This window comes from Larus michahellis, chromosome 1 (genome assembly GCF_964199755.1).
Source record: "Larus michahellis chromosome 1, bLarMic1.1, whole genome shotgun sequence".
Lineage (NCBI taxonomy): Eukaryota > Metazoa > Chordata > Aves > Charadriiformes > Laridae > Larus > Larus michahellis.
This window is the reverse complement of record NC_133896.1, coordinates 56862614-56929458: the sequence shown is the minus strand read 5'-3', so window position 1 is coordinate 56929458 and position 66845 is coordinate 56862614. Positions and strand designations below refer to the sequence as shown.

General features: G+C 52.7%; 5 protein-coding genes across 13 annotated transcripts; 2 read left to right on the top strand and 3 right to left on the bottom strand.

Annotated features, from left to right (window-relative positions):
• Positions 1-9147: 9147 nt before the first annotated feature.
• Positions 9148-20719, top strand: PICK1 (protein interacting with PRKCA 1). Of its 3 annotated transcripts, none has more exons than XM_074579231.1 (13): positions 9148-9240; positions 10227-10319; positions 11525-11636; positions 12122-12250; positions 12374-12440; positions 13759-13848; positions 14270-14323; positions 14424-14486; positions 14834-14967; positions 15719-15811; positions 16846-16896; positions 18380-18524; positions 18792-20719. In XM_074579231.1, the coding sequence occupies exons 2-13, from the start codon at positions 10279-10281 to the stop codon at positions 19037-19039; spliced, it is 1227 nt and encodes a 408-aa protein (XP_074435332.1). In that variant the 5' UTR covers positions 9148-9240; positions 10227-10278; the 3' UTR covers positions 19040-20719. The 3 variants fall into 3 exon arrangements, with proteins under 3 accessions (XP_074435332.1, XP_074435349.1, XP_074435342.1); XM_074579241.1 differs by lacking the exon at positions 9148-9240 and adding an exon at positions 9270-9440; XM_074579248.1 differs by lacking the exon at positions 13759-13848 and having other exon boundaries at positions 9153-9240.
• Positions 20720-23407: 2688 nt separating this feature from the next.
• Positions 23408-28455, bottom strand: SLC16A8 (solute carrier family 16 member 8). The gene is made up of 4 exons (XM_074572709.1): positions 28227-28455; positions 27599-27742; positions 26182-27045; positions 23408-23799 (listed from the first exon to the last, which is right to left on the bottom strand). Exons 1-4 carry the CDS (start codon positions 28453-28455, stop codon positions 23408-23410), a joined length of 1629 nt encoding a protein of 542 aa, XP_074428810.1.
• A 5263-nt stretch (positions 28456-33718) lies between these two features.
• On the bottom strand, positions 33719-44460 carry BAIAP2L2 (BAR/IMD domain containing adaptor protein 2 like 2). 3 transcript variants are annotated; one of them, XM_074572707.1, is made up of 13 exons: positions 44259-44460; positions 43870-43956; positions 42713-42774; positions 42056-42127; positions 41332-41448; positions 40779-40925; positions 40283-40435; positions 39895-40024; positions 38753-38978; positions 37728-37799; positions 37194-37374; positions 35304-35344; positions 33719-34486 (listed from the first exon to the last, which is right to left on the bottom strand). In XM_074572707.1, the coding sequence occupies exons 2-13, from the start codon at positions 43874-43876 to the stop codon at positions 34411-34413; spliced, it is 1284 nt and encodes a 427-aa protein (XP_074428808.1). In that variant the 5' UTR covers positions 43877-43956; positions 44259-44460; the 3' UTR covers positions 33719-34410. The 3 variants fall into 3 exon arrangements, with proteins under 3 accessions (XP_074428808.1, XP_074428807.1, XP_074428809.1); XM_074572706.1 differs by lacking the exon at positions 44259-44460 and having other exon boundaries at positions 43870-44086; XM_074572708.1 differs by lacking the exon at positions 33719-34486 and having other exon boundaries at positions 35174-35344.
• A 2319-nt stretch (positions 44461-46779) lies between these two features.
• PLA2G6 (phospholipase A2 group VI) lies at positions 46780-62773 on the bottom strand. Of its 3 annotated transcripts, XR_012586039.1 has the most exons (17): positions 62133-62638; positions 61385-61600; positions 60384-60564; positions 58630-58817; positions 57272-57368; positions 56098-56280; positions 55780-55888; positions 55038-55187; positions 53278-53368; positions 52473-52636; positions 51801-51951; positions 51485-51621; positions 50699-50853; positions 49788-49955; positions 48578-48651; positions 48196-48475; positions 46780-48077 (listed from the first exon to the last, which is right to left on the bottom strand). XR_012586039.1 is itself a non-coding variant. In XM_074579201.1 (16 exons), exons 1-16 carry the CDS (start codon positions 62339-62341, stop codon positions 47936-47938), a joined length of 2415 nt encoding a protein of 804 aa, XP_074435302.1. In that variant the 5' UTR covers positions 62342-62773; the 3' UTR covers positions 46780-47935. The 3 variants fall into 3 exon arrangements, 2 of the variants coding, with proteins under 2 accessions (XP_074435302.1, XP_074435317.1); XM_074579201.1 differs by lacking the exon at positions 48196-48475 and having other exon boundaries at positions 62133-62773; XM_074579216.1 differs by lacking the exons at positions 48196-48475; positions 55038-55187 and having other exon boundaries at positions 62133-62758.
• A 215-nt stretch (positions 62774-62988) lies between these two features.
• On the top strand, positions 62989-66642 carry MAFF (MAF bZIP transcription factor F). Of its 3 annotated transcripts, none has more exons than XM_074579169.1 (3): positions 62989-63371; positions 64451-64507; positions 64591-66642. In XM_074579169.1, exons 2-3 carry the CDS (start codon positions 64472-64474, stop codon positions 65002-65004), a joined length of 450 nt encoding a protein of 149 aa, XP_074435270.1. In that variant the 5' UTR covers positions 62989-63371; positions 64451-64471; the 3' UTR covers positions 65005-66642. The 3 variants fall into 3 exon arrangements, with proteins under 3 accessions (XP_074435270.1, XP_074435290.1, XP_074435280.1); XM_074579189.1 differs by having other exon boundaries at positions 63247-63366; XM_074579179.1 differs by having other exon boundaries at positions 63282-63371; positions 64454-64507.
• Positions 66643-66845: the final 203 nt, after the last annotated feature.

Sequence of the window (66845 nt, the reverse complement as noted above, 5' to 3'; positions counted from 1 at the left end):
CCTCGACATTTACTGATTCAGCTGTTTGTAAGCTGGAGAAAACACTCTTTGTTGCATGGGTTGTAATGTCGTACAGTTTCTCCGCACCACTGCTGTAAATTCTCTTGGGCATGATCTCCTGCCACAGAAAAGCTGTGGCAAATCCCCATGAACATCATGTCTTCCCACACCCCGTTGAAATTATACCTCAGGCATTCCCACAGGCATCCTTCTAGCTATGGTCTCCTTGCACATACTGCTTCACTGAGTCATTTTACTCGTACATACATAGATATATAAAAGTTCACATGACTCTAGACTCACTGCAACTTCCACAATGACCTTTCTGCATCAGAAACAATTCCCCAGCCAAGTTCCCTCCTCCATACCTTTCAGAGCATTTGGGTATATCTTTCACTGATACTGCCTTCTGCAAGAAAATAAAATTCTTCAGTCTCACCTGAAGCAAATCTTGCTGTTAGGCATTTCTGCTCATCTTCTTCTCTACTGACCCTCTTCACTCCTCGACTACCCTTTGTCTCGAGTCCCTGTCAGTTCGTGTTGTGCTTTAAGTGAACATGGCATATGCTGCCTGGCTCCATCTGCCAAGCCTTCTGCAGTCTTCTCCCATTCAGTGCCTTAACTATTTTGGAAAGCCCTTGAAACAATCACTAAATTTCAGCCTTAGTGACTTCCCGCACACACGCATGCAAAGCTGTGGATGTAAGGCGTTATCTGGAGAATTTTTATTCCCGTAGAGAAGGGGAATGGACTATACAGATAAAAGGGCCATTATATTCCCACATTAGAAGCACTTCTTGTCTGGTGGATTTTAACCAAGCTGGTTAAAACACCATAAAAACAGTGCACTGACCAACTTCTTATATTCATATGACTGTGCCCAAAATAAAGAGTTGTGCCAAGTCAACCATATCTGTTTTGAAACTGAGTGCAGACCAGCTTTCACTGTAGAGCATCAAACTCCTCTAATATGTAATAATTAACAAATACACAATAATCCTCTTCCTGCCTCCTGGCTTGATAACATCTAAACGAATCCCAACAGAGGCACAGAGATCCTTACTGCAATCCCAGCTGTGCCCCACTGCTCCCGCAGTAGCTCCGTCATACAGGGCGCTCACCAGGAGCGTACAGTCAGCCTTAGTAGATAAACACTGGTCACCTCCATCACAAAGGACAATCAAAGCACCCTGGGATGAAGAATTTTACCCTGGTCAAAAAATCAAGTCTCTCGCAGATCCAGAAAGTCATTAATTCAAATGCTGTGTGTCTAAAGCTATAAACATAAACCTCCCCACCAAGCAGCGTCCCTGACGAAGCAATGCATTGCTGGATCCTCTTAGAAACCCCCAGTTAGCAATGGTGAAACAAGGAAAAGGATTTGCTTCTCCCTGGTTCCAATTCCCCTTCACAGGGTGGGATCCCACAGTCCTGCAGTGGAGACTACTGTAGTCAAAGGCATTACACTGCCTAGAGAGCCCCGACAGGGTCATCTTTGCACCCTGTGGAGACCAAGAGGTCAGCTGTTGAAGTCTCTTTGGAAAAAAGAATCTACCAACATCTCTTTCACAGATGAGAAGCCCAAGGATGGATTATGGATTCTTACTTAGATAATTTTGGATGAATCAAGAAAAAAGAGGAGGGATAGCTGGATGGCTAAATAAAGCCAATGAGATCACATGTTCCGCCTTTTTATCTGCTTTTCTCTTTCTGCTTTTGGACAACAAAGCTTCCTTTGATACAGAAGAAGAGGGGGGTAGGGAGGGTGGGGAGGGGGGCTGCCAGAGTCTCCCCAATGGCCCCCGGTCACTTATCCATGCTCCTTAATGTGATGTTCCCACTGACAGAAACAGAAAATAACAGTGATCTCATGATTCCAGAGACGATTCATGCAAACATCTCTGAGAGATGAGGGGTGAAGGGGACAGGAAAGAGGGGTAAAGGATGAGTGAGGAAAGGCGAGAAAGGGAGAGGAAAGGGTAGGAAAGATAGGTACAGAGGAAGCAGGACCTTGGAGGACAACTACAGATGGAGTTAGAAACTGAAGGTCAGAATCCAAAAGAGGATGTGTAGAGGGATTGCAGGGAAGAGGAGAAGACAGAGGAGTCTTGAGACCACGGGTAACAGGACTGATGGAAGAAGGTTAGGTGTGACATTGTATGGCAGGACTGAGGGCAGGGTCAGGGATAAGAGTTGAGTGAGTTGTCAAGTATGCCGGAAAGGGAGGCTGGGCTCAGAGACAGTGTGGTGGGATGAGGAACAAGGGTTTGACATGAGCATGAGAAGGAAAGGAGGGGAAATTATCTATGGGGTTGGGAACAGAAGGCGTAAGACTTACTGAAACTTGTTACTTCTCCATTCTGCTTACACAAAACCAAGTTGCCAAATTTTCCAAGAAAATAACCCCAGTCTCTCACACCCCCAGAGCCAACAGGCACCAGGAATGCGATGGGGAGAGAGATTTAACACCTGAGGCTTTCAGCCATGTCCAAGGGAGGCAGTGGTGAGGCAGTGGGGCTGGAAACAGGCAGCCTGGTTTCCACTTTGGTTGGGTTGATCTCTCTGCAGGAGACCTTCACACCTGCACAGAGGAGCACTGCCTGTATATTACACCTCACCCACCAGCAGCCACTTCCTTCTGCCTTCTTCCTTTCCTTTCCTCCAGCCCTTTCATTCCTCCTTCCCTTCTTCCCTGCCTCCCTCCATCCTTCCTTACTGTCTCCCCACAGGAAGACTCAGTGCAGTTGGCAGGAGATGTCCCACCTTCTTCTCCATCCCCCCAGGGGTTCTGCCACCCCAGCAGCCCTTGTCCCTAACCAGCGCAGCAGCCAGGGCCCAGCAGGAGGCTTTTGAGCCCACAGGGCTCCTGATGGAACTGAGACAAAGAGTTGGATGAAGGACTGGGGAAACAACGAAAAGAAAAAGCATCTCCCATTAGGAGCTGCCATCTCTATGTCTCACGGTTCTCCCCGACACTGGTCTGTCCCCGGGGCTCATCACGTTTCCCCCCTCCTCTGTCTGCTCCATGGCAGCTAATCGGTGACCCACTGACAGTCTCTGTCCATCACTCGTCTCTGCACACAATGGGGTAATTAAACCCTGACCCTCCGCTCCTTTTATCCATTTCCTCTGCGCAGTCACTCCCCAAAATGGCCAAGGGGAGGGCCCGCTGTGGAGGCTCCTGCCCCAGCCTCCAGCTGTAATGAAGATGTAAAGCACAGGAAGGACTCGCTGCGAAAAGAAAGATGCTGAGGGGGCAGCCAAAGAGGTATTGAGTGGTACAAGGCTTCCCACACACTTATGTTGTGCTCTGCTGACCCACCTCCACCATGGACATTTGTAAACCTACTCTTTATCATCGTGCCCACAGCATCATCCCCCGCCCACGCATACCTACAGCAAACCCACCGCTCCTCTGCATGTCCTCAGGGCAGTGCCAGGTGCAGGTGCGCAGCTCAGGTCTAGCAAAGCTTTCCAGGAGCTGCAATACCTCTAGCCCTGGGCTTGATCCCCCATAATACCACCCAGCTTTCTTGATGTGCCCCAACTTCTGCAGTCCATGGTGCGAACCCATCACCTCCACTTGGGCTCAGCCCAATGCCTCAGGCTTGACCCATTTCCTCATCAAACACCTGCAGAAGGGCAGGGGGAGTTCTCGGTGGCAGGGCACGTCCCACAGAGCACAGCGGATGGACCCAGGAGCTGGCTGGAGCAAGGTGATGTTGCTCTTGCCTGCACAGTAGGACAATGGAGGATGCACCCAGTGACAGACAGGAGCCACAAAATGCCAGGAAGTAATGTTTTTTTCTTTCTTTCTTTTTTTTCTGGCTTTCTGGCACTCCACAAAATTTATTACACAGATTGATAAACAGCCAGAAATGATGCCGAGCAGCGCAGACTCTGCTTCCTCCTCCCTACCCCGAGTGGGGAAGCTGCCTCCCTCCCACGCATGAGCAAGAAGGGCTGGGGCCACCCGGGGAAGGGCATGATGGGTAAAGCAGTGCCCCCGAACAATTAAGCACTGTCCCAGGCACTGCACACCCCTGTCCCGGGAACAAAAGAGTCACACACAAGAGACCTGACTGTGAAGCCTCCATCCGCTTTCATCACTGACCCCCAGGGCAGCCAGGGCACAAGGTCAGCCCACTTAAACTCTAAACTCGACCAGAAATAGAGCTGGGAAGTGGGCAAGGGTGGCCAAGTGCAGGGGTCCCCAACCATTTGAGGGGTTCTTTGACTGAGCCATTTCATTTCATCAAAGACACATTTTTTTCTGGAAGGAAAATGGAGAGCAGCGGGTGTGAAGGGAGTAAGGGGGAGGCGGGTTGTTCACCGTGAATTATGACCACTCTCAACAAGAGTCTCTTACATTGTGGAGGTGAGGAGAGGATGGGGTAATTGGACGTGTTAGACCCATGCATAATGAGGGCAAGTCTCTGCCTGTTTCCCACCCTCCACTCTGCCACCGCGCACAAGATATGGTCCCCAATATGCCCCGTCCCTGTTCCATTGTGGGGGTCCACACCCCAAGGGCTAAAGCCAAGGACCATGAGCTTTGACTCGTCAGACTGGGAGTCCTCCTGGGCCATGCAATAGCGTGTGGTCATGCCCCTGGTGTAGAAAGACTGAAAATTGCCTTATAAATTAAAAATGATCAGGTAAGTTGGGGCCCATGCTTTCCATCTGCGGGGTCTCGGAAAACCTATTAGGTTTTAAGTCACTTTTTTTTCAGGTTGTAATTGCTGCCTTTGCATGTAATGCTTTCATATAGGTAACAGCTGGACCTTCTGGGGGTCAACACTGAGCAGTATATTAGTGGTAGGTAAGAATAGATGCTTCTGAGACCTGTGTCCTTGACTTGGAGTAGAAATCTGTTGGGGACAAAGTCAAGGGAGAATGAAACGTGTTTGGTGCATGTGGAAATACAATGTATCCACCATGGAGCATTGTCCATTTCACCAGGATAAGCCTAAATTCAGGAAATCTCAGAGAAAGGACAACTAAAGCACCTAGAAAAAAATATTAATAAATGCACAAAAATACTGCTTTTTGTCCCAAAAACGTGAAGTTTCACCACTTGGATTAAGTCAGCCAGAACTCTGAAGGACAGCAATATTGTATTCTGCTGAAACTCTATGGGGCAAGCACTCAGAGCTCGGGGCCACCCTGGGGAGGGGTATCTCCAGCTTGTCAGTGGAATGAACTGAAGGTACATCTCATTCTGGGAAGAGTTTGAATGCAGCAGCAATAAGACATACAGGTTGGGAAATAAGCAGTCAGGTCATTTGCAGCCATGTTTTCAATGTTTCTCACCCTTTCCTTTCTCAGTTGGTAGCCCCAGGATGCAAGGGCTAACAGCAAACACCCACCCCGGGGTGTGATAAACCACTCCTGCATAAGACTGTCCCCTGTTCCACCTCAATGGGGCTACCACCACCACCTCCATGTCCCACCTGCACCATGTAGAGGTCCCTGCAGGGGTCTGGAGCACCCAGCAGAAGTGGAGAAGTGGGGCAGGGACAAAGCAGGGATGCTGTGGAATGGCGGGCAGGGAATACAATCCCCACACTTATCCACTGAAAATTCCCCCCAAAACAGAAAACATGGCTCGAGGGACAGCAATCAAGGAGGACATTAGCTCCGCATTAGTTGTGTTGACGCTCACAACAGTAGCAGAAAAGCAGCCAGAAACACGAGATTCAGCACAGACCCGGTACAGAGAAATGCATCTGAGTGCCAAGAAGCCAACTAGTCATGCAACGTGTGATCTGCTCGCAGACTCCTTATTACACGTGATGAAAGACAAGCAGAAGGGAGTTTGACTCTCAGAGCCTGGGCTGACTTTTCGTGGCTTGTCTATTTAAGACTGGAAAAATGTCTGTACTTGCAAACTGAGCCCTCTTGATCCAAGCCGCATTGGTAGACTGTAAGCAGTGAGCCCGTTTTTCAGGATAAAGCTGCATTTCAAATTTTTGATACAGCCCCATTCTTGAAAATGAACAGCTTCCTGGGATTTTTTACAAGTTGGCTAGCCTTATTTTTTTGGATTTTAGATAACCATTTTCATCAGTAATTCATTACTTTTTCCCTTGGGAGGAGGTGATCGGCTGGATTTCTAATATTGAGACAGACATGGCTTTAGGGCACACGCAGCTTCATTCTCCATCTCACACAGAGAGAACCCCATTGATCTTGGACATGTTGGAGCAACTGTGCACAAAAGGCAGGGTCAGTCAGCACACACATACAAAGGCTGATGCTTCGGGGACATACTGAAGGACATACACAACGTGTACACATCAGTGGAGCAGCACAAAAACAAGGCACATCAGACCTACAGGTTTTGGCCTTGTCAGTATCAGCAGGTCTGTTTTTCTACCCCAGGCCAGTTCTGTCTCTTTCTTTCTAACGGCAGGAGCTGCCACAAAAGGAGAAATTCACTGCCCATTTTTTTCCCTCCCAGCTGCAGTAGCAGAAGTGGACCCAGGAGAAATAGTGTCCCAGGACTTCTTTTAACCAGTCTGTTACCCAGCGACACACAAGGCTCTGAGAAATCCTCTTGGGCACAACCAAATGATTTATGTTATGCAGGTGTTCTCCTAGGTGTGGGGGAAACTTTCCCCCCTACCCCTTGCAGTAAAGTAGAAGAAACACCCCACTGTTGCAAACCCAGTATCCAGGCCCCCTTCCTGCAGCAGAAGTTCTCAGCAGCGCCCACGTGGTGGAGCTGCCGCCTTACAAATGAAGCCCAGCTGGCTGGTCTGGTGGTCACCTCCTCTGGGTGACCCTGCAAAGCCCACAGTCACGAAGCAGGAGACAGCAAAGGGACAGCGTGGGACTTCCAGACCCCTACCCACTGCACGGCGCAGTCCTGACGTGGCATGGACACACGGCAGGCCCGACTTCTGCCTCTGACAATGATCTGCTGTCTGACATTTGCTTAATCAGCTCTTGTCTGTATTAACTGTCAGCTTTGGGGAGGGTTATGCAGGGTTTCCTCTGTGTTCAGCAGTGCCCAGCTAGCCAGGGGCTGGAGTTTATTGGGGGCTGCAATGTAACTGCATCACAAATATGTTAACGCCCAGCTGCCAATAGTGAAGCTCTATTCTCTGAGGAGGAGAGAGGGGTAGATTTTTTTAAAAAACGCATTTCAAAGTAAGTATTTAAGAAGAAGAAAGTTATGGACAGTTGTTTTGATTCAAGAATTTGAAAGAGAATTACACAGGAAATGTTTCCAAATGTTGCAGGGTCTCTCTCAGGATCACCGCATCGCAGAATCTCTCCAGTTACATTTTCACCATCTCTAGGGATGGATATTCCAGTACCCCTCTGGGCTGCTGCTACAGTGCTTACCCACCCTTACAGTATTTTTTTTTCCTTTTATCTAAATGTAATTTCCATGCTGCAACTTGCCACCCCTGCCTCTTGTCTTTTGCTATGCAAAAGACAAGAGGAAGAGTTTGGCTCTGTCTTCTCCGTACCATCCTCAGCAGCAGTCAATTGTTGTTGTACCGCTGAGCCCCAGCGAGCTCCTCACATGCAGAGATCAGGGCCCGGCTCATCAATTCTAAGGCTTCACTGATGTAAAACTCCTGTCAGCGTCCAGGGTCAGGATGTCAGTCTCTTCTCTTCAGTGAGCTCCCACCTGAAGGACTGCATTTCTCATTCAGCTTCCCTTCATAAATAAATCACCTCTTAGACCCAGGACTTCAAAGCGGTTATTAACAACACGCTCTTGCCCTTGTACTCCAGCAGTGTGGGTGGGTTCAGTTGGTGTTTTGATGTACACCGTCGAGAGGTTCATGGAGCTGCACACTGCAAACACTAACTACCCTCTCAGCCAGCAAGAGAGGTCATCATCATTGGCCTTGTTCCTGGTCACAGAGGAGTTTTCAGTTCAAAGAGTGAAATTTTTAATTTTTTTTTGATCTGCGTCAGTAAGTCAGGTTTCACAGCTTGGTAATTGCTCAGAAGCCAGCAGTGGCTGGAAGAGATGACACATAATGCAACAGGCAACCACATTCATCTGGGAAATCAAAGCATTCTCCCAGTGATGGGGTTGTCTTGATGAAGGCAGAAAATTCATTTGAACACCTAACCGCTACCCCCACCCCCACATTGCAGAGGAGAAAAACGCGCAGAAGCTTGGCAATCCTGCCATACACATGGCAGCGTGGCGGTTTTGCATACAGCTGTGCTGACTGACTTCCAAATCACTGCTTTCACAGGTCGCTGCTGGTCTGCCAGCAGTAGCGGTGATTGTGCCAACCAGTTTCAAAGCTCTTTGTGTCCCTGCTGTCATCTGAATCATCAGTCTGGGACGTGTTCACATTCACAAACATCTTTCTGAAACACTCCCTTCCATGGGAGGCCAGCACTGGGTGTATGTCCGCAGGGTGCATCACCTTGTCGCTTTTTCGAAGTGACAAGTGCAAGAGAGCATCTTTTCCTTGAGGTGGGCACACTCTGGGTGCCCCTCCTGGTGAACAGCTGGTAGCTCGCCACAACCCACTAATAACAGAAGTAGGACAAGCCATGGTGCTGCCATTTCACCTGTGCCGTGAAACCTGTTCAACGCAGCGGTTTCACATCTTCTTCAGCTGCTGCCACCACTGAGCTCCCCCTCTGCGACTTACTGAGCCCAAAGGCTCTGCCTCCAGGTGCCCCACGGTGACTGAGGTACCTCAGAAACCTAAAGCGAGTTGGACATAGCCCAAAACCTGTGCTGGTGGCTGCAAGCCCAGCCCTCCCTCCCTCCCTGCACGCTGTGGTGGCCGGAGGGGGCCGAAGGCCTCGGGACGACGCGGGGGGACACACAACACGCGTGAAGGACGCTTCTCCCAGGAGCAGCTCTCTACCGGCCCAGCTCCTGAGCCTGAGCCTGAGCCTGAGCCTGAGCCTGAGCCTGAGCCTGAGCCTGAGCCTGAGCCTGAGCCGGCTGGCTGGGCGGAGAAGGGGACAGACCCTTTCCCCTTAGACGGAGGGGAGCCCGATCGCAGTGTTGACGCCAGGACGCCGCCGCCTGCGTCGCCGCCGCCGCCGCCGCCGGCCGCTCTCAAGATGGCGGACAGGAGCGAGGTGGCCCCGCCCCCGCGGGTCTCCGTCCCCATGGCAACGCGGCGCGAGCGGAGGGGGCGGGGTCCCGCCGGGCTGCTTCCGGGCTGGCCCCGGCGGTGACGTGTCGGCGGGTTGTCAGGGCCGGGCGGTGGGTGGCAGCCGCGCGCCGGGCGGCCGCTTCCGGTGAGCACGAGACACTCCCCCCTCCCCCTCCTTCTTCAGGGGCCTGTCATGGCGACCCCCCTCCCACAAACGGCCGGGTCGGTGCCCGGTGACACCCCCCTTTCCCCGGGTCTGCGGGCTTCGGGTCACCGGGACACCCCTTCCTCAGGGCCCAGCGCCGAGTCCCCCATGCCGGGCCCTCGCCCCGCGGCCCAGCCCCGGTGAGAGGGCGGGGGGGGTGGCGGGCACGCCGGCAGCACCCGGCGGCAAAGGGCCGGGCCGGGCCCGACGTGCGAGGCCGCTGCCAGGAGGAGGGGAGGCAGCCATGGCCAGCTGCCGGCGAAGCCCTGGCCCCTCGGCCGCCGGTGGGGTGTGATGTGGCGGTGACCGCCTCGGGGCAGCGTCACCCGGCCTTTGGTGCTGCCGAAGGAGGAGGGCAACCAAACCTCGTCTGCTAATTACTGTGCGAAATTAAATAGAAAATTAAATGGTGGAGGGGTGGGGGGAGCGTGTAAGGAAATAATGAGGCCTTTTTTTGTTGAAAATGAGTTGCAAAAAGCTTTGTGTAGCCTCCCGAGGTAAGAAATAAGTGTTAAAAAGTGACATAAATTGTTATGAAGTCAAGAACAAAACAGAGATGTTTAACAGACCTTGGGATAAAACTAAATACAAGTAGCAGCCCGTGGCGCTGGGCAGCGAAAGCATGTGAAGGAACAGCTTCCAGAATGGACCATGTTTCGTTCTGTGCTTTGGAAATACTGCGCACCTGTGGGTTTTGAAACATGCAGCATTTAAACTCGAGGACTTTCTCCTGTCTCATTCAGAGCAGAGAATCAGAGACGCTTGACGTGGTTTTCAACTTCCAATATAAGAACAGAAACCACAATATGACTTTCCAAAAAAAAAAGGGGAGGGGAGGGGGATTGGCAAGGGTGACAGGTTGATTCTCTGCAGTTTTCTATTGAGATCACTGTTTTATTGGGGTTTATTCTGTTCTTTCTTCCCAGGGAGTTTGGAATAAGCAGTTTCAGGTGAACAGGCTCCTCTTAACCGAAAACAATGTTTGCAGATTTGGACTATGATATTGAAGAAGATAAGCTGTGAGTACTTCGCTTGTCTTTTCCTGTTTGCTAACAATAGAAATAGTCTTTGCAGCCAAGACCTAATGGGAGTGGATAAATTTACCTCCTCCTGACGCTGTGTGCCGAAGAGTTCAGTCCTGATTTCTTTCTCCCTTTGGGGACTGGGGTTGAGGCATCGCTGTGCTGGTGAGCAAAGCAGAGCACTTCCTGTTTACCCTGGAGTGACTACCATGCATTTCTGAGTGCAAAGCAGTGCTGACAAATTTTCTGTAAATTAATGACCTTAGCCAGAGAAAAAAAAATATTTACAATGGAGGAAAGATAATAAGAGGCAGGAAGAAGTGGAGAGAAGCTCTAGACTCCTTATGTCTGTAAGGAGGAGAACACCAGCAAGTGTGGAGAACACTGAGCAAGTAAAAGGTTTGATGAGATTAGCAATGAATTTGACATGGAGCGCTTGTCTTGCATCTCATTTATGCTGTGCCAGTTTTCCTCTCGCTCCAGCACTAAGAGCAGATTAAACACTCCCTAAAACATAGTAGTGTTTCCTTGGTGCCTAGTGATGGATGAGGGTGTCTCTCCCACCTCTCATCCTTGCATGCAGTTTCAAAAAAGATAGCCCAGAGGGTCTTTCTGCTGGTCCATGCTCATAGACTCTGTGGCAGAGATAATGTGATGAATTCAAGGGACTGGAGCACCTCTTTTATGAAAAAAGGCTGAGACCTGGGTCTGTTTTGCCTGGAGAACAGAAGGCTGAGAGGGGATCTCATCAATCCTTATAAATATCTAAAGGGCGGGTGTCAAGAGGACGGGGCCAGACTCTTTTCAGCGGTTCCCAGCAACAGGACAAGAGACAGTGGGCACAAACTGGAACACAGGAAATTCCGTCTGAACATGAGGCAAAACTTCTTTACTTTGAGGGTGCCAGAGCACTGCAACAGGCTGCCCAGAGAGGTTGTGGAGTCTCCTTCTCCGGAGATATTCAAAATCTGCCTGGATGTGTCCTTGTCCAACCTGCTCTAGGTGACCCTGCCTTAGCAGGGAGGTTGGACTAGATGATCTCCAGAGATCCCTTCCAACCCCTACCATTCTGTGATTCTGTAATTCAAATGTGCAGTGCCCATTATGTTTCCAGTTTGTATTGACTCAGATACCAGAGTTGTTTCATATACATGTAGCCCTGCCTACCGTGTTCAGTTATTCATCCACTCTTTCTCATTTAGGGGGATCCCCACTGTACCTGGGACAGTGACCCTGAAGAAGGACTCTCAGAACCTGATTGGGATCAGCATTGGGGGAGGCGCACAGTACTGCCCCTGTCTCTACATTGTCCAGGTGGGCACTTGGGGAGGGAGAATCAACCATCTTTGTGAAAACAGTGTTGGCCTGAGAGATGGAAAGCATGGAGAGTCCTATGTTGTTTGTTTTTCTCAAAGTGGGAGACATCATCTCACTTTCCAGTGAATAAGATTTCCTTACCCTAGTAGCTAATAGATGTGGAAGAATTAAATTAAGACTTCTGAGATTATCCTTCTCCTTGGAGAGCGTGTTAGAATTCACAGGGGACAGTGTGACATTCTCAACATCAAGAAATCCGAAGCTTGAGGAGGTACATCCTGGAGGCAAGAACTTCCCGAGAGAACAAGATGATCAGCCCACCTCTTAGGAAAGGAGAAAAACTGTGACTTCACCAGGAAGAAAATACAACTGAGTTAAATAGGAAGAATGCAATTGTCCTTTTTTTTTGTTCTTCAGCCCTGCATTCACCTTCCTCTTCCTCTTGATTCCAGTGTACTTGTGCTTTTTCTCCTCTCTGCTAGGTATTTGATAACACTCCAGCAGCCTTAGACGGCACCGTAGCAGCCGGTGATGAAATCACAGGAGTGAATGGGAAGTCCGTCAAAGGGAAGACTAAGGTGGAGGTGGCCAAGATGATACAGATGGTAAAGGTGAGAGGTAGGAGGGGGTCACTGGAGCTGCTGGGTCATAGTTCACAGTTTATTGTCCATTGGTAAAGAAAGCCACTGCTACTTGCTTCCAGCCCAGCAGTTTTGCCTTTGTTCATTCTACAGGGAGAAGTGACGATTCACTACAACAAGCTTCAGGCCGATCCAAAGCAGGGCAAGTCTTTGGATATTGGTAAGACTGGTTTCTTTCTCCCTAGACTGTTAAAGTGACATGGAGGGGTGAAAGATTGGTCCCAGATAAAACCAAAGTAAAATTCTGGTTCCGTTCTTCCTCTTAACTCAGTCATTTTCAGATGGATACTGTCAAAGAGAATTGCAGTTTTAAAAAAAAAAAATCCTTCCTTCTTGAAATAGTCTTGAAAGTTAAACTGAGGCTTGACTGTTGTTGTGGGAGGCTTGTTTTTCTGTGCTGTGTTTAGCATGGATGATGAAACTCAACTAGATAATAATTTAGTTTATTTATTTTGAATACCTGTAAATTGTGCTGATCTGTTGAGAGTTTCAGCTGTCCACAGAAGTGCATCTATTGAAAAACACTGGTTGCAGTTTCTCAGCTTGGAGAACAGTGATGAAATACCTATCTACACTGAGTTTTGTACAACCATAAATTGTATAGGAGAGAGGGGAGGCTTTATTTCTAAAACAGAGTGTTTGTTTTGAACTGAGCCTACACAGTTGTCTCCATTGTATAGTCTATGTTTCTCACTTTCCTAAAAGATCTATTCTTTTTCCTTTAATTTCTTTTCATGGTGATCAAGGTGCTAATGAATTGACAGGGGTTCAGAAAAATGGTGAGGACTGAGATAGGTTTCTGGGGAAATCGAAGTGTGATGAGAATACGGTGTTTTCCAGAGATGCTAAACACTGTGTCTCCAGCTGAGTTCTTGGGAGCTGCAGGCACTTGGCACCCCTGCAAGTTTGCCTCTAAAGAAGTGTATCTGATTCATCTGATTCCAAAGAGGGCATAATTGTCTCTAGTAATTTGCAGGGTATGAGCACCAAAGATAGAAATGAATTCCATCAAGGGGTGACAAAAGGATTTAACTAAGATCCAAAAGATAAAAGTAAGAAAAGGGATAACTTTGAGCATTAAATCCTATTTGTCTTGCTTTTGGCCTTGTCTCCTGACTTCAGTTGAAGTAATGCAGCAAGTAGCGTAAGCAAAGTTTAGTTCCAAATATCATGATAGGTAGCTTATAGCAAAGTGTTTTATTGGAATAGTCTTCCAAAAGAAGTGCTGAACTCAATTGATTGAAGTATATGGGATTTGAGAGCAGAACAGACAGAAGATTAAAGATGTGCTATGCATGGCCGGACGGAGCATCTAGTTTGTATGGTAATTCTTTTTCTGCTCACTACCTCAATAGTGAGTTAAGTTCAGACCGGCCAGTTTATTCAATGCCTGAAAAAGTGGTGAAGTATGCGAGTGTGCTTTTCATGCCCATAGAAATGACCCTGATCCTCGTTTGCAACTGTCTTTTGGCCTTTAGTATTGAAGAAGGTAAAGCATCGACTGGTAGAGAACATGAGCTCAGGGACAGCGGATGCCCTGGGGTTAAGCCGAGCCATACTTTGCAATGGTACGTATTGTCCCAGAGGACAATTTTCTGAAGGGAACGCTTACCCTCTTGTGCTTACCTGCATTTTAGAGTTACTTGCATGTTCCATGTTATTCCTTCATAATTCTTTCTTTCTGCTATACCTCACTGTTAGGATTGCCTCCGCCCTTCCTGAATGATATATCCTGTCATTGGGGCCATTTAAATGTTAGCTAAGGTCAAATTAATTTAAAGTGGGGACCCACTTAGTGAATGCTGATACGCCACACTGTAAAACTAGTTGGCAGTTATTTTAAAAGCTTCCCATGTTGGACCAGGGGCCAGGCTTTAGAGGTGAGAGAAATTTGAACCAAAAATATGAAACTGGTGTTCTTCCAGTCAGTCAAGTCTTAACCATGTCCTGGACTTGACTGTTGTCATTCTGATTCTTGTTTCCATTTAGATGGACTAGTGAAGAGATTAGAGGAGCTGGAGAGGACTGCAGAGTTATACAAAGGTAAATTGTGTCTTCCCTCAGACGCCAGATCAGAGAAAAAGATGCCTCCATTGTGTTTCAGTGAAATGACTTAAATGTTTTTTTCTGTCTTCCATCACAGGCTTGACAGAGCACACCAAGAGTCTTCTCAGGGCTTTCTTTGAGCTATCCCAGACACACAGAGGTAAAGAATCTTGAGTGAAGGGAGCAGAAGTCTTTGACCTCCAGTTTCAGGAGTTTTAGTCACCACTTAGATGTGCGATTCCCTCACTCAAAGCAAACTAAGTGTTGCAGAAATGAGCTGGGGAGGGCTGCTCTCCTGGCATTAGCAGTTGTGGTGCTAACACAGGCCTCATCTTTCACATGAGATGTTGAAGAAATGCCCTGCCAGCCTCTGGCCTTTAAGGAATATGTAGCATCATTCCCCAGCTAATTGCAAGGTTATGGGAAGGAGTTGTAATGTTGGAGGCAAAATTCTTCTCTGGGGTCAACCTCTTCTTTCATCTGTTTGTATTTATTACCCCCATCCAGCATTCGGAGACGTTTTCTCTGTCATTGGTGTACGGGAGCCGCAACCAGCTGCCAGTGAAGCCTTCGTGAAATTTGCTGATGCCCATCGCAACATTGAGAAGTTTGGGATTCACCTTCTGAAGACAATTAAGCCGGTAAAGAATTTAACCGTGGGAGTAAAGGGTCTGGTGTGGTCTTACAAATCATTCAGTCTGGGAAGAATTGTCTTGGTCTGCTTTCCTTTGGGGAACTCTCTTCATAAAGAACCGAAGAGGTAACATAATGAATATATTAATCTTTTTCCTTTGACTTTTGCAGGTGAATATATTACTCCTTTTCTTTTGGGGATGAGAGGGTAGTTTGATCAGTGTAGTCCCTCGAGCCTTTTCCCTGATATTGGTACCCATAATTAAAAGATGTCACTAAATTTACAAGAGTTTAGGTAAGCAATCCAGGAACAATTTAAGGATTTCAATCAATATATTTAAGTGAGAGTCTCCAGAGGATTTGTCCACGTAGTTTAGCAAAGAGAGTATTAAATATTGATTTGGGCACCACTATATGTGCCGTGTTGGATGGACAGCGTTGGATAGTGGGCCTCTGAATCAGGGAGAGTGGTTTCCTGGACTAGTTGAAAATGAAACAAGATTATTTGAAAGAACACAAATTCAGACTAGAAGTGAGGCATGCATTTCTAACGCTGGAACCACTTGTCAGTGACTGTAAGGGATGCTCTAACCATGGCAATTCTGAGTCAAGATCAGTTATTTTCTTTCAGATACGCTCTAGTTAAAAAGACTTAACTCGAGGCAGTCTCATGACCTATGCCGGTTAGGAGGTTGCACTTGATGGATTGTAGTCATGCTTTTTGGTCTTACATTCAGCAACAGGATGTTTCCCTTGCAGATGCTTACTGACTTGAATACATATCTGAATAAAGCCATTCCTGACACAAGGCTGACTATCAAAAAATACCTAGACGTCAAGTTTGAATATTTGGTGAGCTGCTCTTTATTTATTTATTTAATTATTTTAATGGTGGTTGAAATTACGTTTCCTAGAATCGTATCCTGAGGGTCACATACAGCCTATACATTCACATGTCCGTCCCTCCACAGTCTATGCAAGAATGCATTATTTTCAGTTCTTTGCCCCTTGCTGGATTACTCAGATTCAGACACCTGCGCTTGACCCAGTAGTTCTCACTGGTAAGAGACATATCCCAGAACCCAGGTGACTCTACATGGCCAAATTAATTTCCTTATTTATTTGTAAAGAGTTCCTATGCAACTTATGCTTTTGAACTCCCCTAAATAACTCCTCAGCCTTAGAGTCCATATTTTTAGGTAGTTTTGGATAGTCTTTCTTTAGCCAGATTAAACCACTGTCAAATCATGTTTGTTTTCATTCATTCACCATACTTTTTTCCCCCCTTCTCTATTCCACTCACCCCTTGTTTTCTACACCCCAAAAACCAGGGTAGGGTTAGTTAGGTGCATCTGTTCTATAACTGTAGGAATCTATTTCTGTTTACCAGTTCAGAGAATATTTGGAGCTGCAGCCCTAAGGCAAGTGAATATGACAGCATCTCTTCCCACATCAGTCCTTCCCACAATTTATTTTGGTTTTCACCCTCTTTAATTATTCCCTCCTCATATTTTTCTGGTACTGTGTTTTCCCAAACAGTAGATGAATGCAGGATCTTTTTCTCTTACTTAGGTTATACTTAAGTATTTTCTCCTGTAATAGGTTATACTTAAGTGTTTGCTCCTGTAATATAAATATTAAGCATCTTCTCTCTCCCCTACCGTTTTCTCTCCGCATCTTTCTCTAAATAGATTTTCTTTCCACCTGGGATGTTTAATACACTCTGATCCCACTGTGCTTTCCCCAGTGTCCCTAGCTGCAGCATTGACGGAAGGCTTGAAATAGTACAACCCTATGGCTGTGGGTGATAATGAAATTGCTTCTAATTCTTAATATTTCCTTGTTTTGCTTTTTGCCTTTTTTTTTTCCTTCATCATTCTACAAAGTCTTACTGCCTGAAAGTCAAAGAGATGGATGATGAAGAATACAGCTGCATCGTAAGTACCGATCCTGTGGCAATGACAACTGCATACTCTGTTTCTGCAGCTTCCCTGCACTTGTAATTACACTGCCTTGTAATTGCAAAAGCGCTCCTGTGCCTGTGTGCATCCGAACTAGCGAATACGTCCTATAAATTACACACGTTTGTTCGTAATATATTAGAAATCGGAGATCCTTAAATGCTACCTAGGAAACACTGCCGATAACTGCGATGAATTGCTGGTGCTGTGGAATAGTAGAGGGACTAGACGTCTCCTCTGCAGCTTGTTTGATCAGTGGTTGCCTGTCTCAGTGTTTAAGTAATATTAGCTTGTGTAAGAAGGATTAAAGTGTTATCTTCACAGATTCCATTTGTGTGTAGTGTACAGCTTATCATTAATTCTGGACTTGTTTCTGAGAAATGGAGGTTTAGCCTCTGTAGCAGAACACATGCGAAAGCTGCATTAGTAGTTGAGGAAAATTGATTAAAGGATCTCTCTTAACAATAGTATTTTTCCTCAAAATAGGTAATTTAAAATCAGAAGACTTAAAAAAACCAAATCCTGGCAACATTCTCAGTTAACAGTTTGCTGTCTGATTTAGAGTTTTATGACTAATCCTTAACAGCTCTGTTTAAGATAGCTAAAGGTGTTTCCTATGTGCCCAGTTTCCCTGCTTAAAAGTAAAATCATGTTTTATCCTAGTTATTGATCTCAGAGCAGGGATTTGAATTCTTGGAATGCCCAATTCCCAGTGCCAGAAAGGAATAAAACGTTCCTAACACAACATTTAATTATATCTTTCCTGCTAAATGTGAAGGAAAGAATCCCAGTCTTTCCCAGCAGAGTTGGGTGTTGGCACATGCAGCGTACCAAGCCATAGTCGGTAACACAGGTTTTTACATATGTTATGTTTACAGGTGCAAGAGAAGAACGCTGTTTTGCTGACAGACCTAACCCCTTTCTCTCAAAACACTTTTGTGGGACAATGTGTAGGTCCATCCCTACTGGTTTCCAGCGTTGGGTCTAGATAGTTGTAGATACCACACAGGGTTCCCTGTGTAGATGTAGAGTATGTCAGGTTATCAATATAGGGTGAAGCTTGCAGAGAAGGGCAGGATTTTTTGTGTGATTGATACAAATTAATGTATCCCTCAGACTCTAGACTTGTTTGTTCATAGTGCCTGTCTAAATAGTTCAGATAAAAAGCCATTCCACTTCTTCTTGCTGGGTCGAAAGGTGCCTGTCCTTCTGTCTTTGCTTCGTAGTGATGCTTTTCTTTACCGTGGTTGGTGTGTATTTGGCCTTCAAAATGGCCCCATTGACTGCCAATTTGTTGACATGCCTCAGCATTCCTAATGTTTCGTGCTTCCTGACTGCAGCTCCAGTGAGCTTGAGGGGGCTGTAATAATCCAAGGTCATTGTGCGTCCGCATTGGTAGGCAAACTCTGTGTACAAGCGCTGTTATGGGAGTCTAAAATGGCCCCGTGTTTTTTGGCAGGCTCTGGGTGAACCCCTCTACCGGGTCAGCACTGGGAACTACGAATACCGCCTTATCCTGCGTTGCCGGCAGGAGGCTCGCACGCGCTTTGCCAAGATGAGGAAGGATGTGCTAGAGAAAATAGAGCTTCTGGACCAGAAACACGGTGAGTACCACTGCTGTGTCCAGCACCTGAAGGGGTCAGGCAGACATGGCTTTGGCCTTCATGCTCCTCCTTCATCTCAGCTCAGAAGTCTTTGCTGAATAACTCTTCCGTGGCTGTGCTCGAGACATCCGCCCTCAGGGGCCAAAAGGGGTGAATGTGTAGGAGACTGTAACTAACATTGGTGAGGGAGGCTTGATCACAGCCTTCATTGCTCTGCTTGTGAAGGGGATTTTCGCCTGATTTGTTCCCAACTTGTCTCCGCTACAGTGCAAGACATCGTGTTCCAGCTCCAGCGTTTTGTCTCCACGATGTCCAAGTACTATGACGACTGCTATGCCGTGCTCCGAGATGCGGATGTCTTTCCCATTGAGGTGGACCTTGCCCGCACAACTCTCAACTATGGGCAGAAGGACACATACACAGATGGGGCAGAAGAAGAAGAAGAAGGAGGAAGCGAGAGAGAGGGTAGCGGGAAGGAGGACGCAAATGGTGAAAAGCTCATTGATGATGCCTGAGTGTGCCAGCATGGCCAGAGGAAGGACTTTGCAGACTGTTATAAAAACATGTATTTCGGATGGCCATTCATCCTCTGTGATTTCTGTGTGTGTCCAGCCTGGGATTCCTCCTCTGCATTGGGTGGGGGGTAGCTGGTTGGATTGGGACCGACCTCTGCTTTCCTCTCTCTTCCCTTGCTTGTTTGCCTGGATATTCCTTTTTTCCCCCCTCTAGAAGTCGCCCAACTTGGGTACTGAGGTGTGAGGAGGAAAAATCTCCTACCGTGCTGCCATGTGACTGTGCAGACAGGACACTGCAGAGCAGGTAGGATGGACCACTCCCCTCTGGCACATGGAAGCCAGTTTAAACATCTGGAGATGATGGCAAATGGTGAGAACAGCTCCCTTCTGTCTTCCCCTTGCGCTATGGGGAAGCGTTCACACCAGCATTGTTTTCTTCACCCCACTGCTCACCGTCTTCAAGCTTCCCATTCTCTGGCCTGTTTTAAGCTTCCTCTATCCCTTCCACCTGTCCCCATGGGCTGCAGGACCGATTTTTGCAGGATGATGGCTGCTGCCACTCCCAGCTCTCTGTGCTGCTGTTCTTAAGAAATAGGAGCAAGTCCGAGCTGATGCTTCGAACTGGTGGTGGTACAGGTGATCTGATCACCCCCCCCATCTGAGGGGCTGGTGGAAGTAGCTGCCTGCCATGCTGAGGTGCTGCAAAGATTTGGGAGTCTCTTCCCCTGGCTGCCATCCTCTTCGTGGTCCCTGAGCTCCTGCACAGCTGGCACTGTCTGCACGCTCCATAGCCACACCCCAGGGTTAGAATCCTGCAGGATGTGGCTCTGCCCTTCCCTGTGGGAAGGAGGGACCTGACTTAGGAAGGAGCCCCCCATACTTGGCAGAGATGCTGAGGTGAGCGAGCTTGTCTTAAGGCAGACGGGTTCCTGGGAATAGCAGCAAAGCTGCACGCATTTCCTTTCCATCGTTCTCCTCTCCTATGGCACCGTGCGATGGACAGTGACCAATGTGCAGCCAGCCCTGCACGCTCTTTCCTTGTGCAGGCACCAGGAGGAGCCACCTTAGAACCGTGAAGGAGGCATCCCATCCTTAAACTAGAGAGGAGAGATGGGAAGCCTCACGGAGAGAGGAGGACATGGCCTTTAGGCAGAGGCTTAGAGATTCTGTTAGCGCAAAGCGTGACTAGCGTGCCACCCTCTGCTCTTGTCTCTGCACAACAATTTTGTGCTGCCTCTGGGCCAGAAGCAGTAGCTCACATCCCGTTCCCCAGCACAAGGGAAGGGGGGAAAAGGAAAACCGAGGTAAGTGAGGCTGCTTCCTTCTTCTTTCCTTTTCTCCTCCCTCCATCCTTTCGGCCTCATCCCAGATGCAGATGGCACTTTCTCTTTTAGTGGGCAGCACAACTGCCGGGAGTGGTGTGCTTCCCAGAGGCAAGGGGTTTGGACTTCTCTGACATTACGTTTTAGTGGTAGGGAAATAAAGTTATTTAAGGGCATTAATTTATGATCAAGATGTTTGTTTTGTTTTGTTTTTCTCTTTGATTTTTGTTTTTTTGGAGCTTTGTCATCTCTGTGGGTGCCTGGAAGAAAGCCATCCATGGTCAAGCTGCTCTGGAAGATTTAAATGGACTCTGATGTACTGACTGTTGTCTCTAATAAAGAAAAATGTGACATTTCGTTTCCTGTCCTTCGTGGGTTTTCTTTTAGTGATTTTTTTTTTTTTTTTTTTTTCTGATCATCCTCCTTTTGGTTTTAGTCTTAAAATACGATGGGAAGAAGGAGGGTCATGTGCTGGCCGTTATTCTTGCGCATACTGGTGGATAATCTCTACGCCAAGAGGCGGTGCTCACTGCAGCACAGCTTTCCAGGGGGAGGAGGTTTATAGATGCTGCGCCAAGGCCAGCTCTCTGTGTGACTCCAGCCTTCTCTGCATCTGGGCTTCCCAGGGGAACAGCAGCCTTGAAAAGCCACCCCTCCAGCCCAGTGGCATCCTTGTGCCCCTCCAGAGCTAGCTCCTCCACACAGCTCAGCTGTTGCATCACAAGCCTGAGCCGACGCTTAAGTCCCTGATCCTCTTTCGGAGCTGTCGTGCCAAAATATGGAGCAGTTAAGGAAAAGAGAGGAAAGGCTCCAGCGTTTTGATGTTGGCCAAAGCCAACAATGCCAAGTGGAAGGCAGCGTAGCCAGGTTTTTTGCAACCTGAGTGGTGGAGGGGAAGGAAGAGGGCTGGGTATCTTACAGCACCGGCTGTGGGGGGATCTGGTGCCCTAAGGCCTTTTTTTTTTTTTTTGTGCTTTTGTGAAAAGATTTAAGGGCAGGAGGCTTAGTGGGAAATGTTGACTGGTGACAAGGAAACAGAGGGGACCTTGTGCCCGTGACCTGCCTGGCACTGATGAGAGCAGTTGTTTTCATGCTGTGGACCTTGGACCTCTGCGGGGGATCATGGGCTGCTTCTTGGAGGGGGGTATTGGTGAATAAGGGCAACCCAACCCCGGGGGACGGGGTTTGGGGTTGCTGGGGAAAGGGCTGCAGGACAACTTGGTCTGGCAGAGCAGAAACAGTGATCTTACCTTGGGAGGAGGGAACAACTTTGGGGAGCGGTGAATGGGTGCCTACAGGGCTCCACTGCCTTTGCTGCTGCTGCTCGTTCTCTCAGAGCGTTGCACCTGGGGTTTGTTGTGGTGCTGAGTCTGAGTTGGGATGTTTCTACGGGGCTTTGAACAGGAAAAAGCCCAAAGTCACTGTTGTGACGGGCTCACAATCAGAGTGAACAATGGTGGTGGTAGCCAAGGTGGGACAGGGCACGGGCCTGGCATGGGCTTTGCCTTCTCCCCTCCATTTCCCAGTTCTTAGGTCTCCTCTTAAACTGACATTCTTCAGCAGCTTTATTTTGCTCATCATTTACTGCTTGAGATGCTTGGGAGCATCTAGAATGAAACCCTTTCCTCCACATCCCTGCTCGCCCTCTGGGTTTAAACAGTTTTACGGGTCCTGCAGGCTTTTCCCGTTGCCCGTTAATTTGGGCTCAGTCTGGTCTGGAATGAAACCCCCTTTTTGATGGTCCCACGAGCTGCCTTCCCTGTCGCCTTCTGCTTAGTTTTTGATCCCTCGCTGTAGTCACAGGTTCCCCCAGGGCCTCTGAGGTGAAGCAGTTCAGGAAACCGGAAGAAAGGGCTTTGGCCTGGGGGGGGGATGTTTATAAGAGATCCAGTCCTAAAGCAGATTAGGAGTGGTTTAAGCATGCCGGGGAAGGTTGTCCTCTCTGGATCTAGAAATCCACCACCGCCGCAGGGGTGAGGGGGTCATGCCTGCCTTACCACGTGCTCCAGCACCCTCGTTAGTGGCACCCAGGGGCTGTGGCTTGTCCTTCTTGCCTTACCTTTGATTCCTTTACGTAAGAGGGTTTTCTCTATTTAAAAGGAAAACACGCCTCTGGTGGCATTCCTGCTGAGTGGATAATCGCTTGGGACACGGTTATTTACCTGCCCTGAAACCCCCACCCCCCCCCAAGATGCGCCAAGTTGTTCCCTTCACACGTCAGCAGGACTCACTTCAGCCTAGATAAAGCTGGCTCGCTGCTATTCCTGTCGGCGAGGCTCCGACCCGTGGCCGCTCACCTAATGGCATTAGCCTTTCTTAGACATCTTCTTCTGGCACCTCAGCATCGGCCTCTAACCCAGCGCTTCCCTACTCGGAAAAGCAGCATCATGTGTCACTGCCCTGGCTTCACCACCCACAAAAGATGCTCCAGGTGGTTGGAGCCGGTGTCCCACCGGTTTGGTAGTGCCTCAGGGAGGTATTGCAGGGAACGCAGTGCCTACCCCCACCCCGTGCTGGCCACAGCTGGAGGTGGCCCAGATGACAGCTATGAATTACACCACCTCCTAAGCCTGCTTCCAGCTAGCCCGGCGCTATCCCGACGGGGGAAGTGGGGCAGAGGAAACACTGACACCAGACCAATGCGTACCAGATCTGATTACAAAGAGTCTCTAATTGTTTGTGTTCTGTACGGTGACAATGCAGAAGGAAAAGGAGAGTCCTTGGCAGCCTCTTCAAAAGACTTTTTCCAGGGCTGGTTTGGAATTGAGGAAAGAAGATGATTATTATAATTATTATTTTCTTTTTGGTGTTTGGGCTGCCCTGAGCCTGTGTTGTACCAGCATGGGTGCAGGATGCAAGTAGACGTATCACTGGGTAGGTATGTGGACATATGTACATAAGGGCCAGCTATTCTTATATCTCTCCCTCTTACTTCTTACACCTGCTTTCGGCTCAACTGTCTCCACCCCCATATCCCACCTACCCTCCCACGCTGAGGTGCACGCAAACGTGGCCAGTTTTATACATCGCCATTGCTCTGCCCTGCCTAAAAACTGTCCCTCTCCACCGTCTGGTCAGCATTGCAGCCGTCTCGTGCCAACACCTCCCCGTGCCCCTCGGGACCCCCGCCTCCCTCCCCGCTCTGCTCCTCTGCCACATGGTTGGCCTCCTCGCTGGCTGCCACCACCGTGTTGTCGGTGTTGTGGGGCAGCTGGTGGTTGTCGCTGCTGTGCTCCTCAGCTTCCTGCACGTCAGACTCTGCTTCCTCAGTGTCACTCCCACCACCTGGGGGGTTCTTCTCCGGGGGAGGCTCCTTCTTCTTCCCTCGGTTCAGGCAGCAGTAGGTGGCCATGGCCAGGAAGACAGCAGAGAGCACCACTTCTGAGCCCGCCAGGTAGAAGATCACCTCATAGTTCTTGAGAGCATCGACCAAGCGGCCTGATGGTTGAAGAAATGAGACAGTTAGTTAGCTTCAGCCTACACACTCCTGCATGGACAGCCCAGCAGAGGATGGCAGCACCTGCATTTGGCTGAGGACCCATTTCTCGAGGGAAGAGCAAGGAGCCTGAATATCTAAAAATCATTCTGGGCAAGAGCTACACTATACCACCAGGGAAAGTACTGTAAGAGTGTGGGTTTCGTGTTTTCCCTTGTTTGGGCAAGATTAAATAATTGTGACATACTGATGTTATCATCTCACGTCATGTTTTTTTTTTCCTCCTGCCAAGGTGAGATGAGCCTCTGAAGACTTGGCTTGCCCAGTCTCAGAAAAGGAAAATTTGAGAAGGCATTGCTATGTCTTAAGCTATCGTGTCAGGAAAACATTCAGAGGGGGTGAAGAAACGTCTCTTTGGCAGAGAAATCCCTTTGGCTGGCCCACACCTGATTTCTCTGCCAAATAAATGTTCTCAGCACATCTCCTGAATGCACCAGAGCTGGCACTGGAGGGAGGGTTCTCAGTCCTCATTGCTGGGGAGCCTGAGCAGTCGCCCCGTTATGGTCAGGATGGCACCCACTGAGTATAGGATGGGCTCATAGTGACCAGAGGCTTCCTCCCAGTCCTGTGTGCTCCTGACTGTGCATGTGATCCCCCCCCAGTCCCTGCTGCACTGTGGTGCGTGGCCTGAAACCAGCCCGAGGGCACGCTGAGGTGCCTCCTGGAGCAGTCATGGGAGGCACGTGGCAAATTCCTCCCCGGTTGAATGTGCCCCTGTTCACCCAAGCTGGACGGCGGGCGAGGAGCCTGCGTGCACGCACGCGCGCGCGTGCAGCTTATCCTGTGCCAAACCCCCTCAGCCCCACCGAGTGGGAAGCAGCTCAGGAGGATTACACCAAACAAAGCCACTTTGTTCAACCCCCCCCCCTTTCTTCCAGCCAAGCGCTGCTCCACCGACTCCGAGCTGTGGGATTTGCCAGCACACTCAAGCTTCCCATACCGGGGGGGGGTCCTTGTGGCAGTGGGTCCCCCCGGGGTGAAGGTAGGAACCACAACTTGGCTCCCCCCAACACCATTCTTCGGTGGCCTTGCACCGTCTGTGTCCTGTTGTGCGTGTGCACAGTACCAAGGCACAGCTGAACCAAGGGAGGAGGGTTAAAGGGGTGTCCCCCATCACCACCCACTGCTGTGCCTCGCTCCCTGGGGCAAGGCGCTGTTAAATCCCCCTCTCCCCTCATGATCCCTCTGCAGCTGCCTCCGAGACACATATTTCTTGACCACCCCTGGCCTGGGACAGCCGACTGCCCCACAGGTTGTAAGATGGGACATGAATTATTGTTAGCATCAAGAGAGTCTTTTCTCTTGGCCACCAATTTTTACCTGAGAGCTCGGTGGAGTTGCTCAGGGAGAGTTTCACTCAGATCTGGAGGTACATGCTGGGAAAAAAACTCATTCACACAGAAGTCTTCGCTGATGAAGGTAAAGAGAAGGCGTGCAGCAAGCAACAGAATGGTTCCTGCCTGGGGATTTGCCCATGGTCCGTCCCTGACCCTTCCTCACAAATCACACGTGCAGGAAACTACACTTTATTTGAAAATGATCCTTTGGCACGATTTAGCTTTCTCAGACCTGATCAGACACTTAATAGGAACCTACACCAGACTCGTGGGTGAAGGGTCTCTCCCCATTCAACAGCCTATTTATGGGCTGTTTGTGGGGCGTGGACCTTACCTGGGACTGTGGCCTAGACTAGGTTGGTTGAGAAGCTGTGAGTTGCTTCATCCTCTTTAAAAAAAGGAACGGCAAATGCCTCAGGTGGCTCTACAAACTGCTTTGAATTGACTGACACCAGAATGCTTGTGCCTTGGGGTTGGGATCAACAAAAACTGAGACCATTATTCACAGCAGTAATCAAAAGGCCACGGACACCAAGGAGAACTTGAAAGATCCTTGTCTTTTCCTGCTGAAGACTCTCAAAGGTCTGCCTGCAGCATGTGCCTGACCCTACCCATAACATGATTTTATGCAACATTCGCAGTGAAGGCAGAGACCTGGATCCCAGCATGAGAGGGAAGTGCCCCTGATCAGGATTGAGGGACAGTGAAAGTCATGCCACTGGATAGCTCTGTATGCCTCCCATTGCTCAGGTCTCTGAGCAAAGCAGAGAGAGAAGTAGCACTTGCCATTTTCTGCCCCTGCTCAGATTTAAGTGTTGTGGTTCATGGAGTGAGATTGGGAGCTCTTACTTCAGATCTCAGCTTCCAGGGGAAATTTAAATTTGAGAAATAGGGTCTTTCTTCAAGTACTGTGCCCATGCCCAACACCTACAATACCGTGGAATGGCAGCCAAACGAATCACCTGTGTTTTGCAGCAAGAGACCTACCTGCAGAGGGTGGACCGATGAGCACAGCGAAAGCCTCGATAAGTAGGACCAGCCCAATGGCGCTGGAGAACTTCTGGGAGCCAACGATGGCCATCAGCACCTCGAACTGCAATGCCCCCACCATGCCGTAAGAGATGCCAAAAAAGACACAGAAGATGACCAGCCCCGTATAATTGCTAGCCCTGGCGCTGCAGATGTCTGTCAAGCCGTTGAAAAGCATAGCGAAGCTGAACAGGTATGACACGTGAGGGCGGACCCACTTCAAGCCTGCCACCATGCCACAGGCTGGGCGGGCAAAGATGTCTATGAAACCAATGATGGAGAGCAAGAATGCAGCCTCTGTATCTGGTACACCTGTGTCCTTAGCGTAGTTGACCAGCAATATGGGGGGTACAAAGAGACCCAAGACCAGAATGAACTTTGAAATAGTGTAAATGATAAAACCTCGGTTGGAAAAGATACTAAAATCCAGGAGCTTCTTTCCTTTCTTGGGCTTCTTCTTGGCTTTCTTGGCTTTCTTGGTTCCATCAGTGGTGCTGATTCCCTCCTCTGATTTCCCTCCTATGGGCAGCATCTCCTTGGCTTCGTATTTGTCCTGAGCCTTCTCCATCTTCCGCTTCATGCCCGCATCCAGGGGTCTCATGACTGCTCCACAAGTGCAGCAGTTAAGCAGAAGGCCCCCCATGATAAGGAACCCTCCTCGCCAACCAAACTTCTCCAGTAGCACTTGCCCCAGCGGAGAGAGGGAGGAAAGGAAGACAGGACTCCCAGCAGCAGCCAGTCCGTTGGCAAGAGGCCGACGCTTGTCAAAGTAGGTGCCCAGCATGATCAGTGAGGGCTGGAAGTTCAATGCCATACCCAGACCTACATGAGGGTGAGAGCCAGGAGGGAGACAGGGAATTAAAGAACATGAGACGTGGTTTGCAACAAGCTGAAACCCCCCCCCAGACTATCCTAGTCCTGAAGTCCCATGATGGGATTCATGTGTTCTGCTCAAGTCAAGTCTCTGCTCCTTCACGTTGGTGGGTTACCCCTGGAGAAGATGGGCTAAAACAACCTGTCTACCTGAACTGTACTTGAATTAGGTAGCTGTGGCCATGTTTAGACAAGACCTGTGCCTTAAACAGGAACTTTGCCTCCCTCTCCTACCCCTATATACAGATGCCATCCCAGTTGCCATGATCACTGTGCTCCACTTGCATTTTGTCTGTCCTTCTCCCCTCAGTCACAGGCCTCATCTGTATAGATGCAGTAGATCTATCTCCCACAGGTGCGATGTTCAGGACTAGATGCTTGAGCAGGTGCAAATAGGTGAGGGGAGACCTGATGCTAGACATGGCAATGCTAAGGGGAGATACAACATGGTCTTGGCCTTTCCCCAGATAAGTCTATCCCTCCCAGCTCCTGGGGCTCTCACCCGTCAGCACACCAGCTGTCAGATAAAGCTCAATGATATTGGTGGTAAAAGATGCCAGGATCATCCCAGAAGAAGCTAGCAGCCCACCGATGAGCATCACGGGCCGGCAGCCAAACTGGTTCACCATGATGCTGCATACTGGTCCTGGGAGAAAGCAGAGGAGACACAGTAGGACAACTGGGAAGGGGCAGCCTTCCCAATCAGGGCACCCGGGGAAGATGAAACACTAATGACGGAGATCATTGCTCGGCTGCTTAGATACACAGCCCTCGGGCCTGGCCAAGGGAGACAGGCTATGGTGTGGAGACCTCCGTTTTGCCCTGCCTTCAGCCCTCTGTTCCTTGGGAACAAGAAGGGGCTTGGTGTGATAGGGAAAGCCCTTCAGCAATGGGAGCAAACCCCATGTTAACTGTCTGAGAGGCAGGTGGGGTGACCCCAGAGGTCTCCTGGAAACAGGGACATGAAATGTAGCACACTCTAGAAGAGAAGTGGTGGGACAATTGTATTCTGTGTGTTGGTTTGTGACCAGGCCAGTGGGTGTGAGGCGAGCCCATGGGAACAAGGTCTGGGCCTGTAGCAGGGCAGGGAAGGCATAAGTTAGGGAGGGGGAAGCATATGCAGTCATCACCTGTCCCATAGAGCATGGCCAGCATGATGGAGGAGATCCAGGCTGTGTCACTGTAGCCCACGTGGAAATCTTTCATGAGCTCCTTGAAGTAGACACTGACGGCTTTCGGGAAGGCATAGGAGAAGCCGGTGATCACAAAGCAGCCAAGGAGCACGATCCAGCCCCAGCCACCGTCCGGGGGCTTCACGGGAGCTGGGAGATGCCCTTCCTCTGGGTCAGCTCTCCCCATTGTCTAGCCTGGGAGGGGAAAGGCAGCCCGGGAGGAGGTAGGGCAACAGAGAGACAGAGAGAGAGAGAGAGAGAGAGAGAAATCTCTAGGCACTGCAAGAAGAGAAGAGCACAGTGGGAAAACCTTTACTGCAAGGTTACTCTCCATGCCCACCATCTCCAAGCTCCAAGAGCCTCACTGGAGGAACCATATAATCTCTCAGTACCTTCATCGTGCCAGGCAAGGCAGGATCACTTCAGGGTGCAAGGTCAAGCCACAGCTGGGCGGAGGTGGTAAGGTCCCCCTGACCTCGAGGCAGCCCACAGCCCCATAACCCCTGGTCAGATGCAGACAAGCAGGGTCACAGCTCTCGGCTTAGACTGGAGAGCTGCATCTGATGTGGTGAGGTATCAGCATTTGTAGCACCCCACTTGCTCTATATCCAGCCTTGCCTGCAGGCTGGTGTGAGGTGAGAGCCAACAATGTGAACCTCGCTCGGCTCCCAAGATCTTCCTTTGAACCTCTCCCCTCCTGGTCTTCTCCAGCTGGGAGCCTTCCAGGACCTGCCCTGCTACAGATGCCTCCAGCAGTGAGGCACAGGAGGTCCATTAACCCCACTGTGCTTTCCTCTGGGAGGCCTCTGTGTGAGGCCTTCTCCTTCTCCCTTGCCCTCCCTTCCCTGCCGCGAGGGGCCAGATTTGGGAAATGGGTGAAGGGGGAGAGCATGGGCAAACCAGTGGCGGTGGTTATTTGCATGCCAGAGAGATTAGGGCTCTGTACCTACACGGAGGGGCCAGAACAAAGCCTAAGGGGGGAGAAGGAGGGAATTAGAGGGGGGTGTCTTGTGAGTTGCTCTTGCAGCTGTTAAGCTGCCCAGGAATTTTGCTCCAGTTGGCTGCTGTGAGTATGTTTTTCTCATTTCTCCCCTAGGCACCAGGTCTCTACCATGCCCCTTCCAGCACCATTGGCCTCAGTTTCTTGGTCGGCTAGGCTTATTTTCACACCTGTATGCAAAAACATCACTGGCCTTTGATTATAGATGCTCCTAAGTAGCATCAGACAGGTATTAAAAACCAGGCGGGCTTCCCCCATGCCTGAGAAGGGTTTTGCCAGGTCCAGTTTGCCCTACGACCATTCTGCTGGCAGTACACCCCCAGTGTGGGTCCTCTCTCCTCCCAGCTCCCTTGGCTGAAGGACTATGAGATGGCAGCAATGTCCCCATCCCTTGGCACTGGCAGTCGTGAGAAATGCCAGCAGTTACATGCTGACTGGAGACACGGACACTGCTATGGACAGTACACAAAGGACTAGCACCTGGGAACTTTGGATCTGGGTGCATTTCTCAAGGCAGGCCCTCTTCTTTGTGTCCTCTAAGCAATGGGGATGACTTGCCCTGATTCCCATAGTACTGCTGTTGCTCTGCAGGTTAAACAAGTGCAAACCCTATAGGCAAAAGCACAGATGTCACATGCTGCGGCAGAGTCCAGGTAAAGGGCCCTTGCTTGGCAAGAGGTGGTCCTACCCTGCGACATCCCTGAATCTTGCAGAAAAGGAGAATGATCGGTCTTTCTCAGGGTGCAGGAGGTTCAGCATGCAGAGCCAAGGCTGGAAACAGGGCTGGGAAGTGCTCTGGGAGGGGTCTGAAACCGTAGTTTAGGGGGTGCTGGAGGAGGGACTTTCAAGACAAGACAGCTAGGCCAGTTCTGGACCCCTCTGCAAGGGACATGGCACCTGCACCCACAGTGCATCAACATGAGGAGACACAAAATGGTCTTGACTGGTTGGTTTTAGTCAGGTGCCCAAGCCAAGGTTGACCTAAGGAGAGAAGGGTGGAATCGGAGCCACCAGCCGCCCACAGCTGTCTCCCTCCTTCCCTCCCCTCCCCCAAGGGACTGTTGCTCCTGAAAACACTTGAGGGTTTGTTCATGGCAGTACCCAGGCATCTGCCACCACCACAGGTCCCTGAAGCAGAGATCCCCAAACTTTCAGGACCCCATCAGCCATGAAAAAAGGGAGCAGGATCTGGCTCTGAGTGTTGATTGGGGCAGTTCTTCTTCTGGATGGCCATATCCTAACAACTCTTGGGCTGAACCACCGGGGATGGCGCAGGTTACTCAAGTCTCTCCCCTGCCAGCCCAGGTCTCAGGGACTGGGCCAAGGGACAGATGCATTAACTGACAACAGGGTGCTACAAAGACATTTTCAAGGCAAAGAATCATTGCAAGGAAGAAAAGATTAATTATACACTCTCCAGACCCCCACATCTTCCCCCCTCACCCTTTCGGATGTTATCTGGATCACTAGCAGCAGGACAGTCAGACGGAACAGTCTCACTCAGCTTCTGCCATTACCCGCCTGCTGCTCCTCTCTCAGCTCCACCTGACTTAACAAGCTCAGTACAGCTGCGCAAAAGGTGACCTGCTGCAAAAGCACAATGATTTCTCGATCTGTGCTGATGCTGCGCCACTGCATCACCTGCTGCACATAGCTACCCCCAATAAGAGCGACTGACACTAAACACACCCTAAGCCTTTTTACCCAAGCCATTCTCCCAACCTTGCTCTTCTTGATCTTGTCCTGCACCACAAACCAAATTAATCAATCAAATCATTGCAATTCATCTTTTTTTTTTTTTTTCCTGCAGCTTCCTAGCAAGAAAATATTTGTCCATCTGAGTTTGGAGCTGGATGAGTTCCTCTGCAGGAGCCACTTGCTCAGTGCTAAACAACTGTACAGCAAGGCATGAAGGGGCTTTTACCTGCCTGCAGATAGATGTTGGCTTAAAAAGATGAGGTACACCAGAGGAGCTCACCTGTGGAGATGCCTCCAAAGCCAATATGCTCTATAGCTTAGCTCTGCTGGAGATTTATCCCAGCTCTGAGCCAAGCAGTTCAGAGCTGCCTTGTCCTAACACCACAGAGCATACGCAGGCTTTTCTGCTCACAGCTGTACATGGTAGTCACACCATGTACCCTGCCTCTGCACACTCTACAGCTTGCTATTTATTTTATCCTCAGTTAAGGAGCTTTATTCACAGGTAAAAATACCATGAGTAAGTTCACACGTGCCTAAAAGCTCATCAGCATGGGCACCTGCCCATCCCTGTGCATCACAGGCAGGTGGGCCAGAGCAGGCACTGACGCAGAGCTAGCTGCAGGTGGGTGCCAGGAGAAGACTTGCACCAACACCAGAAGTCACAAGCCCAGGCTGGGAGGTAGAAGGACACAGCAGGTTCAGCTGTGGCTTTCAGTCCCTGGATGTACACAGAGCGGTCGGTGCTGGACAATGTCCAGCAAAGCCCTGCAGTGCCAGGGAAGCTGCATCCAGGAGAGTCAACAAGAATGTTAGGGTGGCTCCTCGTGCCTCCACACAGTATGGGGTGGGGGGGGTCTGTTCATTAAATGAAAGGGCCACAGTTCATGCCACCAGCCTCCCCAGCTCACAGACAACGCCCTGGGAAAGCTTTCTTTAGCGAATTAAATTAGTGCAGGCCTGGAACAAGCTGTCCCATCGGCAGATGGTGCCAGGAAGCAAGCACCCCTCCATGCCACTGACCTGCGCGATGAAGCGACAACCTCCCGAGCACGGGCTGAGCCTCCAAGGGCCAAGCGGACCTGTTGGCAGCGCTCCCTTCTCCCTCCAGCTGGCGATTCCCGGCTCTGGATGCGGGCGCCCGGTTAGATGGTCCCACTGGCTCTTTGCTCCATGGTGGGCACGCCGTCAGCTGGGCACGGGGTGATGCCTGCAGGAATCCAGTGCTTGTTGAGCAGTCTCTTGTGCCCGGCTCCTTCCTTCAGGGCAGCTATGTCCTCTCTAGTGAGGTAATCCCCCTCTCAGCCTGCTTTCCTCCAGCTCCAATGCTGCCCAGCAAAGCCACCTGCGGCCGATCCAGGGGGATGCCCCGTGCGTGGGACCCCCTTACCTCCTGTGGGTGCAGGTAGTGCCCCACGGAGAGCCCAGTGTGGATGTGGGTCAGCACCTGCTTATGGCTTCAGGTCGGCGGAGACTGGCGGGTGCTGAGCGGGCAGAAAGCACTTCTCCACTTTTAAGAGGCTTTTCCAGCCAATGGGGAGGAGGTGGCTGCCTGCCGCGGCCCGAATCCCCCGGTAATCCCGCTGCCCAGGGGCTCCTCGCCTTTCCCCAGCAGTGAGGGGCAGGGGCAGACTGGGAGGGGGTGAGGCAGGGGTGAGGGTGGGGGGTGCTGGTGATGGAGGGGGGGTATTTGTGATGGAGGGTGGATGCTGGGGAGAGGGTCAGTAGAGGGTGAAGGCACAGGCCCATGCTTCAGTAAGGGGTAAAAATGGGGGAAGGGGCCTGCTTTCGAAGCCCCCCTCTTCCCCCTGCTTCCTCAGCCGCCAGGCAGAAGGATGGAGAAGCCCTGGCATGGTCCTGCAGGGCACGTGCCCGGCTGAGAGCACAGACAAGGTGGACCAGCCGAGGAATTGCTGCCGTCTGTGGCTTGAAGGGCAGGATCTAGCCCACCCCTGGCAGCTCACTAACACCCCCCCACCCCCTGCCAAAATGAACCCCCTCAGCAGCTGCCACCCAGGAGGGTGAATGGTGGGCACCAGGGACAAGCCAGTCTATGGCCACACGTGGGGGGACCCGTTTTACATTGGGTGGGATGTAAATACAATCCCAGGTGGGATTTCAGGGAGGAGGGAAGGAAAAGCCCAGTCTGTAAAAGCCCCAAAGCCCCTCAGCCCCCACTGCTGTGCCTTCTATGGCAGCAGGGCCCGGGGGGAGGGCCTGCGGGGCTTTGCAGTGCTCGCAGCTGCGGTTTAATTTCTATTAATAAGGCTAATCGGCTAAAGCCCTGGCCATTGCCGGCGCTCCCTCCCTTGCCGCCGCTCCCTTTGGCCCCCAGCGGTGGGGCCAGGCTGGTGGGGCACCCACAGGCCCCCCCAGGGGAGCGTTTCCCCACCCCCTGCCTAGACCGAGCAGCCCTGGGGCTCACGGCCTGGGCGAGGAGAAGATGGCCACCAGGCCTTGTCCTCCCAGGCCAGGCCAGGCCTGCCCACGCATGGCAACCGGGAAGTGTGGACTTGCTGCCCTCCAGTGGCAGGACAGCTGGGGGCAGGCGGGGGTGGCTGGCAGTGGGTCGTGCAGCCCCCCTGGTGTCCTCCATGTCTGCCCTGGCCCTCTGGGCTGGAGGTTGCCCCAGCCGGAGCCACGGCACTGCGGTGTTCAACATAGGCAGCCGTCACGGCCCCAGTGCTGGCGGAGACTCCACGTCTCTGCGTCCTCTGAGGTGAAAACCCAGTCACCGGGACAGCTACGGAAGCAACATTCTCCATTTTATTTAAAAAAACTCAAATCTTTTCCACAGGACAATAGGCAAAGGAGCAGGGCAGCGGCGCTGGGCACTGCCACCTGCCCCAGGGCTGCCCAGCAAGGCAAGGAGCCACGGCAGGGGGAGAAGGGGCAGATGCGGCTACAAACGGACAGGGTTGCCAAAGGGTCCAAGAGCTGCACACCGCAGACCCCGGCAGTCGCACCACATCACCGGAGGCCTTCTTGTGGCCTCCTCCCTTTGGGGTTCATTTTCCGGTAGCGAAGGGACTGTTCGGCGAGCGTCCTTCTCTGGCCGCAGCAGGGCTAGCAAAGCTTCGCCTTCCTCGTCCTGCTAGCACTGCCCCATGCCACAGATGATCTTACCCATCCGTCCCTCTGCCTCCCAGACCCACAGCATCCCCTCTCCCAGCCACTGGCACCAGGACTGCTCCCGCTCAGGCACAGTAATATCACACGGGGTGGGGGGGGACAGGGGGATACCCAAAAAGAGCAGCAGGGATCTTGCCACTGGCTAAAGCACGCCAGACAGCCAGGCGAGATGGGTCGCCATGTCCCGGAGGGAAGGGAGGGGAAGAGAGAGGTCACTCCGTGAGTGGTAGCACAAGGTTGCTGCCCAGCTTGGGGGTCGCTTGTATGCTTCCCCCTTCCCGGCTGAAATTCTCCGCCATCCGCAGCTCCACTTCATCGGATGATGGGTGCCGAGCGGTCATTGGTGACCGTGGGACGCAGCTTGACTGTGGCAAAGGGGTTGGTACCTCTGGAATGGGAAAGGAAACAGGTGACCACCAGGAAATCTGCGAAGACCATGCAGGGGTCCCGCTGACCAAGCAAAAGCTATTCAGTCCTGGCAAACAGCCGCCACCATGCCAAGGAGGAGAGTGTGGTAAAGCTGGTTGCTGACTGTGTTTTCTCCCTCCTTAACACACCCTGCTGCTGGTTGACATGAGGTTCCCCTTGGGCTCTCCTCAGGGCTTCTCACCTTCCCTCTTCCATAGGATGAAGAAGGGACACTAGTATAAGGCTGTCCCTGCGGTAGCACTCTACGCTTGTGGCCCCTGACGCTCCAAGCAAGGAGTCAGGGAGAAGAAAGAGGCCACAGCACCATGCCAGAAACATGGAGACACCAACCCAGCTGCAAGGGGGAAAGAAAGGCGGGATTTATGGCAAGTCTCATCTCCGTAAACCTGATTCATCAAAGCTAAAAGCCATGTCCCTTGCACCTCAGGGCTTTCCAAGCAGGCAGAGCTACACAAATCATGTAACTTCACGCTCCAAGCTGCTATTGTGGCTCTTCCAAGATGGATTAGAAGGAGCATGCAGGTCTGGCCATCTGCTCAGGGTGCTCAGGCCCAACCTTGTGTTACCAGAGGTAAGAGAGAGCCTTCCCAGTCAGCCAGAATGGCCCACCTCTGTGGGCCCACCTCCTGTCCTGGAAGGTGGGTTGTGCATTGCTTTCCTCCAGATACTTCCCAGTTCCTCCCATGTTTGATAATCCAGGATTAAGTAATTATAGTATTGTAATAATCCTCCCCCCACCCCGATGATTGCAGAGCGCAGCTCCACGCCTCACTCACCGTGGGAAGAGTTCGGGGGGCTGATCAAATACTCCTGATTTCTGCAGTGAAAATAAAGGCAGCAGTGAGCGATCTGGGGTGGGGAGGGGAGTGGCGAGACAAAAGTGGGACAGGAAACACCGCACACACAGAGGAAGATGTCACAAAACACTTAAGTGAGTTAGGAGCCCAAGTCCTGTTAATGGGGCTCTGACTCCTTAGGCATTCAAACTTTGCATAATCCCACAAATTCACCACTACAGATAACACCCTGATTTCTGTGGTGGGGGGAGGTCCCTACACCACAGGTTGCCTGTTCCCCTAGGACACCTCCCTTTGTCTTGGGGAAGAAAGGAGAGGCCTCAGATGCCCAAAGTGTCATGTCTGAAGAGCACAGCAAACAGTGACAGTCTGAGCTACATTTCACCCTGCCAGCACAGCCAGAGATGCCCCCTTCATGTTGCCCACACATCCTGGCAAGGAGTTTATCGTCGGTGCCCTCACATGCTTCCTCCATCCACAGGGAACTCAAGAGTTGTAGCTAATACCCTACGCCACATACTGTTTAAATGTGGACCAACCTGATGGAAACAGATGGACCTAAGCCCTGTGGCCCTTATCCTGGGCCAGTAGATAGTGAAGGATCAGTGACAACTGGCCTGCTACAGTACACCAGTTTCTGTAACTGGTGGCAGACAAGAAAGCCACATGTGGCTATCCAAGTTCCAGTTGGGAAGTCAAACACACACCCATTTGCTCCTGGCTGAACTGGAGGATGTCTTGGGCAGAAGTTTGGAGCAAGGCTGAATCTTTCCAAACTTCTAATGAGGCTCAATCGCACTGCCATGGTACTCCAAATGCCCCACACACTTCATTGCTCAATCCCAGGTCTATCCCTACACCGCAGCCCTGGGACCGGATGGAAACCAGTGACCCAGAGCCAGGGATAGGCTGCAGATCCTGTTCCCTTGTGCAGCCCAAGACTCCCTGAAACCACAGAGCAAGACATGAAGGGAAAAAAGAGCAATTAAATGGGCATTTTTCAGCCCTTTGAGCTTGCAACCTCACACTGGTCTGGAACCAGTGACCAGAGACGAGGTTTTCCAGCTGCCTCTGAGATTGAGCAAGTAATGCCCCACAGGTACCACTGATTTTCCCTCTCCCAGATCCTCTCCTTTAACTGTCTTCAACTTTAATTTTGTCCTCAACAGTCAATTCTGTTATCACAGCTGGATGCAATGATAAGTGGAGGGTTTCCTTGTCAGCACGCCATCCACAAGCCATGGGTTGGACACAACTTGTAAGGCTCTCAAAAATGGCTGTGCCCTCAGCCTTTGCCCCTAGCTTTTCCCCTACCCCAGCAGTGATTTAACCCAACTCTTGCTTGAATTTAAAAGAGGAGCCCTATGAAACTCCTCTCCATTCTCTGAAGGGAGAAGGATGGCATCTCTGTTAGCTGGTCACCCACTCCCAGCCCAGCCTGATCACTCCATGGTCCTACTATTAGCAGAAAGAGGTGCTGCCCTTGAGCCACCAGAAATCAGGCTGGGAGGTCATGGAGAAAAGAACTGAACTGAAGGGCCCCTGGTGAGCAAAAAGAGAGAGAAATGACAAGGGCAGTGGCAGAAAAGCAGTCCCTCTAGGAAGGAAAGCCAGGGACTGCGGATCTGCACACAAAAGGCCGACTGGCGGGGGCCACTGGGACATGGTGGCATGGAACAGACTGGGTGAGAAAGGCCAGTGCTAACAAGACCCCTTAAGTCAGGAAGGGAGGAGGTCACAGGCCAACATCTGGAAGGTGTTTTACTTTCTCAGCAGGCCAATGCAGAAAAGGTGTGCCTTGAAGGACAAAAGTCAGATGTGGCCCACTCCACACACAGACACACAACCAGTCACTCCTCCTGCACTCACCTTGGAGCCAGAGCTGACCGGGGTGGCCGTCCCACTCTGGTGACTGCTGGCACCCACCGAGAGGGGAGGTGGGCTCGGCAAACTGGGCTGGGCAGCAGCAGGCCAGTAATTGCTAGAGGAAGGAGTGCTGGGACGGTCCAGGATGTCATCCATACTGTGACTGCTTCGCAGTGGGAAGGACCTGAGCAAGAGGAGAAGACAGCAGGGTGAGAGTCAAAGAGCAAGGAACAGGGGGCAGCACAGATGCTATCCACAACATGTATCTGTGGGATGGCTCTGGAGAAAATACACATGGCTTGGACTGGCCCAGTCACAAGCACCTTTGAGAAGATATTGGACGTGTTAGGGGAGCCATCTAGGGTAAGCCTGTTAGACCTCAGGGCACAGCGAGGCTCTCAGCAGATGGCTGAGAGCCATCCAGCATGGGATCCCTGGAGCTTTCCACAGGGTACACCCCAAACAGGCACCCCACTGGTGTTAGTGACCTGCAAGGAGCCACTCCAGCTCCTGCCTGGCCGATTGGTCTCCTGTTACCTGGTGGCTGGCTCCTCCATGTCCCTCGCATCCTCCAGAGGCTTAACATAAGCTTCGGGGAACCAGCCGCATCTAGGGCACAAAAACAGCGACGAATGAGCTCCAGGCAACCATGGTTTGTGGCTCTTCAGACCCAGCTGCCCAGCCCTCCTGATCTACACCCATCCCACACATCAACCAAGCTGCTGCTGCCACTATCTCGTGCGACCGGGCTTCTGTACATCTTTCACCCCCAGGTGGGGCACGGGGTTATTGCGAGACAGTCCTTGAGCTTGGAGCAGGACTCGTTTATCTCAGAGTCTGTGCAAAATCCCTGCTCCCGGGAGTAACGCTTGTGCAATCCAGGAAGAGACGCTCTGAACTGAGAGCGATCGCCAAGGCCAGCACACAAGGAAGCTGTGGAAATCCCTTCTCCCCAGGGCGAAGCAGCTCCACCCCCAGAAATCCTCCCCAAAAGAAAGGCTCTGCTCCCGCTCATCTTGCACCGGAGTGGGAGCTTCCCTGCAGGGCACAGTGCAAGGACGCCATGTTTGCATTCCAACAGGTGTTGGCCAGCAGCGCTGTGGGGAGTAATTCAGGAACCACTGGGTGCAGCAGTTTCCATGCCCTGTCTGTGCTGGAGGGTGCGGCGGTAGTTGCGGTGTGAGCTGAGAAATGCCAGGCCTCTCGGGTAACTCCAGCAGCTCACAGCCCTGAGCTGGGTCCCATGACAGGAGACACTCGGTCACGCAAGCTGGGAAGGGGTCATTGCATCCCTGGCTCTTGCACCCAAAGCCCCTGGAACCTTCTCAGGCAGCTCATCCCACGCTCACCCTGCCCCACCACATCTCCTCGGCTTGGAGAGCCCCCACGCTAGGCACAGCCCATGACCGAGGACACGGTGATGTCCCACCCAGATGGTGGGTGAGACGCAGTGCCCAGGCCACACCAGGAGGGGAGCAGGGAGATAGTTTCGGGCTTAAGCCTCCCAGCTCCAGACCCGCCAAGCCTGCACCAGGCCAATTTACAGCGCCAAAGTCACGTACGTGGATGAGCCCTCCAGCTTGCCATACAGCCAGCCGTTCTGCGCATCCGGCATCAGCACCGTGATGACATCCCCGGGGTCAAACCGTAGCAGGGTGCGGTTGGCGCCTGTCGCGTGGGGCACGATAGCCTGCACTCTCGCCGTGCCGCTCCTCCTTCTGCCTTCGCCGCCGCTGCTGGCCTCGCCGAAGGAACCCGAACGGGAGGTACGGCCGGTGGGGAGCAAACCTGCAGGGAGGCATCAGAAGGGTCTGGCTGGAGTCCAGCATCCTCCTGCAAGACCTACGCTGCCTCGAAGGGACTGGTGCTTCCCCGGTCAAGTAATTATCCTAGAGGAGTAGATGGCTTTTCTCTGCAGGCAGAGAGCAAGGCATAGCATGGGAAAGGGTAAAACAATCATCTTGCAGGAGAAAATCAACCCAAGCTGAAACCACTTGCTTTGCACTACGTCCTTTTTGGCCAGATGTCTAGGGCACAGGCACTGCCTGCTAAATGTCTGGCTGCTGTCCCTCTTCCCAACCCTGCTGGAGCAACTGAATCATAGAGTAGTTTAGGTTGGAAGGGATCTTAAAGATCATCTTGTTCCAATCCCCCTGCCATGGGCAGGGACACCACCCACTAGATCAGGTTGCTCAAATTTGAGGTTGCTCAAATTTGAAAATTTGGGTCATTTTCCTCTCTCCCTGCCCCTTTTTTCTTTTTTTTTAACGCTTTAAGATGCAGTTTTTCAGGAAGGAAAAGCAGGTGAGACATGAGGTAACTGGCTGGGTTTTGTAGGGCAGGGTAATATTTAATCTGGCAGCGCAAGGGAAGGTTCATTACCAAAATGGGAACTCCAATAAGAACCAGCCCTCATGGTTCAAGCAGCCTTGAAAATTGCACAGCTGTGGGTTCCCCTCCTCACACAGCCAGACAGGAAACCTGTCCTGGATGGACCCTGCTTGGAAGGTTGAGCTCATCCTCTGCTTCATTCAGCTTTGCCCTCCCCAGCTCCCATACGCACTGTCCTCTCACCATATCCAGGGATGTGGCTGAGGACCGGTGGTCTGATAGAGCTGTGGTCCCTCCCCAAACCCAACCCTGTTCCCAGAGAGGTCCGACCACTGTGTCTTTCCCCTGTGTTTCTCCCACATATGGGTCATACTGGCTGATGGTGTCCTCCGCAGTGGCCACTTGGGGGACTCTGGTTGAGGAGACACTCTCATTTCTGAAGGCTCTGTAGAGAAGATGCTGGATCTACTCCCAGTCATGGGAGAACCAAGGGGTCTCTGGGCCTGTTGGAAGGAAAGGAGGCTGAATCCACGGGGGCTGCATCAAGTGGGAGATGATCTGAGAGATACCCAGTCCCTCTCAAAAAGCCAAACCCAGCCCATTCCCCCATTGCAGTCCACACACACGCTTCCCTTCATCTCGGCCAGGAAAGGACACAGCAAATACCACGGTCAGCCAAGGACTGGCTTTGCCCTGCAGCCTGAAAGGGGCAGCTGCAGCCTCGCCACCACCAAGGCAGAGGCTGTCCATGAGCTCCTCACCATCTCGAGGTGGGTGGGGGTGAGCCGGCCTGATGGATACCCCTGGCTGTGGGAGGCTGCAAGAAGACCTTGCGAGTGGCTGTTTGAGGGGTTGCGGCTGGCCTCCAGCTGCTCCTTCCACTGTGGCGCCTTGGTCAGGATCATGCCCCGGGCCTGGGGAGAGAGGAAAAAAGAAGGGGTGATGGACAGGGCAGAAGTGCTACAGAGGGAGCCAAGGGCTGCCACGTGCATTAGGTTAGGAACCAGGCAATTATGTTTGTGGGAATGGCTAAACAGAGCCCCACAGGCACCCTCCAGCAGATACCCTGTGGTCACAATGACCCTGAAATAAACACCTACATCGCCCTTCCCTCTCCCATCGCACAGATTCTGCCTTCACCCAAGGAGAAGTGAAGCCCTGGCTCACTCAGCCCTGGCTCCCTCCTGCCTGCATGCCCCCACTCCAGCCATGCTGCCTGCTCCCCCAGCTCTGCTTCCGGGCACGCCAGGGCCATACCCTGCTGTAAAACTGGAGGAGAGTGTTGTAGAGCATCTGGTGCTTTTCAGCCAGGAAGCGGTAGCGGCGTTTCTCCTCCAGCTCAGCCTCCCTCTGGCTCTCAGAGACAAACGCCTGCATCTCCGAGCGGAGTCGCATCACATTCTCCTGGGCCACAGGGGAAAGAGGGAGGAAGGGATCAGCATAAATCCATCGGAGCGGGCTCACACACGGCAAGGGGAGGGTTGAAACAGGTCGTCATGTCTGCCAGCTTCCCGGTCCACTCGCAGTGCTGGAGCAGCACAGAGGAGCTAGAGCAGAGTGCCAGGGATTAAGTCCTTGGACACTGAGGCTTGCTAAATGAGGAAAGGGCTTGGCAGGAGTAAGTACCACAGGTCAGCAGCACCCTGTAGAAAAGGAGTTTCCTCCTTTCCAGATAAGCCTGCTGCCTTTTGAACATTGGGGTCAACCCCTTGGCTTTTAAGGAAGGTCAAGGTTGCTCAGAAACCAGATCTGGCTCCAGAGAAATCATCCAGTTCTTTTTCCAACTCCCCGTCCTGCAATCACTGCTCACCTTCATCTCCCGGACATTTTTATCACGGGCTCTCTCCATTCTCCACAGCTCTGCCATGCACTTATCCAGGTTGGTGGCTCTGCGTTGGTACTCCAGCTCATACTGCTTCTGGCTTTCCTGCCAGGGACAAACCAGGCTGGGTGAGGAACGGGAGACCCAGCCACACTGTGATGCAGCAAGGGTCCTGCCCTGATGGGTTGTTGAGCATCTGAGTCCCTCTGAAATCAGGCTTCACCTGGACCTCTTATAAAAATTCTTTCTTTACCGTTCTCTCTTCATTTTGAAGGGTCCCAGAGGGCTAATGAGCCTCAGGATCTCAGGAGCAAGAACTGGCGCCCAGCTCCCCCAGGCCTCTGTCTCCCTCCGTGACAATGCCTACCAGTGTGGCCAGCTGGGCCACAACGGCACAGGACTCACACCTATTCAGAGGCTGTGGTTTGGGGAAGCTAGGAACTCTGCTTTTCAGATGCCAAGTCTCTCAGCCGCATTGAAGCATTCAGCAAGTCCCACTGCACAAAGGAGAAGAGTTGCCTGCCCTCTTTAGCCCTGCATCATCAGCCAAAATAGGGGTGGGGGATGGTGTATGACGGGAGAAGAAGATAAGCCCCCCTAACTCCTGCTGAGCAAAGTCGAGGAAAAACCTCAAGCGCTCAAGCTAAAGCCCTTGGTGGAGGGGAGAGGGAAACGAGGAGGGCTGAGGAGGAGGAGGGAGTTCATCACTCACACTGATGAACTGCACGTCCATTTTGGTGTTCTTCTCCATGTGCTGCAGCAGGTCCACGTGGAAACTCTGAGCCTGGAAGAGGCACAGGAGCCATCACCCTCATCCCTTCACCATATGTGGGCTTGCAAAACCCACAGAGCTAGTGACTCCTTTACCACCTGGACTCCATATAGAAGCCAGAAATGGGCACATTAGGACTACCATGGAGCAGCTCTGCAGCCTGGGGGTGGGCACTCAGCAGCCACCCGACCATTAACGCCCGAGCTTCAGCACAGGCACAAACAGCAGCTATCTGGAAGCATTAGCATCCCCTCCACTCCTGTCCCACCACTGCCACTCAGGGAAAGAGATGACAGCCTCACTGCATCTTCAGAGCCGGGCATTCCTCAGTCCACTGCACACCTGCCACCGCACTTGCAGAGAGGTGGTGACAGTCCACCAACGGCACCAGGCATTGAACAACAGCCAGGCTCTGGGCGTGCCAGCTCTGCAACACCCCTCCGTCACAGGCAGGAGGGATAGCAGGGAGGCAGGCACCTGCCAGCAGGCGCGTCAGAGGGCTGGAGATGGGGCAAATCGGGCAAAATGCCGGCATGCTGTGGTTAAGGAAGTCCCTTTTTCACCCCACCTGCACCAGCCCCCGGGAAAACCACTCACCACGACTTCCAAATCAGAGCTCAGGAGTCTCTGCGTGTTGGACATCTGCATCAGAATTTCACCTTCAGGGAAAGAGACAGGAGAAGGTAGAAAAATCCCGCGGCCATTTCCTTGCACGCTCAAGGAGGCATGCGACTCAGGCTGATGATATACAAGTGTGAAAGTCCACCAGATATCGCAACGCACTGCTCACTGCACCCTGCGAGAGGCTGGTAGCCTTCCTCCCCAGGGCTCAGCTCCACCACCACTCCCCCAGCGCTGCCAACACGGGATTGCTCCAGCCCATGAAGCTGCCAGCCCAGAGCTCTGCTACAGCCCCAGGTGCCAGCAGGCAGCTCTGGCTCTTCCATGGGCTCTGGGTGGGGGGTTTACACTCTGCCACAGCCCCTACGAGCCCCATTTCCAATCCCGGTGGCATCACAGCTATGGTGCACAGTTCTGACTGTCCTACAGGAAAGCAGCTGCAGCACCCACTGCTGACGCTGCGTGCAGTCCCGCTTCACCAGTGTTAGTAGTATGAAACCGTGAAGGGAAGAGAGCGATGATAGGGAGCAGAAGAGTGAGCTGGGCGGTGCTGGTAGGACTCTGCAGAAGGGACACATCTGCTGGAAGTTCTTTTACTGAAATGTTCAGTATCGGAGCAGTTCCCTGAACGTATTTTCAGCAGCCATCATTAGGCTGCAGAATTATTTGAGCTGCTGAGTGTAAGCCCCTCAGCCCTGAGCTGCCATTTCAGGCTCAGAAGGACAACATCCCATCAGCTTTTGTCACTCTATGCTCTCCAGCTTTCCCCTCACACCTGCAAGGAGGAGCAAAATGGTTCCCCCAAGATGAAAACTTCAACTCTCAGGGCAGAATGTCTCAACAAGGACTGGTTTCCATGAGAGGTCCATCACTGGAGGTCCATCCCAGGAGCTGGGCTCGGTCATTGATCTCAGAGAGATACAGGGGAGATTTCTGGGGCTTTGGGGGATATTCAAGGGTACACAACGAATTTGACTGTTACTGCCTGGACAGGGCCAGGCACTGTGAGACACCATTTAGAGGAGCTCTCTTCCTTCTCCCAGTGCCTGGAAAGGGACTTACTAAGGGGGAAAGCCAAAAAATGTAACTGTGGCTCATCAGAGGACAGAGGATGGCGAGTGGGAGAGCCTTACCCAGCATGCGTGAGGTGGAGCTCTGCAGCGCTTGCTCCCCAATCTTCTCGATTGCCTTAAAATACACTTCAGCCGCTTTAGATAATGCTGTGAGGAGAGGAGAGGAGAGGGGAGGTAAGGACCTGGCCTGCCTTCCCACCAGCCCCAGCAAGCAGCACACAGGACAGCCACCCCCTGGTACCTCGCCTATGGGCAAGGGCACCCTCTTTTTCCCCATCTGTGCCTAATAACAGCAGTGGGTCCTGGAGCAGGAGAAGGGTGCCAAAGAGCAGCTCAAGACATGTCAGAGGGGAGGACCAGCAGCCTTGTCCCGGGTGATGGCACAGCGAGTGCCCAGGACAGATGTAGCAGCACACTCTGGAGCCCGGGCCATGCAGGACCCCACTCACCATGGAAGGCACGCAGATAGTTGTTTCCCAGGTACACCAGGTTCTCCAGCGCGGGGTTGAACTGCTCCAGGATTCTCTGTGGCCAGGCAGGAGCACATTAATGCCAGACTTCCCCATGCCCCAGAGACCTCAGCTGCGGTTCGGCCGGGTGCAGCAGGGACTCAGAGAGCCCCCCAGCCACGACGCTGGATGGCTGTGGTGATGTACAGCTGGGCACACAGTCAGCTCCTTCCATCGGAGGTAGCTGCGACCCTCAGCTGCCCTGAGTCCTCCAGCCAACCGGGAGAGGAGCAATGCCAGAGAACAAGGTATCTTGTCAGAGAGCCAAGTGGCTGCCTGAAGATGGCTGTCTCCCGAGGCCCCACACCCACTGCAAACAGGGGAGTAAGCGCAAGGGGAGCTGAGCAGCCGTTTCCCTCATCCCTGAGCCTGTTGGGGTGAGGGCCACCGCTTATTATCCAGGCACAAACACGACTTTTTCCTGGCCAGGATGTGGTGCCCTGCCAGACCTGGCAGCTTAGAGAAGGGACGGATTGCTCCAGACCAGCCTCTCCGCTCTTACCTGCTGTAGGTATCAAAGGTGTTTATTGCCTACGGCAGAGCAGATCAGAGGGTAGAAGAAGCAATTGCCCTTCTCCCAGCCCTCGCCACCTTGGTGCAGCACCAATGTGCGTAGGGAATCGTTCGTGAGATCAGACTGCTCTTTCCAAAAAAGGGGAAAACAGCTGACTCGGCTCCAGCTTCCTACCGGCAACCAAGGCTTGTCACCCTTCATAAACATGCTTCGTGTCCAAACCACCCTGGTTGCCCAGTTCCTCCCCAGATCTGCTTTAAGACCCGCACCACCCTCCCCTCCTGCCAGCCGTCTGCTCTCAAACATGTCCCAGGTCCCACAGGAGCTGCTGCAGTTCAGCCCAGGGACGGATCCAGCCCTCAGCTGTCCACCCTTGAACGGAGCCTTTGGCAGAAAACAGCTCTTCTCCTCCCACCCGCACATCTCCCCCAGGCAGACGGAAGCAGCCTCTGATGTTGGCACTGACCTTATAGATGGAGATGGTGGATCTGTAGGACAGGTCCATCTCCAGACCTTTTTCCTTCTTCCACGGAGAAGCAAGGAGCAAAGGAGAGTGCAAGGTGCTATACAAGGTGGCCCAGAGGACTCTGCTTCTGCAGAGCCGGCTGGATGGAAAGAGCTAGCAAGGTAGGACAACAGGAAGACACAGACGTGGTACAAAGGGAACAGAGCACTGCTGGAGTTTAATAATTCACCAGCCAAGAGGCTGGAACTTGATCTCTGGAAGTAACCAGACTCTGGGAAGAGAGGAATCCTGCAACAGCCAGCAAGGGCATGTGACCGCCTCTTTGAATTATTGATGGCTCAGTACCCAGCTCCACCTGCCCCGACACCTGCGGAGCCAGCCACCTGCCAGAGTGACCGCCTTACGGCTCGCTGCCTCCATCACTGCCCCCGCTCGGAGGTGGCTCGCTCAGCCTCGCTGTGCTGGCAGAGCATCTTCAGGTGTCTCACGCCAGCACCGTGAGTCAAGAGATCCCTATCAGCTTACCATCACCAGCAACAACTAACTAGGGGGAAGCAAACATAAGGAAAGCTCAAAATGGGTTTCACCTCTTCCCTTCCCACTACTCCACCACCCCAGGCCTCAGCCCTCTGGCTCTCAATCTTCCTCCCACTCCTGGTCTCAATGTGATTCCCCAACAGCAGGCAGGAGCTTGTGCCTGAACCCTCCTGCTCTCCCTGCCTGCGTTCAAGGAGTCCAAGCACAGCATCGCTCTGAGAAGTCCCTGCAGATGGTGCAGCCTTATAAAGAGAAGGGGAGAATGCAAGCCAGGGGCAAAAAGCAGAAGGGAGCTCACGTCCTCTCCATCCCAAGATGCGGGGGTTTGTTTTTCCACAGGAAGGTAAGCCCCTCCGTTATGTAGCAAAAAGAAAACCTTTACTCCACACTAAAAGCCCCTTAATTCCACAATCTCATTTGTGAAAGTGAAGATCAGAAGGCAGATAATCAGTTTTTAGCCCTTTTCATGACTCATCACCCACATTTCTGCCAGCAGTGTCCCTTAGGAATGGGTGGGCACCAGGTCCAGCAGGCTTGCAGCAGTTACCTTGTCCAGGAACCACCCGGGGATACCGAAATTAAAGCCCCATCTCCAGTCATTTGTATCCCAAGGGATTTCAGTGGTCCTCTTTCTAGGCCTGACCGGCTCCAAGAGGATTCTCACACAGGAGAGGGTACAAAGCCTCTCTGCTGGCTACAGCTGATAAGCCCCACGTGCAATGCTGCGCTTCATGGGACAGCCAGCCACCCACACCACACATGTGCTCCCAGGGCTGGCTGCAGGGACAGGCCATTCACCTCTCCAGCCTGTACAAAGGGTATGATCCTGTGTCTCAAGAAGCCCAATTCCTTATTTTCTACCTGTAAGAAATTGAGAGGCTGCCAGCTCAGAGCCCCTCTGGGACTTTACAGGAGGGAGAGAGAGAGACTAGGCAATCATGGACTGCATGACAGTGGAACCAAAGCCAATCCTCTCTTTATTTCAGGTCATGTTAGTCTTGCATAGAAGCACTGTTTGCAACAGCAGTCCGTCCAGTCAAAAACAAATGATTAAGAATTCAGTTTTCCAGGTTACTCCTCAAAACGCCTCCAAATAGATACATAAATTATTTATAAATACACAAAATTTACGGCAGAAACATTCAGTAGTGCAGCATTCACAATGGAACTTCCATCAGTAGAAAAAGTAAATCCAAATTGTCACAGGGTCAGCTTCTTTGGTGGGAACTGATTTCAGAGCATTTCAATTCCACGTTACAAATAAAGAGAAACAATCTCTCTACCAAGCCAAGGCCATTGTCCCTCATCTTGAGCTTGCTGCACGTAGAGACAGGCTTTCACATCTCAGCCCTTGAGCAAAGGGTAGCACAGCAAGTCGGGGGCACAAAACAGTCTTGGGGCTGGGGGAGGGATCCTGCTCCCAGCCTGGGTGCAGTCAGTACCTGTGTTGCCAGCCCATCCCAGAGGAAAAGGGAAAGCTGCTACAGAACAACCGGCTCAGGAAAGGTTTCCCCTTCTCCCAAGGCCAGTTGCAACATTTCGCATCATATCTACGGCAGAAAGTCCCAGCATTTCTGCTCCCCTTAAAACTGGGCATGCCGAGGGAAGAATAATTCCTGTTCCCCATACTATACACTCCGAAACACTTTTGCCCCAGTGGGCCAAGTAATCTCTGAAGCTTTATCTGGCCGGGGCCCGCTCTATGGCGTGGGAAGGTGCACGGTGCTTTGTCAGTGGAGGTGCTGCACAGACAGGAGACGGACTCCAGCTGCTACAGCTCGAGACAGGTAGGTGGGGGCTCTGGCTTCTGGGAAGGGCTGTAAGGTCAGAGGGCAGGGCAGCAAAACCGAGCACAGCAGCAGAGATGGGGCTACAGTATGAAGATATCTGTCAGCATTTCACAGCTGCCCAGGAATACATAGGTGCATCCTGGAATACATGTATATGTGTGCTATTGTCTATTAAATATCATTAATTCCTCATTATTAGTAGTAGTAGTCCCTCCCCCACCTCGACATCTTGGTTCAAGGGCACATCTGAGCCATTTCAGTGTCTTCTGCTCCTTGCCATGGGGGCACTGAACAGGAACCTCCAGGTCTGTCATCGGCAGAGATGTTGCACCAGCTGCTTGAACTGCTCACGCTGCTGGTAGATGTAAAGCTGGGTGTCCCAGAGAGCGTTCACCAGCACGGTGTCGTTCACCTCGTCCAACATCACCTCCATGTGCAACTGAGGGCTGAGCCTGCATACGGCAAGACAGCATCACCAGCTGGTCACAGATGCGAATGCCACAAGGAAGCCAGCCTGCCGAGCACAAGACTTGTGCAAAGCGGCTCCGGTCATCCTGGGTGTTCACTTGCCCTTATCTAGCAGAGCGGAGGCCTCCCCCCTCCTCCAAGGCTGGGCCACAGCTCAGCAATGGCAGCACCTAAGTAAGGCACGAGCCTCAGAACACACTGTGCGTGGTGGAACAGGGCAGGATGCACATCCCCCTCCGGATCCTCTTAGACAGCATCCCCGGAGCCCCCGCTAACCGACCCCAGACAAGGCGTGCTCAGTCCACCACTGGGCCATGGCATCCTCCGATATGTCACCGAGGCACAAGGAGAGGAGGCGGGGGGACAGGTCTGGGCAGGCATGCTGCTAGAGGGAACACAATTTGGGACGAAGCATGCCGCAGCCAGGTTTGAAGTGAGAGGGATAAAAATAGGTCGGTGCAGAGAGCGGAAAGGAAGCTCCTACCGGAAATATGGGACATCCGTCATCTCGCACCAGGCTCTGGCACGATCCACAGCTGGGCCATCTGCGTCAGTGCACTGCAGGAGAAACAGGCCCACAGTTAGAGCCTGACTGTCACACTGCTCTCCCCCTGCCTGCAAGAGGCTCCCTTGGCACCAAGTCGAACTTGCGCAAGCCGCAGAGGGAGAGGAAAAACGAGGAACAAGTGCATCTTGGATGGCAACATTCACCACTAAGAGCGGGGTGGCTTTTTGTTTGTTGGTTTTGGTTTTTTTTTTTATTTTTTTTTAATATAAGAACAATGCTCCTGATCCTTAGGACACAAGGAATTGCACCCTACAGATTCTCCATCCACCACAGCACCGAGTGGATTCCCTTAAAAGAAACCCCCAGGATGATCTGAATCACAGCCTCATTGGGATTTCATCTCTATCTATTTTTGTCCAAGCCCAATACCAGTAGAGCCTGTGACACTGCAGGCTCTCTGGGCTGTCCAGGGACAGCTTCCCTGGGATCCCTGAAATAAAAGACAGGGGAAGCAGAGGGACCTCTCCAGGTATTTTCTGGCTTTAGAAAGCTAAGAGGAGATAAAGCCACAGAATTAAGATCACACAGTTCTGGTCTTTCTGGCTTCATTCACTCGGAGTGTTTTCATTTAATAAGCTTCTTTCCGAAGCATCCAAGAACGTATGCCTATCACACACTCCTAACCACAGCTCTGAACTCCTGCTTTTTATTGGCGATACTCCCACTTCTCTAGCATTTGCTAATTTCCCCAGTGAGGATAACAAAGATTTTCTAAAGAAAAATTAATTTTCTGAGGCTTGATTTTTTTTGGTCCAGGTTGCTCAGATGACAATCAATGCTCCCTGGAAAGATACCACGTTTAACAAACTGACACCTGCAAAGGTTCTGGGGTCACTGACCACCATCCTATCCTTAGCTCTCCCACACCTTAGCTCCTTACAGCTGCAGGAACTGCACCTCCCTTGGCACTTGAAACCCCAACAGGCAGACAGGCCTTCAGACCTGCTGTGCTCCCACAATTCTTAGGTTACCCACTAAATCCATTCCTTGAACTGGCCATGGTTGGAGCAGTTCCAAGGAAATACGATTTTCTTCTAAAAGGAAGAAGCTGAAGACTGGAAACCCTTGCTCCCTCCCTGCAAGCAGCCCCAGGGGCCTTCCCCCATCCCCTCCTCCCAGTACTCACACAATCCACCACCATCTTGCCAAGTTCCCTGGCCCCAAAGACGGTCTTCGCTAGCTCCCAAGGGTTGGAGGGGCGGAAGACATCCACAGAGCTCACCGGGACCTGCGGAGGCTTCCCTGTCCCCAGGGAGACCACCAAGCCCAGTTTTCTTGCTTCCTGCCTCTGACCCTGTGGACAAACAAAAGATTTGTTTGCAAGGACCAACAATTAAGGCAGAGCATATCCTTCACAGCAGTCTTAGGGAAGCTCTGAAAGCCAAGGCAAAAGGCTTTTCTCTCCCCCGTCCTCCCCCTTTAGTGCTGCCTGATGAGACGGGTATAATCCACATGACTCCAACAGTTGCACTGTTCCGTCCCTTACACCCTTGGCTGCACCCAAACCCATGGGATCACCCCAAAGATGAGGCCTAGGATCAGATGACTATGAAACAGTCCAACTCTTTCAGTCATTTTGGCAACACACCTCCCCTTTCAGCTACAGGGAGCAGTAGCTGCCAGTAGTTAGTCATCTTTCTGAGAAGCTTGCCACACCACAGAAAGCAGTCACTCTTCAGCCTGACAGAGTGCCCTACTATTGTCTTCTCCATTTCTTTTGGGGCAGGAAAAGGCCCTGCAGAGACATGTCAAGGGCCATACACAACCATCAACTGAATCATCATCGCTGAAAGTAGCAAGGACATGCTAATAGGGCTGCCTTCCCGTCTCACACCTTTCTCAGAAGAGGTATTTCACCTCTCCGCCACCATTCCCAACACATATCCTGCTCCATACGCTCTCTTCTAGGGTGCTGCACTGCTAACTTGTTTATCCACTAGTGAGGCATCCGTTCCCAAACCTCCTTCCCCTTCAAGCAAGGCTCAGTGGAGCCAATAAAGCCCCAGTTACCAGTCAGGGCCAGGATTTTCCCCTCACCTTTTTGATCAGCGTCTTGTTGTACTCATGGATCTCCGTCATGGCATCGAGGGTCGGGTTGTTGGCTAGCAGCCCACCATCCAGAAAGCGGCCTATAGGCCGGAAATAAGTGGGAGCCGCACCGCTGCAGCGGGCAGCGCGCCATACAAGTTGGTCTGGAGGGAGAGAAAGCAAACAGCCTGTTGCAGCAACTTTCCCGTGTGCAAGTACCACCTCACCTTCACCAACACAAAGCAGAAGGGCTTGCAATCCCAGAAGACCCTGCCCTAGATAGTTGTGCCTCTTTCTCCCAACAGTAAGGTCTTCTGCCTGGATGCACAGGATTCTTTTGTGGGGTTTTAAAGGATGTTCTCACCACTTTTTACATATCCTGGGTCAAATTTGTTCTCTACCAGCTTCATTGCTGCTATTTTGACGGTGAACCGGTTAGGTTTGCTAGACAAAGAAAGCAGCAAGCTGGAGGCAGCTGCATGCTTCAGTTACACGGTTTTTCCATGTTAATCTGCTCCTGGGAGCCCAGGGAAAGGCACCGACTGTACACAGGACTCCTCCAGCAGACTCCTTCCTCATGAACCTCTCTAGCCAGCCCCTCTTCCTGGTACAAGAGAAGCCAAGGGAGCAGGAAAGAGGAGAAAAGGGAACCATCGTTAGGACAAAGCTACAAGTCAAGATAAGGGATTGCTGGGACACCTCAATTTTCAGAGCAATGGGAGGAAGAATCTTCTGCCTCTGAGGGATGGCCCCCTCCTCTGCCAACCAGCTGGACTGCTGTCTGCCAGCATTTACCTTCTGGCTGAGTGAGTGGTCTGAAAGATGCACTTGTCTTGTATTCCGTGGAGGTTTTCGTCTCTGGTACAGGGTAATTCCGGAAAAGGTGGAGCTCAGCTGGCTGCCGGTCACACAACGTCCCTGTCACCATAACCCTGGGGAAGAAGACATGACAGAATGAGTAAAATAGGAAAAAAACGTACTTATGGCTTCAACAGTTTGCACATCGCGCTCCTACAGATCTGCTCTAAGGAGAAGCTGAGCATCTCTGCTGAGAGGGGTCTAGAGCACACTCAGGAGAGCATCAAACAGTGCAGCCCCAGGCAGGACTTACTTGGGTTTTCGGACATCTGTCATTTTGGTGTTTTCCCCAAACTCCTTCTTCAAGAACTCATCCAGGGGCTCCGACTCGTAGGGCCGAGAACCCCGGAACACCATGTCCTTCATGCGGAAGTACAGGCAGCGCATGTAGTCCATGGACTTCCCTGAGATGGGTAACAGCATCGGCAGGAGCAGGGGGTGGGGGGAGGGGCAGGCAGAACAAACAGCACATCAGAGATGGGACTCTCCAGGACAAGCAGGAGATGGGAGGCATCATTCCCAATCCCATCCCCTTCCCAGGCTGCCTGTCATCTGCTCAGACCTCAGCAGCATGACTAGGAAAGATTAAAAAGGGTGGGCAAGCTTGGAGAGTACTTTCCCACTACCAGAAAGTGCCGATCACCTTGCTGTAAAACCCCCATGGAGGGAGAGAGTAGGAAGAAGAGAACATTGCACTCTGCCACCACACACCTCCCAAACCCCAGAAAGCTGATCAAGGCCAGTTGATGTGAGAAGCAAGCGCAAAGCCAGGTCTAGGCTTTCCTTCATTAAAGAACATCCCTTCCCTTCTTTGGCAGGGACAACAAACCTCAGAGAGGCAGCTCCCACCCCACATCTGCTCCGCGCAGAGGAGCGCTCAAGCCGACAAGAGTGAGAAGGGGCCCATTATTTGCACTGTGCTCACCATGTACAATAGCCAAGGCCAAGATCCCCCCAGTGCTGGTCCCTGCGATCCAGTCAAAAATCTCACGAATGGGACGGCCCGCAGCCTTTTCGATAGCCAGGAGGAGCTGGATGAGCACCAGGCCCCGGATGCCCCCTCCATCCAGGCACAGGAGGCGATCGTGACTGGAGAGAGACAGACACAGGTGACTGGGAGCTGTGGGACAGCTTACAAATCACAGCGTACCACAGTAACAAGAACGCCGCTGTGGACAGCATAGTCAGCAAACAAATAAATACAGTGGTGCTTCCTCAGATGCAAATAAGACTGGACCTGGCTAGATATGCCTCACTAGAGCTGGTGCAGGTCCCTTATTATGCAATAATGTACATTGTGTCATAATTAAAAAGCAGACAGCCCTAAGATCCTACCAGCAGCACTTCAGTGCCAACTGCTCCACGCGAGGCGAGGTGTAGGCACTGCCAAGGCAGTGGCACAGCCCAGTAAAGGAGCTGGGTGAGGGTCAGTGCAGCGTGTGAAGACAGGGAAATCTTCACACACAAAGCCAAAACGGCTTTTCGTGCCCAGCGGCAGAGGGGAGGGACAGAGCAGCGGTTTCACCTGCTGAGCTTGGGCTCCACTGCAGCTCCAGGGCTGCAGGCAAGAACAGGCACAGGGTTCTGCCAAAAACTGCAAGGTTAATGGACGTTAAATAACGTAATCTCTGAGGATACCACAACCACGGGTCTGGGTGGGGAGAATTCACACACATGGCTTTCACCTTCAAGTTGCACAGGAGCCTGGACAGAAGCTGTTCCTCACTTACTTTCTTCTACCTTCACTGGGCGAGTCCACAACATCTGGTGCCTTCAAGAACTGTCCGAGTGTTGCGGAAACATAGAGAAGGTCCTTATATCCTAGAGGGCCAGGAACATGCAAAAGACAAAAAAAAATTAGAGACCACTTTGCTACCTGAACCCTCTGATATGTGCCTCAAAGATACTAGTCAACCAAATTATACTTCATCAATTAGAAAACCTTCAATTATTCTTCCTACTTTCTCTCTGTCCCCAGAAAACTTGGTCAAAGTACCCAAACCTCCCACCCCTACAGTAAATCATTTCTACCACAATCACACAGAGAACAGCTGACTCCCTTCCCCATCAAATAAAGCTCCCTGCAGGAGACACAAGCCATCCTACCCATAGCCACCAGGTACCCCCCCAGATTAAACTCTGCACCAAAGAGGAGAAACCCCATCCTTTAGAGCAGGCAGCTGGAGATGCACTGGCAAAGATGAAGGATTTGTAGAAGCAGGTGATGAGCACAGTAGGTGAGAGAAAAGGCAGAGCCCAGCAGCGTGCCCACTACGCAGTTTACTGCAAGCCGTAAGATAAAACCTAAATCTACTCCTGCGAGGTAACCTAGGCAGGAGAGCTGTGGGGACAGGGTGGCTTGTCATTACCACACAGCTGATGTACACCCAGGCCACCCTGGGTGTGGGGCACCAATCCAGCCTAGGTGAGAAGCCAGCCTGTGAAACCAAAACAAGAAAGAACAGGGGGAGAGACGTTAAATACTCCTGCCAGCACCCAGGCCGGAAGGTGGCTGCGGATGACAACGAATGTGGTGAGGAATTTCTTCAAGGGCCAGAGTCCAGGACGAAAAAGGGCGTTGCTCTGTCACTGCATCAGAACTGAAAGTTGGGGGGTCGCCTTCACAAGTCCACAGTGAGATGAAAATCCTGGTGTCACCAGCCAGTGACACTTGTGGCAACACAGAGGCACTCCAGGGAGTGTGAGGGTGTTCTCCTCTAGCCCCACAGGAGCGCCTTTGCAAAGGAAACCACCAACCTGAGAGGGAAAATGGACCCCAGGCAGCTGTTATCTGCCTGCACACCCCTCACGAGGGTCAAAGCCTCCCTCCAAGCCAACTCACCCACTGCCCACTCCGTAACCCCTCATGCTGCCTGTGCCTGAGCTCCAGAGCTCCCTGGAAGAGGAAAGCCAAGCACTTAATATAGACCCATGGGCTTATTCACAGAGTCTGCGCAGTATGCAGCACAAGCTATGGCACAACTATATATCCCAACTTTGGCTTGTCCTACGCATAACATAAACCTTGTAACCAAGGTCACTTATCCTTGGGCTTCACCCCTTCCCTCTCCCAGCCGCTGGCCTCCAGGGATCTGAATGAACAGCATTTCTAATTTCCTTGTGACCAGCATGACACTGGGAGGTCCTCAAGGCAGACCAGCAAGTACCTCCCCTTCTGTACACGACCCAGTGGATAAAGTACATGCAAGCAACTAAGTCCTACACCTCTTCCAGAGGGATGAGGGAATCAGTTGTCCCTTTCCTTTTTACAGAGCTGCATCGTCTAGAAGACAAAATTTTATGGTGCAAGAGTTCAGAGTATGCACACAGGAGAAACAGAGAAAAGTGACAAGATCCTGCAAAAGCTGAATGAGGACACCAGACAGCTAGGAGATTGTCCCCAGCACACGGCCCATCTGAAGAAGGGATCTGAGACAGCACTGTGAAGCAAGAAGGGAGGAGAGCGAGGGAGGGCTAGGGAAGGCTTTACCTAAGCTGCTGAAGCTGCTCCGCGAGGAAGGTTGGCCTTCCAGGAAGGAGGCGGCAGATGGTGCCAGGCTTGGGGAGTCAGGGTTGGGTGGGTGGCAGCGTTCGGTCCCTACAGTTTGCAGCAGGTCTAAGAGCACTTTCCGGTTCGCACCTTAGGTGACGAAGGGGGAGTCACAGATCAGAAAGAGAATCAGTGCACGCACACGCTGGGAGGGGCTCTGCTAAATCCACAGCAGCCCCAACCCTCACGAAACCCTCTGGGATGACCTGGGGAAGGGGAAAGCATGTCCTGGGTATCTCTCCCCTAACACCAAGCATCAGGACTTGTGCACGGCAGGAGTACCCAATGCTGTGCAGCTTCAAGGGTGTGTGCCACACACTTCTTGCCACTGCAGAAACCCCCGTGTCTGCTTACGCCTGGGTGGTTCAGCAGCACTGCATCATCCCATTGTGAGCCTGCAGTGCCCGACACTGTGGCTTCAAAGAGGGGGAGCGCGTGCCAGCTTTTCCTCTTGCATCTCTGTCTCATAGAAGAGAAATTCATCAAGGGCTGTTAATACAAAGCCTACGCTGCTAGCTCAGGAAGTGCCTACCCTGTAAGCAACTAGAAGCTGGGAAAGCGTGTTGGAGAAGCATCACCCATGCTTGGCATGTTTTCACCTCTCCACAAGACACTGTTTTGGCCACCAAGGGGAGACAGAATGCTGGGTTTACCCTGCAAGGCTGCCGACATGCTCCCTCACCTTTGCTGCTCCTGGCTGCCAACAGCCCTGGTGTCTCCCCAAAATCATTGGGGATCTCGACATCTCCTCCAAACACGACGATCGCTTTGATCATATCCAGGTGGTCATGCTAGGGGACAAGAGAAAGCTCAGTCAAGAGCCATGCTCTGCCTGGCTACATCATCTCTCATTCCCTCCCTCCTCTTTCATTAGCCAAAGCACCCACAAGGGATCATCCCATGAAAGACTACAGCTAGGATTTCAAAGGAGTCTGTCCCTGCCTCGACCCTTCAAGAAAAATCTCTCTCTCCTTCCCAGCAGCCTCTGCAGAAAACTCACCTTCATGGCCAGGTGCAGCGGTGTGTTGCCATCCTGACCCCTGGCGTTGGTGTGGGCCCCGTGTGTCAGCAGTACCATGGCGCAGTCAAAGCGTCCCCTCTTGACCGCAATGTGCAGAGCCATGTCAGCCGTCCGGCTGGTCAAATTCACCTCAGAGCCGTACTCAAGCAGCAGCTGTGTCATCTGTGCCCAAGCATGCACATGGCAGGTCAGGAAGAGAGAAAGCGATCATGAGGACAACTGCCCAGGTGCTCAAATGATCCAGGTCTCATGGCAAGCAAAGCAGAGGAAGAGGAGGGAGCCTTAGTCTGGATGCAGCTGGCTGGCAGATGCCAGCTGCATTGTTCCAAGCACTGGGGATGGGGTTTCTCTGTTTTACCGCAGATCTAGCTGGTGGTTTCACATTCTGGCTAGAGCTTCTGGATGTTTTGGGACTTAGATGCAAGTGCAGCAACTGTCTGAGAGCAACGGAGAAAAAACAGTTCCTACTCAAGCCAGAATCCTTGCAGACTGGAAGGAGAAAGTTTGCTTTTTGATATTCTCCTCTTTATAAGCCAAGCAGATTTATGTCTGCTCTGAAACTCCACACGACATTTCTAAGAGGGATGTGATACTGCAGGCGGGAAAACAGTCCTGCCACAGGGAACGTCCTCTGCTTGCAACAAGCACCATTTGGGTGCTCCAGCATGGCATATCACACCACCGATCTGCCCATCTCTGGCAGAAGAGGGACCGTAACCTACACGCCACCACCCTGTGCCTACCTCACACTCTTCCTGCAGTTTTCAAGACATCAATCTGCTTCCTTCCATCCTTCCATGAAACTGCCACTAATGAGAGAAAAGAGCTCCCCCCAGGGGTAACAGTGACACTGCTGCAATTCCCCCAACAAAAACGGAAAAGGGACAAGCTGTCAGCTGTCAGTTTGACAGACACGGATGACATACTAGGGATGAGCCCATCAGTTTGTTTCACTGCAAGTCTCCACTGCTCCGTCCCCTGTGGCAAACAGGACTGATCAGCACAGGGCAAAGAGAATCAAACACCAAGGTGCTGTCTGGGCTCTGACACTCCCAGGGCTCTGTACATGCTCTCAGGAAAGGGAGAGGTTGGCAGCAGGAGGAATTAACCAGGTGCTGAGTGGCAGCATGGGCCATGCATTGGCTCCATTTACCTCTGCCTTCTTCGCCCAGTGTAGCGGAGTAGCTTCATAGCGTGGGTCCTTGGAGCGAACTTGGCTGGCATCCACCTCGAGGATGGCCTGGGCACACCTGGCAAAGACAATGAGATGAAGGGATGGGTAACTGCCGTCTTGACTCACACCTCCACTCGTATCAGCAGCTGCCTCCCGCCCAGAGCCTTTCAGGAAACCCTTCAGCAACAGCAGGCTCCCTGCAACACCTGCAAGTTCCTCAGCTGCAGCTTTGTTTTGCTCTTTTTAGAAAGGAAGGGCGCAGCAGGAAACGTACAAACAGCACAGCGTTTGGAGGAAGCAGGATAATTCCTTCCCAAATCCAAGTGGTGGAGCAACATCTGGGTGCTTCTCCAATACAGGAATATGGCATTTCTATAAACTCTCAAGACCCAAGGGGAAATTCTTCTCTTCTCCCTCTCTCTCTCTGTGGAAATGTAGGGATAAAACTGAAAGAGTTAAATACTTGCTTAAATTAAGAATCTGTATACTTCCCTACAAGTGAAAAATCACACCTACTGTGACTCGACTAGTACCTAGTGCCTAGAAAGTGTGGGTAGGCACACTTAAGAAACAAGTAAGTATATGCTCTCCACTCTGAAACAACACCAAATAAACCATGTACAAGAGATCGAGCCCCACTGCAAACTAAGGGACCTAAGTACATTTTTGACTTGTGAATGTATCTCTAAGGTTGGAAAGCACTTTTCAAAATGCTGCAGCAGCTAGTGTTGACTTGAGAGCCCTATTGGTTGAGCTCGGACACTCTATGAAAGTTAAGTATTATAAAGCACATACAAAGAGAATCAAATTTCTCCAGGGAAAACAAAACAGGGAGTAAACATCGTGTCTCTTTTGATTCAGTTCCAGAGAGCGTTATTAAGAGTCAAGAGTACCTTTGGCCCACAGGAGACAGGAATAACTAGGCTTTGAAATGAAAGCTTATTAGGATCAGAGCACTCAAAGACAGAGGTACAGCAATTAGCAATACTATTTAAGCATCAGTACATTATCTTCTCATGGGTCATTCTGAGAAAAAAGTATTTCACCAACATTTTTTTTAAAACATCTGTGTCTTTCTCCTGATGTCTGATACTAAATAATATATACAGATAAATTCAGGGAAAAACATTTTTTTTTTCCTGAAAGTGTTTCTTGCTTTTCCACACCAGCACTTCTCTGTTCTTTTGCCATCTTGGTGACGCAGCAGAGGACAGCACGGGACATCTTCCTACCAAGCACTGCCCTAAAAGGGGTTCAGTCTCGGACAACCCTGAGCAAGCAGGCAGGTCCCCAGACTGGAGGAAGAGCCCTGTTCTGGCAGCCAAGCGGTTCCTTACCCCTTCTGGGAGAACTTCAGTGCTGTGTGGATGGGGTAGCCCAGCGTCCCCATGACGCTGCAGCTGGCACGGCATTTCAGCAGAGACCGAACCATGTCCTCTTTGCCCAGCTGACAAGCGAGATGCAGAGCAGTCAGCCCTTCGTGGCTCAGGTGGTCCAAGCCAGTAGTCGGGGTTCTGCCCAGGAGCTGGGAAGAGGAGACAATAGATAAATACATACAGAGAGACATAGAAGAGTGTTGGTTGTCTCTCTGAGCTCAGAGGACACTCCGGAGCACTGGGCTCCTCACAACGCTACAGCCTGTCCTCTCCACCCCTGCTTCCAACAACAGTAGCTATGGAAGTGCTCCCTGTTTTCTCTCCCCAGAGGGTTGATCACTACTCTCTGTGCCCTATTCCTCTGGCCCACGTGCCCCTGAGACACCCCTCAGTCACAAAGTGTTTACACAACCTTGAACAACACAGCCTAGAAGACTTTCACCATCAGCTGCAGAACAGTAACACCGAGTGAGCAAAAGTCAGCCCAACTGAATGAGCACAATAACTGAAACCAATAGTCTCCTCTCCTGGTACGGCCCCACCAGTTACCACGGTCAGTCAGCAAGCAGGGGCTCAACCTTCCCCGCAACCCCACCATTGCTTTTGGATACAGACAGGATTATCTTTAAAATACATGTGTAGGGATATGTTTGAAGGAATTTTCCTGTTCTCCATGTAAAGTTTAGACCTGTTACCAGCTGACTGATTTGTTACACAAAAATATCCCACTGCCATGCTGGGGAAACCCTGCAAGCCCTGCTTGCGCACAAGAGAAGCAGGAATTTAAAGTTGCTTTTCTCTATTTTATCACGGAATCAAGAGAGAAAAGAAACAAACAGGAGACAGATCAGACCGGGAATTATTTCTGTAACTACAAGCCAAGTTGCCGCCATCAGAAAAATCTTTTTAATACAAAGATCTTAACTGCCCTGCTCTACAGCATGGCAAGCTCCGATCGTCATCCCTCCCCCATCACTCCTTAGGAAACCCCCGCACAGTCTGGCAGGAGGAGGGAGAGCTGTCACAACAGGTATTGGGCAAATGTAGGGGGTGCAGCAGCAGAGGAGAGCTGGTCTCACACTAGGTGCTAGGGAGCTGACAGACCTGAGGAACCAAGGTGGAATGCCACCCACACCCTCACGAACCCTGTCACTCTGCCCAGCACTTCTCAGCAATCGAGAACGCCTCTGGCTTCAGACCGTCTCTGCCTCGAGGCTCTGATGACTGTCCCCCACGCAAGGCTGCTCAGTTCAAACAACAGCTTCTGTAGGCTCAGGAGAGACCACAGCGGCTCCAAACTGTCCTGTGCGCAGCACACACTCCCCCACAGCAGCATAAACACATGCTCCCCCACGGGAGCACTCTGCCCAGAAGCAAATACCCTGCTCAGAGGAGAGTGAGAAGGGACAGCCAAGGGCCTGGGGAAAGGCAGGATGAAGCCCTGATGCAAATAGCAACGAAGGACACTTTCTGAGGAAACTTGCTTAATATCCCTGTTCCACTGCAGGGTGGAATATGGAGCCAGCTTACAGGAAATAGCGCCAGTAAAGGGGGAAGAAAAAGGCTGAAATCAGCCTCAAGCATTAACTTGATGCTGCAGCAGAGAGATTTGACTTTTTCTCCCCTGTCTGCAGCTATTTTCCTGTCTCCCTCCACACAGCACAGAGAGGACCCATTCTAGTCCCACTCCCCCTCAGCTTTGAAGTCGCTCCCACCTCAATGATCTGGGGGCTGTTCCCTCGCACAGCATAGTGGAAAACGGTCTCCCCGTTCCTGTCGGTAATGTCAACCCGCGCGTGGCACTCCAGCAGCTCCAGCAAGCACTCCATGTCTCCCTTGCGGCACGCCAGGTGCAGTGGGGTGCAGCCATCCTCACTGTCAGTGCTGTTCACACAGCTGCAAAAGAGGCGTCAACGTGAGGCCAAGGAAGGGTGTGAAGACAAGGACATGTAGCCACCCTGGGAGCTGATACGAAGGTACTTTCTGTGCCTGTGACGGGCCCAGCTGGTGCGAACCACGACGTTCACAAAAGCTTGGCCTCTTGCAAAGGAAGGAGCACAGTGAAGGGCCACCAAGCAGCCCTGCCATGGACCCTCTCCCTGACACACTGCTCCTTCCTCCGCCCCTACATGCAAGCAGCTCCCTCTGCCCAAAGGAAGGCAGGAGACACGTTACAGTCAGCAACCTGGCAGAGGTGCTGCCATTAGTCCCCCAGTCCCCTGACTCCTCACTAGTCTCCCCTATCCTCAATGAACTTCCCCACAGAAAGAGAGCAAGAGCGTGTGGCCAAAAACTGTTTCCAGAGAGACAGTCCTACTGTTCCTCCTCTCGTGCGGTTTACAGTCAGGTATAACCCCCTCCAAAATGCAGCTCCGCAAGGGTTGTAAGAGTCTAATTAGTGTTTCTACCTACAGTTCAATCCTTTACCTCAAACACCAGAGCTCTGGTCCACAGCAGCAGGCTGAAAGCCCACCAGTAAGCTTACACTAAGCAACCATCGGACCCACTTTGCTACCACATCTGTCATTCAGGCAAGACACACCAAGGCCAGCGCTTTTAAACTCGACCTCTGCAATAACCATAGGTGTTAAGGTCTCCCAAGCAGCAGCCCACGTTGCTTTGGTACATCAATCCAGGATACCATAGCCTGGCCTAGCCTGCCCTCCCGAGCTTGTTCCCATCACCAGGCCCACCAGAGACCCCTCCTGCCCCTTGCCTCAGAATGTGGTTGTGCCGGAAGCTCTCACGATGGCCAAACTCCACTGCAACGTGTGCCGAGGACCAGCTGGGGTGGTTACGAAAGCAGTCACTGAGCTGCTGGAGCTCCTCCAGTGACAAGGGCTGGCACGAGCTCTCGTAGAAAGGGCGCAGCTGCCCAGCATACTGCTCAAAACGCACCAGGGCATCTGCTTCGTTATCGAGTTGGAAGAGCCTGGAGGAAAGGCAAACGCAGCGTTGGTCCTGCTCAAAGAAGTAACCTCCATCCCATGTATGTGAGATAAGCAGCTCTTCTCCAAACATTAGTGCTGGGGACTTTCCTATTCCTCCTTGTCTGGTGTCACACTTGTTCCAAAGACAAAGGGAGCCTACTCCATTAGCAGAGAGCACCCCCTCTTCCTGAGGAACATTAACTTTTGGGCTGAAGTATCCTGTGCTCCAGATGCTACAGCAGCAATATGTATAAGTGCGTGTACCTGTGGATATTCTGACCTGGGTACCTATTTCATAGTTGCTTGTTTTCACAGTGTTTGGACTCTGTCCTGCCCTGTTCTTGCAAGATGTTTTGATGACAGCTCCTCCACCAGCACACGCAGGGGCCTCCCACTCCTCACGAGCCCACCCGCTGACCAGACACATCACCCCACACCCACAGCCGCAGAGCACTGCGGTCCAGAGAGTGGAGATTTCGTCTCTTTCGTTTCGTTTCATGCTTCAGTACTGACTGCTAAAGGTCTATCACTTACCGGAAAGCGACCTGCGGGCTCTGGGGATTCACCAGCACGCAATCCCACGAGTGAGCGAGGCTGTTCTTATACAGGGCCACCCTGCCCTCCTTCCTCAGGCAGGTGTGAGCCGCATACTCAGCAGCCGGCACCTCCTTCACGCGGTACGGGTTCGTGAATATCTGGGTGACGCTGTTGATGGTGTTCACCAGCCGCCCAAAGAACTGCATCTTTCTGGAGCCTCAGGCGGCTTCTGCCCCCGCGGCCTGAGGGAAACGCGGTGACCGGCCCGACCCCTGTCCTTCCCTGAACTCAGTCACCGGGGAAAGGAGAACCGAGAGCCGCCGGGGTGACGCCCCACCCGGGGAGGGGGGGGAAGCCCGGAGCCGGCACCTGCGGCTCGCTTTCCTGGCGCCTCGGGGGAAGCGCGCCCGCTTCTCCTCAGCGCCTCAGGCCCACCGCCCTCCCGCCGGCCGTACCCCACCGCCCCGGCGGGAAACCTCCCGCCTCTGCCACCTGCCCGCGCTGGGAGGAGGCGCCTGCGGCCGGGGGAGGCGGAGCGGAGCCCGGGGCTGAGGGCGGACCCGCGGCCTGGCAGTGCCGGGCCCGGGACCCAGCGGGCGGTGGCGGCGGTGGCCGCGGAGTACGACGGGCCCCCAGCCTCCCCCGCGCGGAGCCCCCGGCCCGCTGCACCGCCCGCCCGCCAATCACCGCACCGCCCCCCGGGGGCGGGCCAATCAGCGGCGCCGCTCCCCCCCCCCCCCCCGGGGAGGGGCGATTGGGGCGGGGGAGCGCGGCCAGCGCCGCTGCGTCACGCCCGCCGCCATCGCGGAGGAGGGCGGAAAGGCGGGGGGCGCCATCTTTGTTGAGGGGCGGGGAGGGAAGGGGGTGCTCTTCTTAAAGTGGCAGCGTCCCCATTGTGCTGGGGTTGGGCGGGGGCGTTCCGCTCCCGCGTGTGGCGTGCGTCACCCCAGAATTTGGGGGGGAACCAGCAGTTCTGGGGAGTGGCTGCATTCATAGCCCGGCAGCGTGTCACCGCGGGCGCCTTCAGGTTGAGCCGCCGCTTTAAGGACAGGGTGGAGCCCCCCCCCGCGCGGCGGCGGCGGGGGGGGGCGGGGCGAGGGTGACGTCAGCGCATGACTGTGTTTTTATGAATGAAAAGAATCCGCGGGTGAGTAATCGCGGGGAGCGGGGCTGGAGGCGCCGCCGCCCGACGGCCCGACTCGGCAGTGGCCCCGAGGGGACCGGCGCAGCCGCCCGGTGAGCGCCGGAGGGGACGGGACAGGGCGGGAGGGGGCGGGAGACCCCGCCGGGGCGGGGGGCGGCCGGGAGAGGGCGGCGGCGGCGGGGTCCGGCCCGGCACCGGCTGGAGGCCGCTCTGCCGCCGCCGGGACTGGGATCTGGGCCGGGGGGGCGGGGGGGGTAAGTCCCCGGTCGGGACAGTCCGCGCTCCGCTCCCGAGTCCCCGGCACCACCCGGAGGGAGCCGCCGCCGCCGCTCCCCCGGCTCCGGCTACCCAGCCCGGATTGCATCAGCTTCCAGCCGCCCCGGCTCCACCTTTCCCGCCGCCCCCCTCCAGCCCCTCGCCTCCCCGCGGGGCGCTCCCGGCCCCCTTCGGCCGTTCCGCTAACGGGGAGGGGGCTCCCCGAGGTGAGGAGCGGCGGCCCGGCCTCCTCCCCGGGGGCCCTCCCTTCTCCTAACCCCGGGACCGGCCACCGGCGAGGGGACGGGCGCCGCTTCGGTGACTTTTTTCCCCTCCCTGGGCTGCTGAATCACGGGGGAGGCCACTTGTCGCCCGCCCACGCTGCGTAGCCGCGGGCCCCCGACCCCTTCACCCCGGGAGCCGCGTTGCCCTCGCCCGCCGGGCCGTGGGGACGGTGGGGTGGCAGCTCCGCGCCGGTGCCGGCTGGGTGACTTCCCCGGCGGGCGGTTTCGCCCCGTGGGGCCGTTCCTGCTGCTGCTGCTTTTTACTTTCTTTTCAGCCACGGGCGGATCTCGCCCGCGTTTCCTCCCCGGGGGGAAGCCTGGGCCATCCGGCAGCCGGGCTGGGGCGTTTCGGGTCCCCTGGGCAAAGCAGCATCCCGACCACCTCGGGGCGGGATGAAGGAGGGATGGGAGGACCAGCCTTCCTCCGTTATTATGAATTTTTTGCAGTCATTATTGCTATTATTATCGCTGTTATTATTATTACTACGTAGTTTTTAAAGGAGTAGGAGTGAGTCATAGGGCCCGTGGGGGGGACGTGGGCACCGGGCAGGGGGCCAGCGGGACCGGTGCCCTCTGTGCCGAGGCGAGGGGCCGCAGGCAGGCAGTAACCGGCTTTTCTCCTGGCTGCTCAGCAGGGCCAGCGTAAAGCAAGGATGGCTGCGGACCCGCTCTCCAGCAAGGCCCTGAAGGTGAGCACCGGCAGGACTGGGCATCTGGGGGGAGCAGGGGTCTGGTTCTGGGGGTCTTGGGTGACGGCCCCTCTCTCCGGCAGGTGAAGCGGGAGCTGGGGGAGAACACACCGCTGCTGTCAGACGAGGAGCTGATGGGGCTGTCGGTGCGGGAGCTCAACCATCACCTGCGGGGCCTCTCCAAGGAGGAGGTGGCGAGGCTGAAGCAGCGCCGGCGGACGCTGAAGAACCGGGGTTACGCCGCCAGCTGCCGGGTGAAGCGCGTCTGCCAGAAGGAAGAGCTGCAGAAGCAGAAGATGGAGCTGGAATGGGAGGTGGACAAGCTGGCCCGGGAGAATGCTGCCATGCGCCTGGAGCTCGACACCCTCCGTGGCAAATATGAGGCCCTGCAGGGCTTCGCCCGCACCGTGGCCGCCCACGGGACCCCCGCCAAGGTGGCCACTGCCAGTGTCATCACCATTGTCAAGTCCGGTGCCAACCAGGCCGCCTATTCCTAGTGTCGGCCTCCGTCCCCCGGCTGGGCATGGCCCCCCGGGGTGCCTTCCCCCATGAATCCCCTCCCCTACCCTCCCTGACCTCCTTCCCACCAGGACCTGTGCCTGAAGTCCTCCTTCTCCCATCCCTTGACCTCCAGCTCCCCTGTGCAGGGAGAGCTGCCGCGGTGTGGGTGCTGGGGCGGAGGACAGGACCACACTGGTGGCCCCCGAAGCCTCGCAACCCCCTCCCCTCCAACCCAGCCCTGTCCCCTGCTGCAGACCCCCACCTGAGGGATGCAGGCAGGAGAGGGTGAGCCTACACAGGCAGCAGTGGGGGGGGAAAGCATCCCATGGCTCCAAGCTGTCAGGAAAACACCAGGCACCCCTCTCTATTGGGGAGGGCATGGGAGAGCTGAGTGTGGGCCAGGTGCTCCCAGGAGCATATTCCGGGGAGGGAAACAGGAAGAGAGGTTTCACAGCGAGGGGCAGAAGGGGATACGATGGAGGGGAGAGGAAGCGGGGGTTGGCAATTGGACCACGGCTGGAACAGGGAGGGAGGTGGCAGCATGGCTGGAGCCTCTGGGGATGGAGATGGCAAGGGCAGGTGGCAGGTCAGAGGGGGAGAGAAAGTGGCTGCAGGTTGATGCCTGGTAAGGGTGAGCGGGGTGGGAAAGCGCCGTGACAGCTTGTGGGGCTGGGGGAGCCCAGAGGTGACAGTGATGGAGGAGGGACCCTTGGGCTGGGGGACGTGAGCGGGTCAGCCCAGGCTGTTGAACGCAAAAGGCAGAAGCTGTGGTGCTGTTTTATCTCTCTCCATCACGCACATCCTTCACGCCTCTTCCTGCCTACGGGGCCGGGTGTCTATGAAACACAGCAGCACCAGCAGGAAGGAAGCGGAGGCAGCTGGAGCAGAGATAAACACTGTTTTGCTCGGCCCAGGCCAGCTTGTATGGCCCCACCAAGGGCTCCCCGGCGCCTCGCTGCCTACAAAGCCCACAGAAAGGTGCTCCTGGCCCCCCCGAGAGCCAGAGCTGTGGACGCAGAGAGAGGGGTGGAGGTACAGGAGGTGGGAAGCGGGGGCAGAGAGAGCATCCCTGCTCCTGGGAGCCGCCTGGCAGGCAGGTAGACTCCTCCCTTTGGTGTTTTTTTTTTTTTCCTCCAGCTTGGACACTGGTGTGGGACAACTGGCTCTTCAGCAGCCTGAAAGGCTGGAGAAGAGTTGGGTTTGCTAAATAGAGGCAGCGTGGCATCTGCTGCCATAGATGATCTCCCCCTTTCTGCCCCTGCCTGGGTATTGCCACGCCAGCCGCCCTCGGCTGCAGCCTCCATCCCTCCCCGGAGAGAGGTGCCCGCCACTTGTGGAGGGGGCACCGTGGTCAGCATGGCCCACCCCTCACCCCCCCAACTCCTCTTGGGTTTATTTATTGCACGAACATAAGTTATTTTCACGTCCTCTTTGCCATTCCGCCTCTCGGCACAGCCAGGATGTTGGTACAGAGCCGTACTTTATATTTTATATATGCAAATCACATTTTATCTTATACTTATATAGAGCAAAAAAAATACTTATTTATTTTCTGACTTACAGTACGTGTCCTACCCGACTCCTCTGTATTTTGTAGACTTTACAAATAAAGCAAGTTCTTTTTTTTTTCCACAGTGAGAGTGTGTTTGGTCGTTCTTGAACTTCAGGAGAGGGCTGTGTCCCAGTGGGACCAGGTTTTCTAGCTCCCTCTAGCTCTGCTGCAGGACATGTTGAAGATTGCACCCAAAAAAAAGACTGGGAGGGGAGAGAGCTCATGACTTTTTAGAGCAAACACAGATTTATAGTCTCTGGAAGGAAAAGGGTCAGTAAGCAAGCT

Coding starts and splice junctions, on each gene's coding strand:
- PICK1 (XM_074579231.1), top strand. CDS start 10,279: ATGTTTGCAGATTTGGACTATGATATTGAAGAAGATAAGCT. Junction 16,897..18,379: donor ATGAAGAATACAGCTGCATC/GTAAGTACCGAT, acceptor GTTTTTTGGCAG/GCTCTGGGTGAACCCCTCTA. Junction 18,525..18,791: donor GCTTCTGGACCAGAAACACG/GTGAGTACCACT, acceptor TCTCCGCTACAG/TGCAAGACATCGTGTTCCAG.
- SLC16A8 (XM_074572709.1), bottom strand. CDS start 28,455: ATGGGGAGAGCTGACCCAGAGGAAGGGCATCTCCCAGCTCCCGTGAAG. Junction 27,743..28,226: donor GGCCATGCTCTATGGGACAG/GTGATGACTGCA, acceptor GCTTTCTCCCAG/GACCAGTATGCAGCATCATG. Junction 23,800..26,181: donor CATCGGTCCACCCTCTGCAG/GTAGGTCTCTTG, acceptor TTCAACCATCAG/GCCGCTTGGTCGATGCTCTC.
- BAIAP2L2 (XM_074572706.1), bottom strand. CDS start 44,086: ATGGGGAAAAAGAGGGTGCCCTTGCCCATAGGCGAGGTACCAGGGGGT. Junction 40,926..41,331: donor AAAATGTCCGGGAGATGAAG/GTGAGCAGTGAT, acceptor CCTGTGGCCCAG/GAGAATGTGATGCGACTCCG. Junction 38,979..39,894: donor GCGGAGGACACCATCAGCCA/GTATGACCCATA, acceptor GCCTCCCTGCAG/GTTTGCTCCCCACCGGCCGT.
- PLA2G6 (XM_074579201.1), bottom strand. CDS start 62,341: ATGCAGTTCTTTGGGCGGCTGGTGAACACCATCAACAGCGTCACCCAG. Junction 53,369..55,037: donor GAGCAGCTTCAGCAGCTTAG/GTAAAGCCTTCC, acceptor CTGGCCCTCTAG/GATATAAGGACCTTCTCTAT. Junction 49,956..50,698: donor ACAAGACGCTGATCAAAAAG/GTGAGGGGAAAA, acceptor GTTTGTCCACAG/GGTCAGAGGCAGGAAGCAAG.
- MAFF (XM_074579189.1), top strand. CDS start 63,262: ATGAATGAAAAGAATCCGCGGGTGAGTAATCGCGGGGAGCGGGGCTGG. Junction 63,367..64,450: donor CCGAGGGGACCGGCGCAGCC/GCCCGGTGAGCG, acceptor CTGGCTGCTCAG/CAGGGCCAGCGTAAAGCAAG. Junction 64,508..64,590: donor TCTCCAGCAAGGCCCTGAAG/GTGAGCACCGGC, acceptor TCTCTCCGGCAG/GTGAAGCGGGAGCTGGGGGA.